The sequence below is a fragment of the Cucumis melo genome, chromosome 3 (assembly GCF_025177605.1).
Source record: "Cucumis melo cultivar AY chromosome 3, USDA_Cmelo_AY_1.0, whole genome shotgun sequence".
Classification (NCBI taxonomy): Eukaryota; Viridiplantae; Streptophyta; class Magnoliopsida; order Cucurbitales; family Cucurbitaceae; genus Cucumis; species Cucumis melo.
This window is the reverse complement of record NC_066859.1, coordinates 4,638,982-4,711,070: the sequence shown is the minus strand read 5'-3', so window position 1 is coordinate 4,711,070 and position 72,089 is coordinate 4,638,982. Positions and strand designations below refer to the sequence as shown.

At 32.9% G+C, this 72,089-nt stretch overlaps 4 protein-coding genes and 1 long non-coding RNA gene across 6 annotated transcripts; 3 read left to right on the top strand and 2 right to left on the bottom strand.

Moving 5' to 3' along the window:
• The first annotated feature begins 944 nt into the window (after positions 1 to 944).
• Positions 945 to 2,900, top strand: LOC103485628 (chlorophyll a-b binding protein CP24 10A, chloroplastic). The gene is made up of 2 exons (XM_008443305.3): positions 945 to 1,709; positions 2,195 to 2,900. The coding sequence occupies exons 1-2, from the start codon at positions 1,492 to 1,494 to the stop codon at positions 2,742 to 2,744; spliced, it is 768 nt and encodes a 255-aa protein (XP_008441527.1). The 5' UTR covers positions 945 to 1,491; the 3' UTR covers positions 2,745 to 2,900.
• A 1,734-nt stretch (positions 2,901 to 4,634) lies between these two features.
• Positions 4,635 to 5,042, bottom strand: LOC127148388 (uncharacterized). Its single transcript, XR_007819350.1, has 2 exons — positions 5,006 to 5,042; positions 4,635 to 4,839 (listed from the first exon to the last, which is right to left on the bottom strand). It is a non-coding gene; the product is annotated as an uncharacterized LOC127148388 (long non-coding RNA).
• A 23,113-nt stretch (positions 5,043 to 28,155) lies between these two features.
• On the top strand, positions 28,156 to 29,046 carry LOC127148605 (uncharacterized). The gene is made up of 2 exons (XM_051082696.1): positions 28,156 to 28,587; positions 28,651 to 29,046. Exons 1-2 carry the CDS (start codon positions 28,156 to 28,158, stop codon positions 29,044 to 29,046), a joined length of 828 nt encoding a protein of 275 aa, XP_050938653.1.
• Positions 29,047 to 54,485: 25,439 nt separating this feature from the next.
• On the top strand, positions 54,486 to 59,495 carry LOC103485627 (serine decarboxylase). 2 transcript variants are annotated; one of them, XM_008443303.3, is made up of 6 exons: positions 54,486 to 54,684; positions 54,770 to 55,125; positions 55,223 to 55,454; positions 55,562 to 55,755; positions 55,846 to 55,982; positions 58,759 to 59,495. In XM_008443303.3, exons 2-6 carry the CDS (start codon positions 54,798 to 54,800, stop codon positions 59,326 to 59,328), a joined length of 1,461 nt encoding a protein of 486 aa, XP_008441525.1. In that variant the 5' UTR covers positions 54,486 to 54,684; positions 54,770 to 54,797; the 3' UTR covers positions 59,329 to 59,495. The 2 variants fall into 2 exon arrangements, with proteins under 2 accessions (XP_008441525.1, XP_050937868.1); XM_051081911.1 differs by having other exon boundaries at positions 54,602 to 54,684; positions 54,809 to 55,125.
• Positions 59,496 to 59,681: 186 nt separating this feature from the next.
• LOC103485625 (transcription factor VIP1-like) lies at positions 59,682 to 62,045 on the bottom strand. The gene is made up of 4 exons (XM_008443301.3): positions 61,081 to 62,045; positions 60,795 to 60,927; positions 60,273 to 60,357; positions 59,682 to 60,152 (listed from the first exon to the last, which is right to left on the bottom strand). Exons 1-4 carry the CDS (start codon positions 61,731 to 61,733, stop codon positions 59,911 to 59,913), a joined length of 1,113 nt encoding a protein of 370 aa, XP_008441523.2. The 5' UTR covers positions 61,734 to 62,045; the 3' UTR covers positions 59,682 to 59,910.
• Positions 62,046 to 72,089: the final 10,044 nt, after the last annotated feature.

The following is a 72,089-nucleotide window of genomic DNA, read 5'->3' as shown; positions in this document are numbered from 1 at the left end:
CTAAACTAGTTAGATAAACGTAATTAGAATGGAATTGTCAATTCAATAAATGATTCTAACTTAGCTTATGTTATCTTGCAGTCTAAAACTAACAATTACATATTAGATCTAGATCTATAACAATTAATTAAACATGCTTGGAAAATCACCAATATTTCCAAACACACTCAATCAAAGAAATAAGTCCAAGGAAAGAATTCATTAAATCATAAGATTCACAGGATGAAAATGTTCAAAACATCACACAAGTGTGTGAATCAAAAGATAAGACTAGAATCTCGAGATAATAGTACCTTAGCTATGATACATCCTCAAAAACATCCAACAAAATCAATGAAAGTCTTGAGTCAATTCGTCTAGTAAAATATGAAGAGTTCAAGAGAAAATGCCTAAAATTTAGTGCCAAAAATGTGTAAAAAGTGTTGGCGGCTAGGGTAATAATGCAAAATTAAGTCACAGCACCGCAACAACGTGCAAAACACATGTGCTATACTCTCGAAAAACTCTATAGCATCGCAGTGCTACACGATACCGCTACACAACACGTCGTAGGGCTGAGGTCTTTGCATGAAATTAGACCATTCTACCTTACAGCATCGTGCCTTCTTCGTTCCATTTCAATTTTCTTGCCCCAGTTGACACACTAAACCTCCAATTAATCTCGTTTAAAATAAAAGATAATTATGGTTTTCTTTATCTACGAACAACATTATTGTGAAAAGATATAAGGATGATATATCACAATTTTTAGGGAAAAAAAGGAAAAAATATATTGGTACTTATTATCTCTATCAAATAGATGATTTTACGATTATATGTTAAGATGTTTTAATCCTTGCTAATGTGAATATTTATTTTATTTTTGTTCACATGAAACAATGGTATTTTGTAAACTCCAAATACAATAGTTTCTTTAAAAAAATTTAAAATGATACGTAAATTATCTAAATTGACATCTTAACTAAGCAAACAAAAATAGTTGTTTGAAAACTAGACTTATTTAGTTTACAAAAACATGCACCAGATATCCTCACTTAATCACTAGCTCTACACCCAAAATATAGACTAAATAACTTCACATATAATATACAAATTTACCAAACTCAATTCGGCATCTCAATTGGCGAAAGATCTTTTTAACCCAAAAGAAGACGTTGGGGCATTAACTTTTCAAAATGAACTTTGGCTTCATAGTAGGAAATTGGGAGTGAAACATGAGGCTGAAAAAGGGCTAACAAAGAGAGCGATCGTCCACGTGGTTGGCAGTCAAGAGGTCTTTATAGAAGAGGATGAAGAACTTGTTTCCCATTGGTCCGAAATCTATCCAACACCCTCCTATTAGATTTCCCTTCCAGATTCTCATCTTCATGATTCCTACTTGGCTCCATTTAAACCCACAATTCAATTCACAATATCTCCCACACATCCTCTTCTTCATCATATCATAAAACACAGTCCGTTACATACCTGAAATCTTCCATCTCAAAAACCATGGCTGCAACTTCTGGTGCTGTGCTTAATGGATTGGGCTCACCCTTCCTCCGTGGAAGTAGCAGAACTCGGACCTTGCTGGCCGGAGCTAGAGGTGGTGTCAATGTTGTCAGCTCTAGCAAGCTTGTCGTCATCGCTGCTGCTCAGCCTAAGAAGTCTTGGATCCCTGGTGTTAGGGGTGGTGGCAACTTGGTCGACCCAGAATGGCTTGATGGCTCGTATGTTTCTTTTACTTTCTTCAAGTTAGCACATTGTTTGGTTATTGTTTTGAACCTGCAGTTGGAAGATAGGATTTTAGTCCAAGTTTAAGTTACTTTGGACTGGAATTAAACAGGGGTAGAAAATTAGGGAACAAAATTGTTATCAAACATGTTCTAAGCAATTGTTGTCGAGAATTTGGTATAGGCATTTTATCTAATGTTTTTAGAGCAGCATTCTTGAAAAGATATGGGAGAGGCGTTTTATCAAACGGTTTCGAGGTATTTACCATCTAGAATCTGGCCTAGGCATTTCATCGAACATTTTCAAAGCAGTTTCTCTTAACAATCTAGAACAGTCACTTAATCAAACATCTTCTAGCAACCATAGTTGAAAACTTTAGAAGAGATATTTAATCGAACACTTGCTAAGCAACCATAGTTGAAAATTTTAGAAGAAGCATATCATGGAACAGTTGATAAGCAATTACTTGTTCCATTCGTAGACTTCCAGGTGACTACGGCTTCGACCCATTGGGTTTGGGGAAGGACCCAGCATTTTTGAAATGGTATAGAGAAGCAGAGCTGATCCACGGGCGGTGGGCAATGGCAGCAGTGGTCGGAATCTTCGTCGGACAAGCCTGGAGTGGAATCCCATGGTTCGAAGCCGGAGCAGATCCAGGCGCAATTGCTCCATTCTCCTTCGGATCACTTCTAGGAACCCAGCTTCTGCTGATGGGATGGGTTGAAAGCAAACGATGGGTGGATTTCTTCAACCCAGAATCTCAATCGGTGGAATGGGCAACGCCATGGTCGAGGACGGCAGAGAATTTCGCAAACGCTACCGGAGAACAAGGGTATCCCGGAGGAAAATTCTTCGATCCATTGGGATTTGCAGGAACTCTTAAAGATGGGGTTTACATTCCAGACACGGAGAAATTGGAGAGATTGAAGTTGGCAGAAATCAAGCATGCTAGGATCGCCATGTTAGCAATGCTCATCTTCTACTTTGAAGCTGGACAGGGGAAGACACCATTGGGTGCTCTTGGATTGTAAAAACAAAAAAACATTGTTGATGTGAAGATAAAATTGTTCATAATTTCACTAAGAAAAAAAAAAGGGATTGAACATGTGTTGATGATTTTGAGATAGATTTTGAAAGGGGTTTTGTTGGAGCCCTAAAATCAAAACTTCAAAATTGAGTGTTTGCCATTTCCAAAGTCTACACCTTGCGTTTTTTTCAATTTTTAGTTGATTGAATCGCTTAAAGTTGATGGTGTTCGTCAGGGGGCTGCAATTGATAATATGTTCATGGGAGATCATAGTTCAAAATTTTTCAAATTTTAGAATGGTAATTGGTTTATTGTTTATTGAATTATGATTGATAATTGTTTTTGGTTTTTTATTTATTATTTATTATAAAATATAAAATAAAAAATACATTGATAATTGTTTTTGTTTTCTACCCTTTAAAAGAAGGTTAGATGGGTTTTTTTTAATCTAACATACCATAGTAATGAAATTTTGTTTTAAATTTAATATTTTTAAAAACCAAATATGTTTAACTCCAAATTTGTATAACAAATAATTGTATTTGAAGCTTGTAAAATTCTTTTAAAAGTAGTAAAGGTTAATTATCATCGATATATTTGAATAGTTATTTCGTGAAAATCATTGTCTTGAAAATAAATTTGACACGATCTTATTATGAATCTTTTATATCGATCACTCTAAGGTTTTGAATGAAACTTATTCCTAGTTTGATTTTTTTTCATGAATATTAGATACCTAGTTGCTTTTGTAAGATGTGCACTCATAAAAGAGTGGAGGGAGAGAAATGATTACTCAAAATAGAGGGGGAGGAAAGACAAAGAAAAAATCTGAAATTTGGGTGTGGTTTTTGAAGAAAACATGAGAACAAAAGTAAACTTCTAGAAATAAAAAGATTTACAGATTCTTTTGGAGGACGTAACCTTGACTGTTTTATCCACTCAAATATTAGGCTACCGGAGAGTTCTCTAATTTATAATCTCCTTGAAGTTTCGATGTGGTATGGAAAGCTCACTCAATCATGAATATGGTTTGAGGTGTGGGCTTAAATATAGTTGTGAGCTATTCTCAACAGTTAGAAAATTGATAAATAACTATGTACAGTAGAATCTCTTCCACTTAAAGTTGTTGTTACATGTCGAGATGTTTGGGAATAAAAGAGGTGTGAGAATAAAAATGTTAGAAATAAGACTCTCTTTAATTGGATAGAAAAATGTTATAAATGTTCTATGAACAAAAAAAAATGTCTTTGAATTTAATTTACAAGACTAAATTTGATAGTCTTAGGTGATTTTAACAAATTGATTGAATTTACACTAATAGAAAAAGGGCCTACAATGACAGTTAAATGCTGTCATTAAAGGTTTTCGTGACAGTTTTTTGCAGTCATTGATGCGGCAGTCATGGAAAGTATTTTATAACAGTTGTATAAACTGTCACGAAATGTTGTTTCAATGACATATAATACCTGTCACGAAAGAATTTTTTTAATGACTGATTATAACTGTCATTATTTAGTTACGATGACAGTTAATAACTATCACAGTTTAAATTTTATGACAGAGTATAACTGTCATTATTATATTTTCGATGACAGTTAATTACTATCATTGTTTATATTTTATGACAGCTTATAACTGTCATAGTTGACATTTTATGACGGAAGATAACTGTCATTGTTAATATTCTATGACTGATATTAAATGTCATCATTTTACTTACCATGACTTTTATTAACTGTCAATAAAACTTTTTCGATGACAGATTTATTTTTCAATTTAAATGTCATAGTTGTGTTTTTAGTCACTTTTTTCAAAAGCCCTATTTCTTATTGAATTATGTATTTGTTGTCGCCCTGCCATTACACATACTATTACGTACCAATACAATAACAAATGGAAGAAAGATGAACGCTTTAATAGAAATAAACACTTACTAATATTGCTTTAATTGTTAGTACAAATGTTTTTTTGGTACGAACAAACTATTTTAAATAATTACATTTAAACAAAAAAATTTCCTACCAAACCTATAAAAAAGGCTATACATCAACTAATTGGTGTATCCATGGTTTCATTGCCCCAATGGATTGTGGCAAAACCTAATAAGAAAAGAAAAGGAAACAAAATAATTCAACAAGACAACACATTCACCCACATAAACACGTCACATTCACTTCATGATGAACAACACACTTCAACAACATAGAACACATACACACTTCAAATATGTTTGCCTATTCAACCATAACATGATTGAGTACATACCTTATAGAATGCCATAGGATTCCCTTTTGTCTTGTTAAGACCTTTGTCAACCTAGCAAAACGAAAAAAGAACACACTTCAACATCAACAACACACTTCAAGATCAACAACACTTCTTTATCTACAACACTTTTTTATCAACAACACACTTCAACAATAATTACATACACACTTCAAGATCAACAACACTTCAAGATCAACAACACTTCTTTATTTACAACACTCTTTTATCAACAACACACTTCAACAATAATTAAATACACACTTCAAGATCAACAACACTTCAAGATCAACAACACTTCTTTATGTACAACACTCTTTTATCAACAACACACTTCAACAATAATTACATACACACTTCAAGATCAACAACACTTCTTTATGTACAACACTCTTTTATCAACAACACACTTCAACAATAATTACATACACACTTCAAGATCATCAACACACTTCAAGATCATCAACACACTTCAAGATCAACAACACTTCTTTATCTACAACACTCTTTTATCAACAACACACTTCAACAATAATTACATACACACTTCAAGATCAACAACACTTCTTTATGTACAACACTCTTTTATCAACAACACACTTCAACAATAATTACATACACACTTCAAGATCATCAACACACTTCAAGATCATCAACACACTTCAAGATCAACAACACTTCTTTATCTACAACACTCTTTTATCAACAACACACTTCAACAATAATTACATACACACTTCAAGATCAACAACACTTCTTTATGTACAACACTCTTTTATCAACAACACACTTCAACAATAATTACATACACACTTCAAGATCATCAACACTTCTTTATGTACAACACTCTTTTATCAACAACACACTTCAACAATAATTACATACACACTTCAAGATCAACAACACTTCTTTATCTACAACACTCTTTTATCAACAACACACTTCAACAATAATTACATACACACTTCAAGATCAACAACACTTCTTTATGTACAACACTCTTTTATCAACAACACACTTCAACAATAATTACATACACACTTCAAGATCATCAACACACTTCAAGATCAACAACACTTCTTTATCTACAACACTCTTTTATCAACAACACAGTTCAACAATAATTACATACACACTTCAAGATCAACAACACTTCAAGATCAACAACACTTCTTTATCTACAACACTCTTTTATCAACAACACACTTCAACAATAATTACATACACACTTCATGATCAACAACACTCTTTTATCAACAACACACTTCAACAATAATTACATACACACTTCACGATCAACAACACTTATGAACAACACACTTCAACAATAATTACATACACACTTTTTAACTTTAGTTTTGGACCAATTTAACTTTTTTCCTTTTATTTCAAAAACTCTAAAATATTTAATTTTTCCCTTGTTAACATTTTTCTTCGAATTTTAACTTTTCTTGTTTTTCTATTAATTTCAATTAATATTTATTTAATTCTTGATATTTCAAAGTAATGTTTTCTTATTTTATGACATTTCCTTTATTTTCTTCTATACATAGTTGAAAATGGAATTCATCTTCATTCACATCTATAATATATGTCGCAATATACTGAAAAGTATTGTAACGACTCGAACTTTTAAATTAAGTTAAGGTGACTCAAAAAGACGAATAATAATTTACACTTTCTTGAAGAGACAGACAACTAAAATTCTTATAAAATCAAGATTTTCATAAAATAAGATTATCAAAACCAACAAAATAATTTGAAAACGTGACCCGCAGGTTCTAACAATTTTGAAGAAAATAAAATCAAATAAATAGGACAAAATCTTAAATAAAATGTTTACAATTCAAAATACTAAAAAACATATAAATAGATGCAGAATCTGAATTATGTCCCCATATGACATGTCAAGGATCTCTTTCTGTCGCTCGCCAGTTTCTCAAGTTCTCTACCTTAGCCTAAAATATTAAACATAGAAAAGAGTGAGTATATAAATATACCCAGTAAGGGACCCACTACTAGTCTCACTAGATGATCGGTTAACTTTTCATTAGGAACATAATCATAACGTCGTGTGTCCAATGGAGCACACTTGGGTGAATGAAACCGTACGAACACCCTTAAATCCTGCGAGTGATCCCGTGGGAACACCACTAGTCGTGCGAGTGATCGCAGGTACACACTCCATAAACATATTTGTAATACGTAAGTACACTTCTAAATCGTGCGAGTGGTCCCGTAGGAATGCCCCTAGTCGTGCGAGTGACCTCATAGATAGGATCATAATACAGGTGGGGTAAAAAGATCAACAAACAAAGTTAACAGACACACCACAATCCAAAGCATGTAATATCATCATAAACATTATAACATGGCATGAATATTAATCATAACGTCCTTAAGCATGTGATTAATATATCATGTATCATAAACATCATAAACATATTAATCGTCATCATCAACATAAAGTTAATCATCATCATCAACATAATATCAATGATCATCTATAACATTGTTGGAATTTGTGTCCTACAACTCGTACTTTGTTATTTGATTCAATAAAATTTATTATTGAATGTTATAATCTTAAAACCGATAAGTTAAGGTCCCGAGGATATTTTTTACTGAGTTTGTCAAATTGTAACGACCCAACTTTCTGGACTAAGCTGAGGTCACTACTCAATACCAAAACTCGACCACATAACATAAAATTCATAACGGACCGGTTACGATTTCTTAAAACGTTAGAAATATTACAAAAAAACAGTATCGGGCCCTATTTTAAATCACAGTCACAAAAGTTTCAAGTAAAAACTCAGGTCATCAACTCAAAATCACAAAACCACATATTCTAACAAAAATCATCAGCGGAAGCAATAAGAAAACCAGACGCGTCCATATGGCCTTCACGCATCCTTCCTGCCTCTCGTCGGTCTGCCCCTCGCTGTGCCCTTACCTGAAAAGTTAAAGAAGAGAAAAGGGTGAGTATAAGCATACCCAGTAAGGGACCCACTACTGGGCCCGTTAGGGAACAACAGTTAACTTCCTATTCGGGGGTACCCTACATAACAGTCTAGTGGTTCCGTAGAACTCACATATCAGTCTAGTGCTCCCGAAGGATGCACATATCAGTCTAGTGCTCCCGAAGGATGCACATATCAGTCTAGTGCTCCCGAAGGATGCACACATCAGTCTAGTGCTCCCGAAGGATGCACATATCAGTCTAGTGCTCCCGAAGGATGCACATATCAGTATAGTGCTCCCGAAGGATGCACATATCCGTAAGGCACACTACCCCATAGATGAAGCTAACCGTTACCCCTCAGTCCATACTAAACCGTCTACAACAGTCATACCCCAACGACGTTCATATTACAGTTCCGCCATAGGCTTGTCAGTCAGATAGTATAGGTTTAAACAACTACACCCTCAGTTGCTATACGCGTTTCCAATTCGCACACCATTATGGTAACCCCTAGACCCAATCAACTAATCAATCAAAATCGGACTCACCGTCCTTCCCCGACCAACTCCATGATCAATGCCCAGACCAATGACTACCACGTACCTAACCGTAAACTTCAGGGTCCATCGACATAAAATCCCAATCCACAACGTAGCCCATTAACATAACCACCCTATACCGAACATCCAGCATCAGGGTCTATCCGCAAGCAACTCCTTACACCCGATAGCACACAAGCTACAACTAGCGGTCGCGTTACCTTTACATCAGACAAGAGTATAGCAACAATACTTAAAAGTCAATCACACATACATTTATTCGGTACAGTTACTAACGTGTAATCCCCTGTGGATTATTACGTTTCCAGCCTCGATTCGAGGTCCAGTAGTAGGAAAACCCTTACCTGATACTCGGTTATGCCCCTCGATCGAGTCCACGCTCAACGGATCCACCTAAACGAAAACACGAAGGTTTTAATCGATGACACTAGTAGAAGTCATTTTAAATGGTCTTAAGCGACATCCGTTGACTTACCCAAGGAAAGGAAAGCTATCTCCAAACAAGCCTGCCGCGGAACCCGAGAAGTTATAGGTCAACTCCTTAATACCTTCAAGGAATGAAAGGTAGGACCAAATCTTATTCCAATATTCAACTCGAATCGGATATAGCAACATTAGGGAAATCATCAAAACAATCCTTACCAAGAACTCACCGTGACCCGGAGTGGAGGAGGGAAGGCTTAGGTGGCTCGGTAAACAGGGAGCTCGGCTTGGCTTGGAGGTGTGCGTCTCGGCTCGGCTTGGCTCGAGGCTTGGGTTGGCCAGCTCGCGGCTCGGCTCGGCTTGGATCAATTTACGGCTCGGCTCGGCTCGGCTCGGTCCTCGGCTCGGCTCGACTCAACTCGGCTCGGCTCGGCTCGGTCCTCGGCTCGGCTCGGTCCTCGGCTCGGCTCGGCTCGGCTCGGCTTGTGGCTCACGGCTCGGCTGGATCTGCTTGTGGCTCGCGACTCGGCTGGATCTGCTTGTGGCTCGCGGCTCGGCTGGATCTGCTTGTGGCTCGCGGCTCGGCTGGAAATGGGTCTCGGGTCGGGTCAGCTTGGAACCGGGGCGACCACGAACATCGATCTTCGGCGTTCGACGACGGAATGCTTCGCGGCTTGGAGGAGTCCGACGACCGGTTCCGTTTCAACGCGGCGGAGAGTGGCAGGGCGTCGGCGGACGCGGTGGAGTGAAAGATGCACGGCGGCGTCCGGGTGCGTGAGATCGAGGGGGCGTTCGGAAATGGATGGTCGCGGCAGACGAAGGCTGGAGCGGGGAGATTCCGACGACGGCGACGAAGGAGGCGAAGCTGGCGCTGTCGGAAAAGAAGAAGAAGATTGACGAGAAGGGTGGCGTCGCTGTCGGATGGAGAAGAGAGTGAAGAAGAAGGAGAAGGCCGTCGGGGAAAGGAAGAAGAAAAACTGGGGGGGGCGGCGCGGCGCGTCTAGGGTTTTTTTTAAAAAAAAAGAACTATTTTATATATATATATATATATATATATATATTAAATTAAATAATAATTATAATAATAATATTTAATAATAATAATAATAATAATAATATAATTAATAATAATATTAATTAATAATAATGTAATAATAATATTAAATAATATTAATAATAATATTAAATAATAGTAATAATAACAATAATAATTTATAATAATAATAAAAAAATAATATTAATAATATAATTAATATCATATTATTATTATAGCAATTTACAAAACATTAAATTCAAAAAAAATTTCGTATCCCCGCAAAAAGATAAAATTTACCTCGAAAATTCGGGACGTTACACAAATACACTTGTTATTTGTTCAAGTGTATTTGACATAAACATCGATTAAGTTCAAGTTAATAGCCCAAATAGTCTATAGTGTAAGAATAAGGTTGGGCGTCTTATTTTGGATAAACACTATGGATGCGGCCCGCTCCGTAGTTAGTACAAAGATGTATTCCTAAATCGTTCATGTAGAGACATGGGAGTGTGGGCATCCTATGTAAATGGTTTGCATAAGACCGGAACCACAAAATAGTCACTTTTCGTTATAACACCGTAAACTATAAACTGACTATTTCAATTATGATGACCTATGTAACTTGATCTTAATCCTGAGCTAACTATGAACTTCTATTTCGGTAGTATCCTTAGATCTGCATAGGTGAGGGCAGCTCATCATCGCTGGCCCAATAAGCCTTCCATTTCAGGGATAAGACCGAGTGGATAGCTAGGTACATAGGGTGCAAGACGGAATTAACTTCTACCCATTTCTGGGATAGTAGATAGGTTGTTCCCTTAAGGACTAAATCCAAGTCTTGAACAAGAGGCCCCACCTTTTCATTGGCCCGAGAAGGATTTAGTTTTGTAGGTTGGACCTTAAACCAATTGTTCAATAGTGGATCAGTGGATCTTAAGAAGCAAGATGTAATCTTGGGGATAAAACGGTATTTTGACCCAGCCAAGATTACGAACAACCTGTGAATGATCAACTTAGTCATCATGGTTATATCAGGTGGACAGAAATATATCTATAGTGAAGGAAGTGCAACTAAGAATCTTTAGTGGAATGACTCTTTAGTTAACAAATGTTGATTAAGCTTGCTCTAAAAGAGTTTAGCCAGTTAATCTCGAATCATTGGAGCCCATGATCTATAGGTCCATTAAGTTTCCCTACTAGCTCATATGGATTCAACTAAGAACAATATGTTGAAGTAACTCGAATTGTTCGAATTAAGAAAAGAGAGATAAATCGACAAGTATATATGATATAAGTCGGTAGATATAAACTTTAAGTTTTGTGTTTGAATATGATTTAAATAAATATGAATATAGATTCATATTTAGAAGCTTGGAAAGTTTTGAAACGGTCAAAGTTGTAAAAGTCAACTTGTGACTTTTAACTTTGAGAAACAAAACTTTGACCGGATTTATATTCAAATATGATTTGAATTATAGAAAAATGAATGCAGATTCAAACTCGGGAGGTTAGAATTAGTTAAGACGTGAAAAATAGTAAAAAGTCAAAAAGCTGACTTTTGACTATGAAAAATCAAAGTTTGACTTTGACTTAATTAGTCAATTGACCAAAATGTCCTTTTGACTAATTACTTAATTAATTAAAAGTTAATGGGCAATGTGGCAGCCTATTGTAAATAAAAGTCACTAATTTCATTATGAGTTAATGGATTAATTAGGTGTTGAGAATGTATGAAATAATTTGCATGTAAAATTTCATATATAAACTTCTCATTACAGAATGAGAGAGGATGATGTTTTTGCTAAAAAAAACACCTAAACGATACACCTTCTTCCTTTCTCTCTAAGTTTTACTTCACAAAACCGAGTCCCACAACTCCGTTCTTGGTCCTGAGCTTAGTAGGTCAACTTAGTGGTTGTCCTTGCTCGTGATATTCAGGCAAAGAAGAAGCTTTGGATTGAAGAAGAAATTCAGAACTATAAAAGGTAAGTTCATCGTTTACTTTTATGCTCTTCGTTTAGATCCATCGTATAGCACATGCATGTTAATTTCTAAATTGTTTAGATGCATATAGAGTAAAGCATGATCTTTTTCCTTCCGTTGCTGCATGTCTCTTGATGTTTTTTCTTCCTTCAAGCATCGTGTTTGCATCTTAGCCACCATCGATGCATAACGATAAATACATGCAGTCTCTTAAATTCAGTTCAAAGGTCTAATAGTAGAATCTCTTGCTTGGAGAGTAGCTAAAAATATTTCTTTGTTGACAGTAAATTCCCAATTAAAGCAGATCTTAAACACTAAGAGGAAAATTTTGATATTCTTAATTACCAATGGCTAGTATCTAAAATTTTCCAATTTAACTTATCCAAAATCTAAGGTTGAAACCAATTCAATCTTGATTGGGAAAAATCCAAGATTAAGTTTAAAAAAAATTAGTCAACTGAACCTTTACAGAAACCTCAATTAGATCCAAAATTAAATTAACAATTTTTGCCAACAAATTACTAATTTAATTACCTTAAGTTACCAAAGTTAACCAAATGGAGGTTGAAAAATCATCTTAACCTTGATAGAAAAATTCATCACTTAAAATTTCAAGTTTTGCCAAAAGGACCAATCATAACTAAAACTAGAGAGGCGACACCAGTAGAGAGTTATCTTAGTGAAGAAGATGAAGAACATTTTTCTTTTTCAACTTAAGCATTCCAATGCTATTTATAAACCCAAATAAGAACAATAATATTTATTATTATTATTTCCTTTTCCTTTTAGGATATATATATAATTTAAAATATAATATATTTTTATTCTAATTATTTTTCCTCAATAAATTCCATAAGTGCACAAAATCTTAGGTATTTATAACCATTAATAATAATAATAATAATACTTCTTTAATATTGTTTTTATTCTCTCAACAAAATATATGATAAACATATATATTTATCCATTATTCTCTCCCTAATTAAATACATAATCTTTTCTTGTCCAATCAAAACAACTCTCTCCTCAATCAATATTTATCTTTTTTCAAAATAATTAATTATTTATAACGCCTAAAAAATTTCGTTCTTAATATATTTACTTTATGCTATTGAGAAATTAGATTGGTTGGGTGTTATGTTATGTAAGTTCGAGAGGAAAAGAAAAGAAAAAGGAGAATATATATATTTTATAATAATATAGAATAATATAATATAATTATATTATTATTATTATTTATTATAATAATAATAATAATAATTATTATTATTAATTTAAAGAAAAACCTTGTGCTCGTCTTCTTCCTCTTCTTTGTACTAGTCGCACACCCCCATCCTCACTTTCCTTTTCTTCTCCCCACGATCCAACAGTGTCGCTCGCTTCCTACTGCGTTTCCTTCATCCGACCGACCTCTTCAACTCCGTCCACCATTGGTTCAACCATTGTCGAGTCCTCGCAAAAGCCTAGTTGTTTTTGTCTGCGTCCACCTCCATCGCGCGTCCACTTCCATCCTTGCCGCTCGTTTCAAGTTCGGCATTCGCTGCCGCTCTTCGTCTGTCCGTCGTCAACTCCTTCCTCCGATAGCCGTCGAGCATGACCGAGCCAAGCCCGAGTGTCTGTCCTTCCTTCCCTCATCAATTGCGTGCGACCCCCTTTTCAAGCTGTGAGCGTAAATTGGCGTTCACTCTTTTAGGCCAGCCACCACGATCTACTTGTACGTCATGTTGGCTTATTCGTGTGTCGCTACCTCTACGTTTGTGAGTCACTGTAAGTCCTTGGTAAGGGTGAATTGGTGAGTTTCATAGCAATTTCCATTGTCGATTTAAGTATAAATGTTGGAATAAAATGTTGGATTAATTAGATTCATTACCATTGAATTTCTTGAATGTGTGGAATTCGAATTCTTGGGTACTATAACGAGTTTGGTTGGAGTTCAATTCTCCTCTTGCTGGGTAAGTTGCAAAATTTGAAACGGTGTGTTTTGGTTAAGTGACTTTACTTATTATAGTATTCGAACCATTATATTTACATTAGGTGGATTCTTTGGACTTTGTTTAAGCAAGGATTTTAGCTATCTTGAGGTAACGGATTTCCTACTACTAAACTCAAATTTGAGATTTGAAACGTAGTAACTAATATGAAAGTTATGTTTTAGAGGCTACATTAGATTGATTGTTATGTGTTTATATAGAAAGTGTTCTTGGTATATACTCTTGAATGGTATAGACGGCATGATTGCTAGTGTAATTTTTATACATTGATGGATTGTGTTGTTGATGGAGTATGGATGTTTGGGCTGTTATGTGTAGTTTGTTTTGACTAATGGATCGTGTTATAGACTGAATATAGATGATGAGGATTTGACTGATATATGTAATTTAGATATATTAATGGGTCGTACTGTTAGCTGAATATAGATGATGATCTGACTGTCATGTGCAGTTTAGGTATTAATGGATCGTGTTGTCGATCAAATGTAGATGATCCGTCTGTCAGGTGTATTTGCATATTGATGGTTTGTACTATGGAATGGAATTAGATGGTGTAACTGTGATGTATAATTTAGTTTCATATATTGACTAAGGGTACTATGACTAAACTTAGATTGCTTGACTGATTATGCATAGAGACTGAACTAATAGTTGAGATGTTTTGTATAAGATTGTCATGGACTATTAAGATTGGATCGAGGGGTAACTGATAGCTTTATCTATGAGGTAGCGTACATCGCAGGCATGGTGTCTTACGGGATGACCACATGTTGTGTAACCTTTGGGATCACTAGACTGAGATGTGTATCCCTCGGGATCACTAGACTGATATGTGTATCCGACGGAATCACTAGACTGATTGATGTGTGCATCTTGCGAGATCACTAGACTATTATGTTGTAGGGTACTCCTTAATAGGAAGCTAACTATTATTACCCCTAATGGGACCAGTAGTGGATCTCTTGCTGGGTATAACTTATACTCACCGTTTTATAACTTTTTTAGGTAAAGGTAACGTGCGAGGTAGACTGGCGAGGGGCAAGAAGAATTCGTGAATGCCATATGGGGACCCTTTTTTCTTTATGCTTTCGCTAAACGCCTTTAATTTTAATTGTTTTAAGGATTGAAAATAAGTCGTGTTTAAGATATTTATTCGTTTGTTTTGTTTTTGATAATTTTCTAGATGACGGTATGAATGTCCAAATTTGTTTTGAAGTAGGGCCCGAAGACGATTTTGTTTTGTTTTTGGATGATTAATGATTTTTAATCAGTTTTTATAAACTTTATGCTTGAATGAAGTATCTTAGTAGTAAAGTAATGACCTCATCATCATTAACAATAATTAAACTTTATTCTTTTTCTAAAATAATTATCCTTTTACAAATAATTATATTTTCCCACAATATAATTATTTTCCTTTTTCCTCCCTTAATAAATATCTTTCTCCAAAATAATTACCCTTCAAAAATAATTTATCTTTATCTTCTTTCCACCATACAATATCTTTCATAAAATAATTATATCTCAACAAATATAATTATCTTAATTTTCTTCTCTCTAAAATATCATATCTTTTCCTTAACTAATTATATTTTAACAAATATAATTATCCTTTTCATTTTTCATAATAGTTATATGTACATATATCCATACATACACAAAATTTTCAAATCTCTACAAAAGTCCACTTCTCCAATTTAATTAAATAAGCTCCCAAAATTATTTAATTAATCCAGTTTCAACAACACCAAAAGTCCACAGCTTTACTTAAACCTCATAATATACAATTTAATCAAATTCTCAACAAACACTACAAGCCAAAACCTCTAATTAATTAAATATTCATTCAACAAATATTTAATTAATTTCAATTTCAACAAAATCAAATAATTCTCATTAAATGAATTCAAAATAACACCCAATAAATAAAATCTAATTAAACAAAATTAAGTTAATTAACTCCTAATTATCTTAAGCGCAAATTATCTTGCCATTTCTTCTTTTTTGTCTCATATCATATATAAAATATAATGAGAGCATTACAAGTATAAATATTTATTATATATATATCATAATCTTTTTGTGGTGTGCTTAAAAGACATAAATATATATCGCATATGTTGTTGATGTATAAGAAGTTATATTTTTCAAATTATGTTTGTTCATGCATTATCAAATATACCCAAGCTTATTTCTAGAAAGTTCAAATGTATATTAAATATATTGTGTTTAATAAATCAAATATACTTTGTTTCTTCCTTTGAAACTTCTACCAATTCATTTGTTTGAGGGGAACATTTCTTAGATTTTTGAAGAAACTTTTCTACCTTGTATTACAAAGTTCATAACCACGAGAAACTTTTTTAACATGTTTCTTCTCTTCGCAACTTCCTTCTCTTCAAACTTTATCTTTAGAATGATCAATTTTTTTATTCACTAAGATCATCCCACTCCTCGGCGCCTTTCTTCTTCAACAAGACTCCCTCTTCTAGATCTAGGCTTTACAATTTATTGTAATTAAGGCAGTTGTTTATTATAAATATTAGTAAAATTAATAGATGTCCATTATCCATTATACTTAGTGTCATTATATAACCATGTGTCATTCTCCCACTCATCGAACTCATATGTCATGTGTCTTGAATATGTCAACCCTTAGTGGTCATGTAATTCATCTCATGCTTGTCATATTGTCTATAAATAATGGCATTTTGTGGGTTCTGAAGAACACTCACACATCGGTGAAATTTCAAAATCATTTGGAGAAAGTGCAGTTTTTAAGAGAATTTTTCTTAATTTCTTAAATTTATTTATTTATTTTATTTTATTTATTTTAAATTATATTTTCTTGATTTTTGTGTTCCAGTTGTACCTCATTTTTATAGTACATTATTAACACGAGCTCCAGGTGTCTCCTCCACTGAAGTTAGGTCTTAAAGGTAGGTTGGTTTTGCTCTCACTTTATTAATAAATTATAGTTTTTAGTATTTGATACTAATAGTAATAATTGTTTATTGCATACTTGATGTCAAAATATTCCGTGATGCTATTACAACATCATCATCATAAAGCAATTAGTTCTTCCTTAAAGCTCACTACAAATGGATGCACTTGAGGCTAACCCATAAACTACGTCATAAACTCGACGTGATGTACATTAAGAAAAATATTTGTGATAACTTAGTAGGTACGATATTGAACATTGATGGAAAGACTAAAGACACCACTAAAGCTCATGAGGATCTAGTTAACTTGAAAATAAGAAAGGAGCTTAACATACAAGAGATTGGAAATAGATGTGCAAAGTCACATACAGGAGCTTAACTGCTATTGAAAAAGTGGACTTTTGTACGTTCTTGAAGTCTGTGAAGTTTCCAGATGGTTTTGCATCCAACATATCTCGTTGTGTTAATTTGAAGGAAGGAAAAATATAGGTTTAAAGAGTCATGATTGTCATGTTTTATTACAAAGACTTCTCGCAATCAACATTTGACCTTATCCACATAAGGACATTTCTACTACTATATCAGAGTTGTCAAATTTCTTCCATGCTCTATGTAAAAAAACTTTGAGCATGTAAGAACTAGATAAAATGCAAGATGATATAGTCTTATGTAAGTTGGAAAAGATCTTTTCGCCAGTTGTTTTTTGACATGATGGTCCAATTTAGCTATCTATTTGCCATGGGAAGCAAGAATTATTGGACCTGTTGGATATAATTGGATGTATCCGATCGAAAGGTATGTGAATTCTTTATTTCTATTACTTTTATGGTGTAGGGTTCGAATATATGTAATTTGGTTCATGTTGTCTTAGGAGTTTACGATATTTGAAGCAATATGTTAGAAACAAAGCTGGACCTGAGGGTTCAATTACAGAAGCTTATGTCATAAATGAATCCTTGAACTTTTGTTCTATGCATTTACATGTCATTTAAACAATGTTTAGTAGAGGGGATCCAAATAATGATCACATTGATGATGAGGAGATCAACAATTGTGGTCTATCAATTTTCTCTCAACACATAAGATGGTTAAGTGGTGCAATATTTCGACAACTAACCCCTGATGAGCGTTAGAGAAATCACATTGGTATATTCTAAACACCTATGATGAAGTGGAACCTGATCTCCAGTATGTATCGTTTTGCTTATATTCATTTTTAATATTTTAAATATGACTAAAATGTTACACAAACTTGCAAAACATAGGGAGCATATGAGAATCCTTGAGTCGAGTAATGGATGTGGTGATTTACATAAGAGATAACAATTAGAATTCCCAACGATTGTTCAAAGCAAAGGTATGTCATTTTTTGTGGTCGTACCTTGCATTATACAATTTTTCATTACATTTAAGCATTGCCTTTATGATTAAGCCCAAAGGTTGCATTGTGATAAATCTATATCTGATGATTTGTATGTCCTTACCTATGGTCCAAATGATTGTGCTCGCTCTTATGGCAAGTGTAAAGCAAATGGAGTTTGATTTCACACTAAAGATCGTGATAGTCATCGAACCACTCAGAATAGTAGAGTGATGGTGTTAGGTGATGATGAAATGAGACAAATCTTTTTCTATGGCGAACTACATGAAATTATAAGGCTATAATACATTTTTATGAAGGCAATTGTGCTTTTTAGGTGTGAGTGGTATGATACTAGTTCGAAGAAGAATAGAATTAACATAGTTGATGGCTTTATATCAATAAACATTTGTAACTGATGGTACAGAGATGAGCCTTTCATCCTTGTATGTCAAGCAACACAAGTTTTTTACATAGATGATTACAAGCTTGGTCAAGATTGGAAAATAGCTCAACAAATTCAACCAAGACATGCGTGGGATATTCCAGTAATAGAAAGTAATGAAATAGAAGTAACATCAGATGAATCCATATCTACATGTGATCCTCAAGTTGAAGATAACCTATATTCATAAACTTTTAATAGAGAATAGATGTTGAACCTTCGATAATTGGAGACCAAGAAGACTTTACTACACAAAGTAATGAAGAAGCATCAATCAATGAAGTATTGGTTGATGAAGAATATTTTGATTTGAATAATTCTTACGATGAGTCAATGAGTGATGAAGATTGTGGTAGCTAGTGACTTGTAATCATACTACCAAGGTTATACATAACTAATTATGGTTTTATTTATACATATAGTTGAATTGTACATTATTTGTTCATTTACTTTTATGTTTATAATTATATTTATGCTAACTATAGATATATTTATACATCAAAACATTTGTAGGGTGTCATCAAGATATCTTAGACTAGGAAATCATAGTAGGTCATCTTAAAATGAGAACCAAGCAAACAATTCTAATGAAAATTGTATTTGTGAGCAAGAAGTGGTGTCCATATATTCAAACATTCAAAGTATGTATTCCTTTCTATGTTAAATCTTCTAGTTTTCATATAACATTAGATCTATTAATATTAATATTTCTTATGTAGGTTCTGGTACAAAAAGAAAAGCCCTAGGAGTGACTAGAGGGGTTGGACTTAAGAAATATGTCCAAGCAAATGGTCCTATTCCAATTAGAATTGAGCTTGAAGATAGAAAATTGATTTGTAAGGACTCGTCTAAGTTAATCTCTCAAATTGGAAAAGATGTACGAGCAATAGTACTGCTTGAATGTGAACATTGGTCAGATGCATTCAAATAGGTGAAAAGGAAGATTGTAGATGAACTTTTAGTAAGCTATTTAAGTTTAGTTTTAAGGAAATACTATGGTTGTCTTAGACCAAGTATAAACTAACTTGTTTTATTTCTTAATCCTAAAATTACTTCATTTTAGACTTAGATGAATGTTTACAAGATTATCTTGATTACGAGATGAGTGTATTGTTTAGTTATTTCCATTGTTCACTACATAAATGCTACAAAAAGTATGACTCTCAAGTTGAACCACGAAACACCGTGACAAACGAGTGGCACAGAATTCAGATTGAGCTCGTTTATGTGATCAATGGGAACGAGAAGACTTTAACCGTAGATCTGAAGTAAATACTAAGGCACGATCTAAGCTTCCATTTACTAATCGAGGTAGAACTACAACATTTTTACGTCATAAGCTGAAAAAGGTATGACACTTATTTTTGTATTTTACTTATAAATACTTTTCATACTTATAATTTTGGTTGTAATGTGTAGGGAAGTAAGTGAGATTGAATTATTCCAACTTACACATTCCAATGAGAGAAAGAAGAGGGTAGGGAAGTAAGTGAGATTGAATTATTCCAACTTACACATTCCAATGAGAGGAAGGGGTGGGTGAATGAGGCTAAAGAGAAATAAGTAAATTATGTGTTCATTGTTGGAATTTTTTTTAACCTATAACACATTGATACTATTTATGTAATTATGGTATAGGATGAAGATGGAATTAAAAACCACTTCATCACAAGAATGGAGTGAACCTCTTCTAAAAGGAAAAATATGTGAACGGGTATTGAGTAAGCTGTCGGGGCATGTGAAAGGACAAGGTTTTGGACCAAGACCCAAGAATGCTAGAAATAAAGCAATTCAACACATCACAAAAGAAACAAATGCATAGATTACACACTTGCAAAGTATATTTGAATTATAACAAGCTACAATTGAAGTGATTTTAAAAAGGTTAACATGTCAAGAAGCTACCTTTGACTTGGAACAAAGTTTAGATCAATCAAATGACAGTCAACAGGTAGTTTTTATAACTTAATTAGTTTCATATAAAGTGTCAAATTAGAGTGGTATATACAAACATGGTATATTGTGAATTGATATGACTATCCTGCAGTTATGATAGTCATAAATTCGTTCTTGTGCTGTTTTTTGTGCTTGTAATTAGAATGTTATGGAGTGTCCTTATGATTTCAGTGCTTGATGTAGACATGTTCCCCCCTCCTCATTATTTTAGAATTTTTTAGTTTTCAATTTAGACATGCCCCCCTCCCTCCTCAAATTTTCAACTTAATTAGTTTAATATAAAGTGTCAGATTAGAGTAGCATATACAAACATGGTATATTGTGAATTGATATGACTATCTTGCAATTATGATAGTCATAGATTCGTTCTTGTGCTGATTTTAGTGCTTGTGATTAGAATGTTATGGAGAGTGATTATGATTTCTGTACTTGATTTAGACATGCCCCCCAATCGTTTTAAAATGTTTGAGTTTTCAATTTAGACATGCCCCTTCCCCCTCATTTTTTTCCAACTTAATTAGTTTGATATAGTGTCAGATCAGAGTAGTACATACAAACATGGTATATTGTGAATTAATATGACTATCCTACAATTATGGTAGTCATAAATTCATTAAGCTTGTGTTGATTTTGGTGCTTGTGATTACAACGTTATGGAGTGTCATTATGATTTCGATGCTTGATGTAGACATGCCCCCTCTTCATTTTTTCAACTTAATTGGGTCGATATAAAGTGTTAGATTAGAGTAGTATATACAAACATGGTATATTGTGAATTGATATGACTATCCTGCAGTTATGGTAGTCATAGATTCGTTCTTGTGCTGATTTTGGTGCTTGTGATTAGAATGTTATCGAGTATCATTGTTGAAGATTTTGTCTAAAAGATTTTATGGGAATATCTTTAATTAATGAATTAATTAAAAGATAAGATATATATTTGATTAATGAATTAATTAAAAGATGTGATATTCAAGAGATAAAAGATTTCCCATTATTTTAGGAATCTTGTTAGTTTCTTTAAAAGAAAAGAAGATGTATACAGATGTGTATAAATAGGTTGTTACGGTGTTGGTATAGATGATGAAAAAACCAAAAAAACACAAGTTGAAGAAGACTGTTCATGTTAGTGGCCGTCTGCAAAAGCTACTGGATTCTAAAGGTATTATGATCTTATGTCAATGAGATCGCCATGTTGATCGAAGTTACAATATTTGATGAGTAACAGACAAGACAGTGATTTGTGTGATCACTGAGATCTTTAGAGGGATTTAAAGAAATTGTCAAAGGTATTCACTCATGTGTTCAGGGGGAGCCTAAAGTTAGACATCGTGAAGATAAGTAATTCAGCTGGGAGCCTGAAGTCTGATGTTAAGACGCATGTTATTATATCGTATTATTGAACAGAGTACCATATGCTGTTTTAATATATATTGATTCAAGTGAATATTAATAAAGATTACTCATCAGGGCTGTGCGCAGCTCCCCAGACGTAGGCAATATTAGTCGAATTGGGTTAACAAAGTTTCTTGTGTTATTCTCTTATGCTGTCTCTCTAGCTACTACAACTATTATTAGCTTTAGTATTAACTGAATCTTTAATTGATTATCTCACATTGTTTTTTCAATTGGTATTAGAGCTAGTTATTAGATCATGGAGATAATCGGAGAGGGACCATCAGCTTCTCGTCCTCCTGAACTGGATGGATAAAATTACTCATACTGGAAATCTCGTATGATATTTTTCATTAAAACTTTAGATGGAAAAGTATGGAGATCCCTCGTTGCTAGTTATGAACCTCCAATGGTCACTATGGATGGAGTATCAGTGCCAAAACCTGAAGTTAACTGGATAGATGCTGAGGAACAAGCTTCAGTTTGAAATGCAAGAGCTATAAATGCAATTTTCAATGGTGTGGATTTAAACGTGTTCAAATTTATTAATTCCTACACTACTGCTAAAGAAGCTTGGAAAATATTGGAAGTTGCATACGAAGGAACTTCTAAAGTGAAGATATCCAGACTGCATTTGATAACTTCAAAATTCGAAGCTTTGAAAATGACTGAAGATGAGTTAGTCTCTGAATACAATGAGAGGGTTCTAGAGATAGCTAATGATTCACTACTACTTGGTGAAAAGATATCTGAGTCTAAAATTGTTTGCAAAGTGTTACGCTCTTTACCCAGGAAATTTGACATGAAGATCACTGCCATAGAAGAAGCCCAAGATATAACAACCTTAAAACTTGATGAGCTATTTCGGTCGCTACTTACTTTTGAAATGGCTATGTCAAAGAGAGAAAGTAAGAAGGTTAAAGGGATTGCTTTTAAATCAGCTTATGAATAGGAGACCACTGTAATCAATCTGATAATGAAATTAATTAGGATGAATCAATAGCCCTATTAACGAAGCAGTTCTCTAAGATGGCCAGGAAGTTTAAAAGTATGAATAATGTTGGAACAAGTGTTAAAACTGGAAAATACGATGGTAAGAATTCTACAAGAAAGGTCAATGACTTTTCATACAGAAGAAATAGCAACCATGGTAAGAAAAAGTAGGATGTAGGAAGGTCGTTTAGATGTAGAGAATGTGAAGGATTTGGTCATTATCAGGTTGAATGTCCCACATATCTCAAAAGATAAAAGAAAAATTATTATGCTACCTTGTCTGATGAGGACTCAGATGATGACGAAGTTGATCATGGCATGAATGCCTTCACAGCATGTATTACAGAAATCAATTCTGAGGTTGATAGTGAGTATTCTGAAAATGAAGAGGATGAAGAGCTAACGCTTGAAAAACTAAAAATACTAAGGAAGGAAGACTCAGAAGCCAGCGCTATTCAAAAAGAAAGAATTCAAGACTTAATGGAAGAAAATGAACGGTTGATGGGAGTCATATCATCTCTAAAATTGAAATTGAAAGAGGTACAGAATGAGTATGATCAGAAAATAAAGTTTGTTAAAATGCTAAATTCAGGAACTGACAGCTTAGACTCAATCCTAAACTCAGGGCAGAATGGTTCAAGTAAATATGGCCCCAGGTTTGATGCTTCAATAAGGAGAGCCAAGACAACACCTGAAGTAAGATTTGTTCTAGCTTCAGTAAAAGGAACAACCGAATCAAATTGTGAAAATGTGATTACTAATACAGGTGCTAAATATTCCAGATGGATCTGTTATTATTGTGGTCGAAGAGGTCATTTCGGTCATTTTGCTACAAATTACTAAGAGACAGGAGATATCAGTAAAAGTCAAAATTTAAAAACCATCAGAATAACTGTATATTTGCCAAATGGAATAATAATATAAAGGGAACTCACATGATTTGGAGAGTGAAGACCTCTGAGAAGTGCAATGTTGCATTTACAACAATTCAAACCCATGTTGATGCTTGGTACTTTGATAGTGGGTGTTCAAGACATATGACTGGCAATCGATCATTCTTTACTGAATTAGAGGAATGCGCCTTAGGTTATGTTACTTTTGGAGATGGAGCCAAAGGAAGAATTATTGCAAAAGGAAACATTGATAAAAGTAATCTACCCTGTCTTAATGAAGTTAGATACGTGGATGGACTGAAGGTAAACTTGATTAGTATAAGTCAACTATGTGACCAAGGATACAGTGTAAACTTTAACAACACTGGTTGTGTAGTTACTGACAAAAATAATCAAGTGTTTATGAGTGGCAGACGACAAGCAGATAACTGTTATCATTAGAGCTCCAATAGTTCAAACATATGTCACTTAACTAAAACTGACCAAACCTGGTTGTGGCATAGGAAATTGAGGCACATTAGCTTGAGAAGCTTAGATAAAGTTATCAGAAACGTGGCAATCGTAGGCATTCCTTCTTTAGATATCAATGGTAAATTATTTTGTGGTGACTGTTAAGTTGGGAAGCAAACTAAAACTTCTCACAGAAGCTTTAAAGGAATGTTATACAATGAGAGTCCTTGAACTCCTACATCTTGATCTTATGGGTCCCATGCAAACTGAAAATTTGGGTGGAAAGAACTATGTGTTGGTTGTTGTAGATGACTACTCCAGATTTACTTGGGTTTGGTTCTTAAAAGGAAAGTCAGATACTGTTAAATTATGTATCAGTCTATGTTTGAATTTGCAACGTGAAAAGAGGCAAAAGATAATTAGGATCCGTAGTGATCACGGAAAGGAGTTTGATAATGAAGATCTTAATAATTTCTGTCAGTTGGAAGGTACCCATCATGAATTTGCTGCTCCTATAACTCCTCAGTAAAATGAAGTAGTTGAACGGAAGAACAGAACTTTACAAGAAATGGCTCGAGTTATAATACATGTCAAAAACTTACCTTTGAATTTTTGGGCTGAAACTGTAAACACAACATGTCATATTCACAACAGGGTCACTACTCGATCTGGTACGACAGTCGCATTATATGACCTTTGGAAAGGAAGGAAGCCAAATGTTAAGTATTTTCATATTTTTGGAAGTACCTATTACATTCTAGCCGATAAAGAGTATCATCGGAAGTGGGATGTGAAATCTGATCAAGGAATTTTTCTTGGATACTCTCAGAATAGTCGAGCGTACAAAGCCTTTAATATTAAATCAGGAACAGTTATGGAAACAATCAATGTTGTGGTAAATGATTTTGAATCTAATGTCAACCAGTTTAATATTGAGGATGATGAGACTTCTGTTATATCTAATGTTACTGCTACCCCTCTTAAGGAAATGCCTAAAGATGATTCTCAGCCAGACAGTACGAAGACAAATTTAGAAAAAATAACTGATGAGACCCTGAATGATGAAACTGTACTTGTTCCCTCTACACATATGAAAAAGAATCATCCCCCAAGTTCCATAATAGGTGATCCATCAGCTGGAATCACTACCAGAAGGAAAGAGAAAGTTGATTACTCGAAAATGATTGTTGATTTATGTTATGTGTCAGCAATAGAACCCACATCTATTGAAAATGCTCTCAAGGATGAATACTATATAAACGCTATGCAAGAAGAATTACTACAATTTAAGTGTAACAATGTATGGACTTTGGTTTCCAAGCCTGACGGGGTGAATGTTATAGGAACTACGTGGATTTTTAAAAATAAAACTGATGAATCAGGCAATGTAACAAAGAACAAAGCTCGTTTGGTGGCTCAAAGTTATGCTCAGGTAGAAGGTGTTGATTTTGATGAAACCTTTGCACATGTGGCTAGACTTGAAGCTATTCGCCTTCTGCTCAATATATCCTATTTTCGAAAATTTAAATTGTATCAAATGGACGTTAAAAGTGCTTTCTTGAATGGATACTTGAATGAAGAAGTTTATGTAGCACAACCTAAAGGGTTTGTTGATTCAGAATTTCCTTAGTATGTATACAAACTTAATAAAGCTCTATATGGATTAAAGCAAGCACCTAGGGCTTGGTATGAACGTCTAACAATGTATTTAGGTGAAAGAAGATATTCTCAGAAAGAAACTGACAAGACACTATTTATTAACAGAACCAGCTCTGATCTCATCGTAGCTCAAATTTATATGGATGATATTATTTTTGGTGGATTTCCTCAAACACTTGTTAATAATTTCATTAACATAATGAAATCAGAATTTGAAATGAGTTTAGTAGGCGAATTGTTATGTTTTCTCGGGTTGCAGATCAAAGAGAAAAGTGAAGGTATATTTATATCGCAAGAGAAGTATGCCAAAAACTTAGTCAAGAAGTTTGGTCAGGATCAATCACAATACAAAAGAACTCCAACTGCGACACATGCTAAAATTACCAAGGATATTGTTGGTATTACAGTAGATCACAAGTTGTACAGAAGCATGATTGGGAGTCTCTTATATTTAACAGCAAGCAGACTAATATTGCTTATGTTGTTGGTGTGCTCGTTATCAGTCAGATCCTCGTATCCCTCACTTGAATGCAGTTAAACAAATAATTAAATATGTTCACGGTACAACAAATTTCGGCATTCTGTATTCCTACGATACATCCTCTGAACTGATGGGATATTGTGATGCTGACTGGGCGGGTTCTGCTGATGATCGGAAAAGCACCTCTGGTGGATGTTTCTTTCTTGGGAATAACCTTGTTTCATGGTTAAGTATGAAACAAAATTGTGTATCTCTTTCTACAGTAGAAGCTGAGTATATAGCTGCATGGAGTGGGTGTACTCAAATGATATGGGTGAAAAGCATGTTGAATGAATATGAAATTATCCAAGATATTACGACTTTATATTGAGATAATATGAGTACCATAGATATATCGAAAAATCTAGTCCAGCATAGTCGAACTAAGCACATTAATATAAGACATCATTTTATTAGAGAACTCATTGAGAATAAGATTATTACATTACAACACAATCACTCGAACTCACGATTGGTAGACATTTTTACTAAACTCCTTGATGCAACCACGTTTGAGCATTTACGTTCCTGTTTAAGAGTTTGTAAAATATATCTCCTTAATTAGCTAAAAGGACGGAGCACTTTTGCACGTCCCATAATGATGGGATTGTCTGCGCCGTAATAGAGATTAACGTCGATCTCTTCAGCTTCTGTAGTAGTTGTTCTTGGTAAGAGAGAATAGTTAAAAAGGCTTCAGGATTATTTAAGTTGCACGTTTCATTCTCAAATCTTTGGGCTTCTTCATCCTTAAGCAGATTCAACAATGGTGAACACTCGTAAGGGAACCTACAGTGACAAGTCCTTCGAGGAAGTGCTTGAAGCTCAGAGTCCAAGAGCAGCTATGCATGGCATACGAGTACGTGGGCGATGATTCAAAAGCACTTCACTACGGAGACCATATAAACTTCCTTCTGAGAAATCACATGCAGACATTCCTACAAACTCCAATGATCTAGATGACATTCCTTTGGCCAGTTTATTGAAGAAGGTTGCTGCTCCTGATGTCTTTCCTAAAAAATCTACTGATCCTGTTTTGTCTATTCACTTTCAAGAGAGTTCGTCGTCTAAAGGTATGTTCGTCCCTACCCTTGGACTTCGCCAAAGTTCTTCTGTAGAACAAGGTCCATCGCATTATTCTCCTCTGATTTAGTTGCCTATTTCGGACAATATTGCTTCGACTGATCAACATGCTACTCCAGTTGAAGATGTTGTTGAGCCTGTTGGTAATGAAGATGTTGTTGAGCCTGTTGGTAATGAAGATGTTGTTGAGCCTGTTGACACTGATGATCATAATGGCGAGGTTCCCATTGATGATAATATGGATTAGAGTGCTCAACAAGAAACGCAATCAATTCCTACAGAACCAAAGCCATCTAGGAAGAAGGTTCAACAAAATCGACGAAACATTACGACTAAAACTGGTAGAAAGAAAGTTCCTCTAAATATCCCATTAATCCCAATTAATGGTATATCGTTTCATCTTGAGGAAAGCGTACAGCATTGGAAATTTGTTGTACAACGAAGAATAGCTGACGAGGTAAATATTTCAGACAAACATCATTTGTGCGTCAGTATTATGAATCTTATTGAGAAGGTTGGGTTATCAAAAACTATTTCGAATGTGGGCCCGTTTTATCCTCAGCTTATTAGAGAATTCATAGTTAACTTGCCAGCTGATTTTAATGATCCAAGTAGCCCAGATTATCAGATTGTTCATATTAGGGGTCTTAAATTTACAATTTCTTCTACTGTGATAAATGACTTTCTGGGGAATGCTGTTTCAAATAACTTTTCTCCATCATCTCCATCAACTGATGTTTTGGCTTCTGTATTATCTGGATGGACATTATCTTCTTGGCCTGCTAATGGTATACCTGCTGGTGCTCTAAGCGTCAAGTATGTCATTCTGCATAAGATTGGTATTGCAAATTGGTTTCCTTCATCCCATGCATCTCGCATTTCTGTTGCGTTAAGGACATTCTTGTATCGCATCTGCAATGACGACAGGGTATACGCTGGTACATTTATATATAATCAACTGTAAAGGCATGTTGGATCATTTGGGGTCAAGCTTCCAATTGCTCTATCAAGGTTCTTTTCTGGTTTACTGCTACACTTAAATGTTGTTGTATTAACCACCTCGGATGCACCTGATCCTGATCCTAAGACCTTATCACTAAACTACAGACTCTTTCAGGGCAGTCATGTGCCCGATATAGATAATGATGTGCATCCTTCTCGAGGGCCTCGATTGTTTGATATGACGGACTGGGATGAAGCTACTGATGGGTTCTTTGTTGATAGGGAGTTGGATTCCAAAATTCTTAATTCCCTTACAGCCGAGTCTCGTTTGCTATCTACTGCCATTAGTCTGCTGTTTGAACGTCGTTTGGAAATTGATTCTCTTATTCGTCATCTGAAGGCTTTTGCTCCATTATCAAGTCGAGGGGACCCTAGTTCTGATTGATTTTTTCTGGTTCAAAGGGGGAGTGGTGGTGTGCAGGCGGATGTTGGCTGATGTTATTGTTGTTATTTTTGTTTTTGGTTGTTTGAAGTTTGTTTTGTGTGTTGTTTGCTTTTTAGTAACAGATGTAGTTTTGTTGTTCCTTTTGAAGATTGAAGTAATTGAAAATATATTGTTCGTGTTATAAGAAGTCATTTTTGAAAATGGAATCATCAGTGTTGAAGTCTGTGGTATGATCATTCATTAGTTTCAACAGTTGAACCAGAAAAGAAATTCCTTTTAGACAAAAGGGGGAGTTTGTTGAAGATTTTGTTTAAAAGATTTTATAGGAATATCTTTGATTAATGAATTAATTAAAAGATAAGATATATCTTTGATTAATAAATTAATTAAAAGATGTGATATTCAAAAGATAAAAGATTTCCCATTATTTTAGGAATCTTGTTAATGGCCGTAATAATATTTAACGGCCATTGACGTTATTTTAATTTCTTTAAAAGAAAAGAAGATTTATACAGATGTGCATAAATAGGTTGTTACGGTGTTGGTATAGATGATGAAAAAATTGAAAAAAAACACAAGTTGAAGAAGATTGTTCATGTCAATGGCCGTCTGCAGAAGCTACTGGATTCTAAAGGTATTATGATCTTATGTCTATGAGATCGCCATGTTGATCAAAGTTACAATATTTGATGAGTAACAGACGAGACAGTGATTTGTGTGATCACTGAGATCTTTAGAGGGATTTAAAGATGTTGTCAAAGATATTCACTCATGTGTTCAGGAGGAGCCTGAAGTTAGACATCGTAAAGATAAGTAATTCAGGGGGGAGCCTGAAGTCTGATGTCAAGACGCATGTTATTATATCATATTATTGAACAAAGTACCATATGCTGTTTTGATATATATTGATTCAAGTGAATATTAATAAAGATTACTCATCAAGGTTGTGCGCAGCTCCCCAAACGTAGGCAATATTGGCTGAACTGGGTTAACAAAGTTTCTTGTGTTATTCTCTTTTGCTATCTCTCTAGCTACTACAACTGTTATTAGCTTTAGTATTAACTGAAGGTTTAATTAATTATCTCACATTGTTTTTTCAATTGTGATTTCGGTGCCTGATATAGACATGCCCCCTCCCCTTTTTTCAACTTAATTAGATTGATATAAACTGTAACATCCCATAAATTGATAAATTAAGATAATTTTGGAGTTAATTGTTTTAGTTTTGTTTAATTAATTTTAATTTATTGGACGTTATTTTCATCTAATGGATATTATTTGGTGTTATGGAGATGGGAATTGATTAAATAATTTGGATGTTATTTAGTTAAATTGTAGAGTGAAAATTTTGTTGAAGATTTTGATAATTATATTGTTTTATTTTGGAACTTTCCCTTGAAAGTTCAATTGGCTAAAGTAAGTTGATTTGTTGAATTTTTCTCAATCAAGGTTGAATTGGTTTCAACCTCAACTTTAGGTAAGTTGATTTAAAAGGATTTTTTTGGGTCTTTAGCAACCTATTAATTTTATTAATTAAGTTGTTAGATTTCCCTAGGATTGGTTCATTGGAAAGCTTTGACAGTTAAGGAATATCTGTTAGCTAATCTCGAGGTAAAAGATTCTACTACTAGACCTTCGAATTTAAATCTTAAGAGCTACATGTATTATTATTATTATTATTATTATTTTGATTTTGCATTGATAGTAGCTAAAATTGGTTAATGGAATGTTGTGGTTGTCGATTGATGTTACATGATGATTAAGCATGATTTATGGATTTCATGCTTTATGGATTGTTATGATTATGAACTGTTATGACTGATGATCCATGCCACATGTTATGTTGATTGTTACATGCTTTTGGATTGTGGTGTGTCTGTTAACTTTGCCTGCTAAGCTTTTTACCTCACCTGTATTGTACACTAGAAGAAATCTGGTCTTTAATGTCGGGTGGAAAAAATGAAAAATAAGCTTTAATGTCGGTTTTCAAAAGGCGGATGTTTAATGTCGGTTTTAAACCGACATTAAAGCTTTATCTTTAATGTCGGTTTAAAACCGACATTAAACATCATGTTTTTTAGAACCGACATTAAAGGTCTTTTTTATTTTATTTTTTATTTTTTTAATTTTGTAAAAAGTTGAATTTTTCTCTCTCTTACTTTACTCTTTTCTCCTTTCTTCTCTACCAAACCCTAGACTTTACTCTTTTCTCCTTTCTTCTCTACCAAACCCTACGAAAGAAGGTTTTCTCTCAACATTTCTTCCCTTTCTTCCTTTCTCAATCTCATCACTTTCTCCCCTCTCTTCTCTGATCAGTCGCCAACGCGTGTGAACTCGTCGCCGTGCTATCATCGGAGGCAGCTTCTTCCGTTGTCGCATCGCGCTCGTGCCTCACGTGGAACACTCACCCTCCTCACCACCGGCACGTTACCGGCTCGGGATGTCCGGTAAATTAATAAATGAATATAGAAAAGATTAAATATTATTTTATTATTATTATTATTATTATTATTATTATTATTATTATTATTATTATTTTGCCGCTCTGTTTTTACTCTTTCAGGTTTTCGCGGACAAAACCCTAGCCCTAACTAATCCGCCCCTCGTCGTATTCCGATCTGATTCTACTTTCTATACACCTGAAATCTGTTTCCGACCGCCCAGATCTCAGATCCGTTGTTCTTACGAATTTAGTTGGTGGCTTTCTTGTTCGTGGCTTGGATTTCATCTCGCATTTCCTTTGATTCTCGAGTTGTTCTCATCGGATTTTTCATTTTCAGGTTTCGAGAAAGGTGTTAGAGGTTAGATTTCTTAATTTTTACGCGTTAACTCTCTGTTTTGGATGATGATGATAATCGTTGGCGGTTATTCAGAATTGATGTTTTTCTGATGCTTTTATTTTATTTTTTTTCGTTTTGATGAATTTAGGTTTTTTTGAAGTTTAGCATTTGAATTCGCAGGCTTTAAGGAATTGTATTAAGTTTTTTACGAGATTCTGGATTTTCATTTCCACTCTGTTTGGGATTTTTGGATGCTGTCGATTGGGTTTGCGGGATTGTTAGCTACTGGCTTTGCAGATTTGGAGGAATATATATTGGATGGGAGAAGAAGCAGCTGTTTTGGCTGCAGTTTGCAAAACAGAACTTGAAGAAGAAGAAGAAGAAGAAGAAGAAGGTATGAAATTTTTTTTTCCCTTTTATTGTTTTGGAGTAGATAGTTTATTTATATGCATTTGTGGACCAAGTAATTTTTCAGAGCTTCGTTTAAAAGGGATTGTTTTGAAAAATATCAGCAAAATGGTGAACTTCTTGTTTTTATTGTTTCAATTGTTTTTAACTTATAGAAGTGGAATATTTTATTTGTGATTAAAAACCATCAAAAAGCAGTATACACACTTACGAGAGGCTTTAAACTGATTTGTTCAATTGACCCAATAATAAAGTTGATTTTCTTGTGATGGGACATTGTTTGCTCTTAATTCATCCAAGGTGTAACTATCTCTCCTTTGTTTTCTTTTGTTCTGGAATAATCTGTTTACTGAATTCCAATTTATGGGTAAGAATAAGAGCAAGTAAATCCCGTCGAATATCCTTTTGTTTCGTAAATGGAAATTTCCTTGAAGTAGTTGTAGTGTTACTGTAACGTGAACTGAAAATCGAACCGGTAGAACTTGAATCAACCGCCGTTTAGTCCAGTACCAGTTCGCTCTCACTTTCATGGGGCTGATTCCGCAATTAGGCTTTCAATTTGGTAAAGAAACCACCAAACCTAATCGAACTTAGTTAAGCTTGAACTCAGGGGATGATATTAGGAGAAATACTATTGTCGTTGGTTTTGGATAGGGCATTCTTCGTTATGTTTTTGAAAATTCTCTAACTTATCTTTTATAAGGATAAAAGGTCTGTTTAAGATGTATGATTCTAAATATTTTTAAAGAAATGAGTTTCTGTAGGCTTTAAATTTCTTTTTTTCTGAAAACTGGCATGTTGCCGTCTCTATCTTTGTTCTTCTCAGGATACCGTGGTATTGAGTTTCATTGTGCTAGGAAGCAGTTTTTTACATCCATAAAAAGCAGTATACTTTTTGTGTCTATCTGAATCATGATGGACATAAACAGTAGTCTATTTTGGTCTATCGTTATGTATCATAGGTAAATTATGATTTTTACTATCGTTATAGTTTCTAACATAATATGAATTTCATTGATTTGTTGGCGTGTGAAAAACATATTTATCTACATTGACCCAATGTCGGTCTATAGGACAATAATGTAACAATTAAATAAAAATAAATTTGTAAAAATGAATAAAAAACTAGGCTTTAATGTCGGTTTTAAACCGACATATCAGAGTTCAACCGACATTAAAGGGCTTCAATAACACTATCAAAGATGTCGGTTGAAAACTGACAAACCGACATTAAAGAGGGCTTTAATGTCGTTTTTAAACCGACATTAAAGGCCAACCGACATTAAAGAGCTTCAATAACACCATCAAAGATGTCGGTTGAAAACTGACATTAAAGGCCTTTAATGTCGTTTTTAAACCGACATTAAAGAGGCCTTTAATGTCGTTTTCAAACCGACATTAAAGCCCAACCGACATTAAAGGCCTTTAATAACGCTCACAAAGATGTCGGTTGCTAAGTGACATTAAAGGCCTTTAATGTCGGTTTTAAACCGACATTAAAGGCCAAAATTCTTCTAGTGGTAATCTTATCTATGGGATCACTCGCACAACTAGAGGAGTTCCTATAGGATCACTCGCATGATTAAGGGTGTTCCGATGGGACCACTCGCACGATTAGAGGTATACCTACGTATACAGATATGTTTATGGAGTTTGTACCTACGATCACTCGCATGACTAGGGCTGTTCCCACATGATCACTCACACGATTTAGGGGTATTCGTATGGTCTCTCACTCATCCAAGCGTGCTCCATTTAGACACACAATGTTATGATTATGTTTCTAACAGAAAGTTAACAGATCACCTAGTGGGACTAATAGTAGATTCCTTACCGGATATATTTATTTACGAGTTTACTATCTATGAGTTTTAGGACATAAAACCTAACAATTATCCATTATAATTAGTGTCAATGTATAGCCATATATCCCTCCCCCTCTCATCCAACTTCTATGCCATGTGTCTTGAATATACCAAACCTTTAGTGGCCATGTAATCCATCCCATGCTCGCCAAATTGCCTATAGATAATGGCATTTTGTGGGTTTTGAAAAACACTCACACATTGGTGAAATTTTTAAATCAATCGGAGAAAGTGGGATTTTTTAGATATTTTTTTCTTAATTTCTTAAATTTATTTATTTTAATATTATATTTTCTCGATATTTGTGTTTCAGTTGTACCTCATTTTTATAACATTAGTATAGTTCAGTATTTATTTGTATTGACTTTTTATAGTATTAACCAAGAATTTCAAACTAAAATAAAATGTTTCTAATTATTTAGAAAATCAATCTAAATGACTCTTAATTTATCTTTTTAAATGTTACCCACATGTGATCGTAAATAATCATTCTCGGCTTTCAAAAATAAAAATGATGCACATTAATCTTTTTTTTTTTTTTTTTTTTTTTTGATCAATTAATAATAAGTATGTAAAATTTATAAATTGATAGGCATACATCGATGTTGTTCTTGTGTGTGGGGGCTGATGAAGAGTATATATAGAGCATTCTCTCTATCGGTGTGATAGTGCTAGAACGTTATGGAAAAATTTTATCATGGCACGAGGACACATGAATTTTCAAAGGTTCGCTAATAGGGTTTGGGTTAATGAATTATTGTTGTTGCCTGAGGAGGTTCTCAGTTTGGTGTGTGCTGTGGCTTAGCTATCTAGGATGATCCAAATAAATTGGTGCATCCAGAAGCTATTCCCTCCCTTCCATTTTAAAGTGAATGGATAGCTAAGCTACTTAAGAATGTTTTATAGTTTTGTTTCATATATTAGGTTGATATATTGGAAGGTGAAAGGAGTTGCTAAGCGCTTTTGGTGTACCGAACTAGTGGATTATGTAGACATGTCGTGCCAAGCTGGGATGATATCACGAGTTATGGGATGTTTTCTTGCTGGGTGAGCTTGTTATAGTCAAAGATTACAAAATTTCAAGATGCTTATTTCTCGCCCTATGCGTTAAGGCTCAAGTGGTGATGGATTGCCTTCAGTTGGTAAATTTAATTTGATCAACTAGTAAAGACTTTTTAACTATCTTTTCATACTGTGAGGTGTTTATTACTATGCTTAATTGCATGAATGGCTCTTTCCTAGAGGTCTGGTTTTCGTTTGATTAAGACATATCGCATTAGTTTGGTTTTGTATTTCAAATGGGTGATTTTTCATTATGTTCAAAGAGAATGAATTATTCATCAACTCATGTATCATCCTCGCAATGTAATTTTATTAGGTGTTCCACATTTTTTTTCTCTTTTGTGTTCCGACTACTGATTCTTACTTAAAAAAATGGGCAACTAGATGGGAAAATCTAAAAATTAATTAAAAACAAATAATGTGAATTGACAAAACTAACCTCACTTAAACTAAAAACTCAACGTAAATAAAACTTCACTAAAACTAAAAATTCAATCATATTTACTGTTAATTAATGTATCTATCCAGTGTTAGATTTATTCTTAAATATAATATTATACGATATTTATTATTATTTTATTAGGTCCATTAGGTTAAAAGATAATAAGATAATGCCCTAATTAAACATGAGGATGGGTATTGATGTCTATAAATAGAATCTTATGAATTGGTCTTCTCACTGCCTCATTAAGTAGGTTATTTTTTCCATCAAGAAACCTAAATTAATTTCTAGAGGAAGGCAAGTGATCAGAGAAAAAATTTCTCAAAAAGATTATCATGGATCAAGGTATGTTATTCTTTAACTAAATTCAACTTATAGAATTATATAGTTCAAAGATTCTTGGCAATTATTGTTATATACAATATTAGGATTTTATTGTATAATCATGAAACTAAAGTTTACCTGTGGTATCAGGACCTTTATTAAGAACTTGTAATTTTACATAGATGATTAATAATTTATTTTTATGTTTTCGCGGTATGTTTTCTTACATTTAAATCAAGAATCTTTAATTATCAATTATCATTTGAATTAAAGATTTTGATTATTGATTGTGAATTTGATTTTATCGAAAGCTGGAAGAAGGAAATAAATTTTAGAAGTTTAAGTCAAAATTCTCACCACCGGCTGCAATATTGTGTTTCTCAAATTAGTGAGAAAACTTATGAATACTATTTAATTTATTTACAGTTTCTTCAAGGATTTAAATCCACCGTCGACAACCCTGATTCTTTATTCAATGTTAAAGTTTCTGATTCTTTATTCAACGTTTAAAGTTGTTGATCCTTTATTCAAGGGATTAAAGTTTCTCATTTAACGAAGAATTGATAATTTAAAGAATTAAAGATATATTTTAATATAAATTTCAATTATCTTTTCGAAGATCATAAGTAAATTAAATCAATATTCTAATCTATAATTAAAGGAATTAAAATCGAATGAAGGTTAGGATAGTGTCGAAAATTTAATTCATCTTAAATCTAATTAAATTTTATATTTTGATAATTTTCGAAAATTTCTATATATATTTAGTTTATGTTCAAATTGATGATCATATGTTAATTATATTTTATGTGTTATGTATATGTTATGTTTAAAGTACCCACTTATCTTTAAAATTTAAATTATACGATTAAATTTTGGAGGATAATGTATGAGTGCATGAAGTTTTGATGAAATTATTATATGTAACTTAATTGTGAGGTAAATCACTTGGGACTTATGTTATTCCATATCTATATGTAAGGAATAATTTGTTAGTCACCAAAGTGACCAAATCAGTAAGTTTTATAGATATTCTATTGATATTGTTTTGCAAATTAAGAAAATAATTATTCATAATTATTTTAATATGATATCTATATTATGAATAATTTGTTAGTTATCAAAGTGGCCAAATTAGTAAGTTCAATAGATATCAAATTAAGGTTATACTCAATTACTCATATTTATGTGATGATGATGAATTATATTATATTATGAAACATAAAGATATTATTGTGAGTATATTGGTTTTCATTATTATAAAACATTTAAATTGTCTAAAGGTAATTAGTAGTTTTATAATTTTAAATCTTATTGTGGTTAATTGGAATTGTTTTATCATGCTGCCTATGTTATGAACAATTTGTTAGTCACCAAAGTGGCCAAATTGGTAAATCTTTAGACATTAAATTAAAGTTGATTCAATTACTCATGTTTATTTGATGCTAATGAATGAAATAATATTATGAAACATTAATGATTTGTCATGAGTATATTGATTTTCATTATTATAGAACATTTAATTTGTCCAAAGGTAATTAGTAGTTTTATAATTTTGAATCTTATTGTGGTTAATTGAGGCGTTTGGTTAGATATTATTAGTATATCCAAAGATAACTAATGTATCTAATTTGAGCATTTAAATTATCAATTATATAAAACTAAATCTAGCATCAGTTAAGTGTAAATGTTGTAAATTGTTTTGCCTTCCAAAAAAGAACTTCAATATATAAATTAATGATTATTTAATATTATCTAAATATACGTCAGTATCCTTAAGTTTATTTCTCAAAGCAATGACGTATAAACATATTTATTTTGTAATTGCAGCATCTGCCCCTGTTTCTCTTTATTCGCATGCTACATCTATAATAAAGTTTAATAGACTCAATTTCTCTGATTGGTGCGAACAAATCCGATTTCATCTTGGAGTTTTGGATCTTGATTTAGCACTTTTAAGTGAAAAACCTGCTGCAATTACTTTTGCTAGCAATGATGAGAATAGATCTTTCTATAAAGCTTGGGAAATATCAAATAGATTGAGCTTAATGTTTATACGAATGACTGTAGCAAACAATATTAAGTCCACAATTAAAAAAACTAAAGATGCTAAGGAATTTATGAAATCTATGAAAAAAAATGTTCTCAGTCAAAGTAGGCTGATAAGTTACTTGCTAGAACACTTATGAGTAATTTAACCAACATTAAGTTTGATGGTTCTCGTACTATACATGAGCATATCCTTGAAATGACAAACTTGCTAGCAAGATTAAAGACTATGGGAATGGAAGTTAATGAGAATTTTTTGGTAACATTTATCCTTAATTCCTTACCTTTAGAGTATGGTCCATTTCACATGAACTATAACACTCTGAAAGATAAATGGAATGTGCATAATTACAAAATATGCTCATTTAAAAGGAAGCGAGACTTAAGAAATCAATTCACTCTACCAATCTCATGGGTCGTAAAGGAGCTGGAAAGAAACATGAAAAAAGAATGGAAAGGGCATTCATGAATAATTAAAGGTAAAATTGTCATCTACCTCAATCCACAAAAAGGGAAAATTAAGGATAAGTGTCGTTTTTTCAACAAACCTGGGCACTATTAGAAAGATTGTCTAAAACGTAAAGCATGGTTTGAGAATAAAGGTAAGCATAATGCTTTAGTAGGTATCAAATCAAACTTAACTGAAGTTTCTTATAATACATGGTGGATTGATTCTGGTTGTACCATTCATGTTTCTAATACGATGTAGGGATTCCTTACGACCCGAACCACAAACCCAAATAAGAGATTCATTTTTATGGGAAACAAAGTCAAAGTTCCAGTTGAAGCTGTGGGAACCTATCGTTTAACTTTAGACACTAGACATCATTTAGACCTTTTTTATACCTTTTATGTCCCTTCTATTTCTCGTAATTTGATTTCCTTATCAAAACTTGATACTTCAAGTTATTACTTTAAATTTGGGGATGAGTGTTTTAGTTTATTCAAACATAACATTTTTATTGGTTTTGGTATTCTTTGTGATGATTATATAAATTAAAGCTTGATAATATTTTTGTTGAGAGTTTGTTAACCTTACATCATAACGTTGGTACTAAACGTGGTCAAACTAATGAATCATTAGCTTACTTGTGACATAAACGTTTAGGTCACATATCCAAAGAAAGAATTAAAAAATTGATAAAGAATGAAATTCTTCTAGATTTGGATTTTACTGACCCTGGAATTTGTATGGATTATATTAAAGGAAAACAAACAAAACACACAGTTAATAAAGAAGCCACAAGAAACTCATAGCTTCTTGAAATTATATACACACTGATATTTGTGGGCCTTTTGATGTTCCATCTTTTGGTGGAGAAAAGTATTTTATCACCTTTATTGATGATTTCTCACGTTACGGTTATATCTATTTATTGCATGAAAAATCTTAAGCAATAGATGCCTTAAGGGTATTTATAAATAAAGTTGGAAGACAATTAGATAGAAAGGTGAAAATCTTAAGATCTGATAGAGGTGATAAGTATTATGGAAAATATGATGAGAATGGACAATGCCACGGTCCATTAGCTAAATTCCTAGAAAGCCACGATATATAGGCTCAATATACAATGCCAGGAACACCACAACAAAATAGTGTTGCAAAAAGGTGAAATCATACATTAATGAATATGGTTAGAAGCATGTTAATTAATTCATATTTACCTGTGTCCTTGTGGATTTATGCATTAAGAACAGCTCAATATTTATTAAACAAGGTTCCTAGTAACTCAGTTTCAAAGACACCTTTTGAACTGTGGACATGAAGGAAACATGGTTTAAGACACCTATATGTTTGGGGTTGTCAAGCGGAAGTAAGAATTTATAATCCACATGAAAAGAAACTGGATTTAAGAACAACCAGTGGTTTGTTCATTGGTTATCCAGAAAAATCAAAAGGGTATAAATTTTATTGTCCTAACCACAGTATGAGAATAGTTGAAACTAGAAATGTAAGGTTCATTGAGAATGACATAATTAGTGGGAGTTTGGAATCACGTAAAATGGAAATTCAAGAAGTTAGAGTGGAAATTCTTTCATCTTTGGCTATCCAAATCTAAGCAATTTTTTTAAGATTCTTTTGTAGAAAATCGTTTAGATTTGGCTACCTAAATCTAAACAATTTTTTAAAATTATTTGGTATACGATCGTTTAGATTTAGCTATTTTTTTGTACACAATCGTTTAGATTTGGCTATCCAAATCTAGCTACCCAAATCTAAACGACATTTTTTCTTTCAAAATCTTTTATATTTGGTATACAATCTTGAACCAAATTAACAATTTTGAAAAAAAATTAAGAAAATTTCAGAAGACGAGAAGAAAGATGATGGAAAGAAAAAAATTGCAGAAGAGGAAGAGAAGAAAGATGATGAAAGTGAAGGGCAAACATAAAATATTTAATAAAAAATGCAAGCTTTATAGGCTTTTTCATTTTGTTACACGGGCCATAAATATTTTGTTGGTTTCTTATATTTATAAAAATTAACCTATATTTATATATAATTAATCATAATCCTTAAATCTCGTCAAATTAATTAATATCATTCAATCAAAAATCAAGTCTTTAATCTAAATCCTAATTCCTTAATCAATCATCTAAAAGTATTTAATAAATTCTAACTTCCACATACCAACAATTCTCAACAAATATCTTAATTAACACCCAATAACTCCAAGGTTAATTTTCATAAATATAACAAAACCCCAAACTATTTACAGCCCGTGTAACAGAGCCCATGAAGTTGGCCATTTTGTAAATATTCCAGGTTTACCCTTCAGTCTTTCTTCTTCTCCTCGCTGCGATTTCTTTCATCGTCTTTCTTCTTTTCCTCTTATTTTTTTCGCTGCGACTTCTTTCCATTGTCTTTCTTCTTTTTCTATTCTTTTTTTGCACGTTTAACCTTTCAATCGTCTTTCTTCTTTTCCTCTTCTTTTTTTCTGTTGCGATTATTTTCCATTGTCTTTCTTCTTTTCCTCTTCTTTTTTTACGTCGTTTAAATTTGGGTAACTAAATCTAAACGACTGTGTACAAAAAATAGAAAAATCTAAAAGATCGTGTATAAAGAACCTTGAAAAGAATCAATTAAGTTAGAGTGGCAAAATGTAAACGATCGTGTAAAAAAATTAAATGATCGTGTAAAAAAATAAATCATCGTGTACCAAAAGAATTTAAAAAAAATCATTTATCCAAATCTAAACGATCGTGTACTAAAGAATTTTGAAAAAATAAACGATCATGTAAACAAATCTAAACAATCGTGTAAAAAAAACGATCGTGTACCAAAAGAATTAAAAAAAATCGTTTAGCTAAATCTAAACGATCGTGTACCAAATTTTGAAAAACAAATCATTTAGATATTTTGGTTCAAATCTAAACGATCGGGTAACCAAATTAAACGATTTAATTGAAAAAAAAATTGTAGCCAAATCTAAACGACCAAATCTAAAGGATCGTGTATCAAACAATAGCCAAATTTAAATGATTGTATACCAAATATATTATGCGCACGTTGTGACGGCATGATTGACGGGGCATTTTTTGTATTTTTCACAGTGGTCTTGTAGGCTTTTTCAGTTTTTAAAATTGTTCTATATAGTGTAAATATTTTACCACTTTGTTATACTTTTTAAAAGTCTCCTAACTCCAACATAATTAAATTAAACAAAGATAATTAAATTTAAGATTACCTTATTTTTGGGTGTTAAAAACAATTTCTCAAATAACAATTATATTGAAATAAAATATAATTTTAAATTACAAACTACGACTTTTACGACGTAAATTCAAAAAGATAGAATCTAAAATTTTGATATATTTTATAAATATCTTTACAAAATTTTCCATTATAATAATTTTCTACTTGTTGATGAATTACTGTAAATAACTAAGCATTTTTTTCAAAAGAAAAAAATAATAATAATTAAGAAGTAGCTGATCTTTAGTTTTATCACGTGGAATTTTGAAAAAAAGACGTCTATATAAAAAGGCAAGCATACCGACATGTAATTATTTTCTTGAAATATTCCCCACATAAATGTGCAAAAACCAACTTTAGATAATGTCTATGTTTGCATCATTTTTCTTCAGCCAAAACAAAATCAACAAACCACCAAAACCTTGTTTCTTTTCACTTCCTCGCCAAGAATACAAGCAAAAACATATTTCAAAAAATAAAGAGCCACCATTGGAAGGATGCTAAAGCCATGATAGCATAAACAACTTTTATTCTTCTTTCTAGGAATACGTGGCTAAAAAGTGAGATATTAATATAGTTAAAATAAAAGTATTATATGTAATTATAGGAAGACTGCATATTTTTATATATATATTTTAAAGTAGAGAATTGAAATAATATATCACACATTTTATTTTTCCTTTTCCATATTTTAATTTAAAATCTTGTAGTTGCTACACACATTAACTAAGTGGGCAAATATGTAATTTGGCCATTATTTTGTCTAAAAATATGGCCATTATTTACATTGAGATTGATTTGGATATAACCATTATCCACAACCGATCCATATGACATTATTGACCCAAATAGAGGCCTTTGGTGTAGACGAAGGGGCATTTCTTTGTTTCTGATAACTAATCAAATATCCTTTTAGTTAACTATTTAATTTACAACATATGCCTAATGTGTATCTTATAAACCCTATTTTAGTTTCAAATATTATGATATCTGAATATATTTCCATTTTATTATTCTTGTTCATCCTATGATTATAACGTTAATAATAATATTCATAATGTATACTATCAATTGAGATACAACTCGATCCTCACTATCAAAGTAGGAATTGGAGGCTAAAGTTCGTTGCATAGTATTTTGGAACTAACTTGCTATTAGATTCAAAGATTCTTATAATCTTTTAGATGATCAATAAGTTTATTTATGTTTAACATGCCACACTTCATACTAGAAAGTTATGGGTCAATGTTTACAACCACACAATATACTCGTTGAATAATCAAAATACAAATTTGAGCTATTTTCAAATATAACAAAAATAACCAAAGTATTTACAAAATATGAAAAAATATCACAATATATCTACAATAGATGATAATAGATCAAGATAGACTACTATCCAATGTTTATTTGGATCATGACTGACACAACTAGTAGTCTATTTTGGTCTATTGAATTATATTAAAAAAATTGTACTATTTTTACTATATTTATAAATAATTTTAGAGCTTTTATCCTTTTCCATATAATTTCAATTTAATTTGCTATTTATGTATAAATCTATCATTAAATTAGTTCCCACAATATGTAGTTTTTTAGGGAGTGGTTGCTTTGGATCATTCATATCTTTTCTGTTTCATTTATTTCCATTACAATTTTAATTCAAACAATGGACTCAATAAATTTAAAGAAATGTAGTGATGACTTTTGTGTCAAAGAGTTAATGTACATAATTTGTAAAAAAAACTTTTCAAAAGCTGATTAAAAAGATCGTTTATAAAATACAAGCACTAAATTTGACTTTAAAGTTTCTTTTTCCTCTCTAGAATGACCTTTCCACAATGACCTACACGAACATTTGAAATATAACCTTTTGATTACGTGAAAGCGTACCACTGCATTTTCATCGCTTATTGCATTAGAGATACCGTCTATGATAACCTTAATGTGATCGAGATGACATTATATTTATGGAAAAATCGTAAGAAACCGATAAAAATGAAGATTGTGATAGGGATCATCACATTGTATTAGAGTTAGACATAATCATTTCTAACGTGATACATTAGAGATTTCATTCTTCACAAAAATCTTACCATATTTTATGGGAAAATATCAACAAACAGTGATAAAAATAGATTGTCATCATGTTAGGGTTTTGATAGAGATGGTCATCTCGATACGCTATAAAAAATCAATAATACACTCTGATGTAAGAAGAAGGTTAGGTGTCATACGTTTGTGCGTGGCGGGTTCTTTAATCATAAAAGACGCTTTTGAAGAGGCCATCCATACAAAAAATTTCTTTTAAAATGCATTTACTAAAATAAATAAAGATTGGAAATACAAAAACTAATGTGATTCTTCTCGACTAAAATAGTATTTAAACCTAAATTTTAATGAGATGTTCATAAATTATAGATATGTTTGGAAGTGATTTTTAAAATAGTTAAAATCACTTTTACATATTCAAAATCATTCTTGATATATGTTTTTATTATAAGTTAAAATCAATCTTGATGATATAAAAACTACATTTAAAAGTGTATTTCATAGTGATTTTGAATAATACACAAATAATTTTAATGATTTTAAAATCACTCCTAAACATGCATAAAATTCTTATTTTTTAATTGTTAAAATATTAGTCTAAAGAGTCTGTCGAATGGATGACTCGAAAATTGGAGAAAAAATAAATTACCAACTTTTTTGGAAACAAATGTATAATAACCCTTTGCTAATGTTGAATTTGAGTAGAATTACCAAAATATACTCATCCACACATGGAAAACCAGTCTCGTTTGATCTCTCTCAATCTCGTGTAGTAGGTCTTGCTCTTGCTTAGTCATGTTTAGAAAAATGCTTGGATGATATATTATGGTGGAGGAAGATGATGTTTGGAAGAGATGAGAAGAAGATGACGTCTAAAAAAATCCTAAATCAATAAATTAAGGATGGATAATGTAACGTCCCAAATTTAAAGTAACTTAGTTGTAATTATCTTAAGTTAAATTTTGACTTTAGGATGTTATTTAACTGTTGAAATATTTTATTGGTAGAAATTGGGACTTATTAGTTATTATTTAATTGTTTGTATTTGAGAAAATTTGATTAATTATATATTTGATTGTATAATTAATTAAATTTTGAAGTTAAAATAATTATATTATGTGGATAATATAATTAGGTAAGAATATTTATTTTTGAAAGATAAAGGTGATTGGATTGGAGAGAGAGAAAATTTTGAGTTTAAAGAGAAGATTTTGAAGTTTTAATTGAAGAGAGAGAGCATCAGATTTTATTTGGGGAATGAAGGAAAAGAAAAAGGTAGTTAAAAATAAAATAGTAATAATAATATTATTATTATTTTTGTTTAAATTTGGCATAGGGAGTTGTGTCATCTCCTTTGTTGAGAAAAGAAAAGAAAAACTTTAACCCAAAAAACCCTAATAATCTATTGCCGCTGCTGCCACCTTCTCCGACGACCGTCGACCGCTGTGGTTTCCATCGCAAGTCGAGTCGTCGCCTGAAGTAGTCAAGTTGTTTTGTCAAGCCGTCCTCCGCCACTTTTCCGTTCGTCAACTGCTACCCCTACCCGAACTCGTGCCCAAGATCTGCGTTGCGCAGCCCATGATCGAGCCACTCCTCTGTCCATTCGTCGTCACCCGAGTTCGTTTCATCTCTTCCGTCAGCTGCCGCCTTGTTCTTTCGTCGATCGTCTCCGCTATTTCGTTAAAGCTGAGAGTCGTCGACCGTTGGAAGCAGTCTGAGTCATCTCCGTCAATGCGATCCACGCACGTGAAGTTTGGGTCACGTGCGCGCCTATGTGAAGTCACTGAGTCGTCCGTGTGAGCCGAGCCAACATCCGAGCCGCGTGCAACTCCAGCCGAGCTGCCCTAGGCGTGTAAGCCGCCTACCCGAGCCGATTTTCCCTGCCTTAGTCGAGCCGATCCCTGTCTTCCAAGCCATTTTTTAGCCGCCAATCTTAAATTTGCCCTTTTCACCTATATTTTTGGTAAGTTTGATTTGGGTTTTGGTTTTTACCCAAGAAGGATTTAGTTTGACTCTAAATAATTTAATTATGGATTTAATTGAATTATTTTTCATGATAGATCAATTGGGAGTTGTACTGTAGAATTTTCTTAAACCAAGGATAAATTTGGCTTCATCTTTAACTTTAGGTAAGTTGAAATAATTGGAATTTGGTCCCTATGTGACTGTTAATTAATTTATTAATTTTAGGTATTGGGTTTACTTGTATTTAGGACTTGAATGTTGGGAAGCTTGACCGTGACTGTTAGAATAATTTTGGGTTAAGCTAATCTCTAGGTAGGAGATTCTACTACTAGACCCTCGAACTGAATTTAAGAGACCGCATGTATTTATGGTTATGCATTAATGTTAGCTAAAAGGCATAACTTGATGCTATTGATAATGACTGTCATTATGTGGGTAATTGATGACGATGGTCGTTAATATGTTTATTACTGGTAGTATATTGATGATGACGAATGTGTTATGTCTTTAATGACAATGTTTGATTAAAAATGATATGATCGATACTTATGTCATGTTTATGATGATGTATGTTATGTTACATGCTATGGTTAGGTTGTGTTGTTAGCTTTAGCTATTAGAGTCGTACCCACATAGGTGTCATTCGAGATCACCACCTTTTATGACTATGTAGTCCAACGGGATCACCAGTCCAGTATGACATAGACATGATTATGAGTGATTCGACGGGGATCGCTCACAGCCCAATTGTTTTAGTATTTCCTTCGGGTACACTAAAGACCAGTGGTCCTAGGTGTTCATTTGGGTTCACTGAAGACCAGATATGTTTCTAGGGGATCACAGATTGCACGTGTTCGGAATCATGCCAATTTAGGGATACCACTTTGCATGACTCTAATAGGAAGTTAACAGGCACCTAGCGGGACTAGTAAGGTTCCTTACTGAGTATATTTTTATGTTCACTCTTTCTTGTTTAATTTCTTTAGGTAGAGGTAGAGGTAAGGGCAAAAGGAAGTTGACGAATGATAAGAAGTAAGAAGTGACCGTGGCGAGCCATAGGGATCATTTTGCTTCCGCCTTATGACATTGATCAGATGCATTTATTTTATTTATTTTATTTTATTTATTTTATTTTATTTATTTTATTTTATTTATTTTTCTTTAAAACTAGATAGGGCCCGAGTTAGAATTTTATTTAATTTTATCTTTACGTATATTTGTTTATCATTTTTAAATGAGTATTTGAGGTTTTATTTTATTTTTTATTTTTAATTTAAGAAATTTTATTTATCTTTTAATTAGTAATGACTTTGGCTTAGTATAAAGAGTTGGGTCGTTACAGATAATGTTGTATAATTGCATGTGATCCTTATTGACATAATTAGAGTATTTTTTAGAAATATTATTCTTATGAAATATTATTCTGGAAATATTATTCTTGTATATTATTTCCTTTAGTGTATTTTAATGGTTATATATAGGATTGTAATCTTTGATTATTATCAATGAAATATCAATATTCTATACAAACTAACATGGTATCAGAGCTTTAGGTTTTATCTTGATGTCCATTAGCCTTGTTCGACCTCTGCCTCCGTCAATGACTAGCCATAGACGAAAGTAAACCCAAGTTTAGATCTATTTCTTCCACTCTTTGTTTCCACTACGTAAAAAATATAAAAAATAAAAATCCCACGACCTAAACCCTATCCATCAGTGCCGCCTCTCATATCTGCAAGATCCGCCGCTATCGCACGAAGCTTCACGCATCAGCCGTCACCGCTCCCTCCAATCTTAGATTCACTGTCGCCCTTCACATCTGCAGCTCCACCCCACCTCCGCTAAAACCTATTTGTTCAGGTCTATTCTCCGCCAATGATGGAGATCCCCTCTGTTCCGCCTCCATTCAGTTTCGACCCATTTGTCGTCGTTCTAGATCCGTCTGTCTGCCTCCTGCCATTCTAGATCCACAACCAACGTCATTTCAATGACGTTCCAGCTCTGTCTGACGCCGCAAAACCCACCTAGTTCCGTCTGTCGCAAATATCTCCCATCCGTTCTAGATCGCCTTTTCTTGTCCGTCAATTTCCATCGCCCACGCAAGCCACCGTCACTGCTCCCCTTTCGCCAAGCTCTCTGCTCTCCACTCAAATCGTGGTCTTCGATTTCTGTTCAACTCCGTAATTCAATTTGTCTTCTTAGTTCGCAAAGCACACCTCAGATCCATAGTTGATTAAAATTACTTTGAATATATATATTTGATTATATTATAGATCTCTCTATGAGGATCTCTGCTCCTGCCCAAAAGTTTCTGTTTCGTTGTTCTTCGTAGGTTTTGTTATAGATCTCTATATGAGGATCTATGTTTCTATCTTAAAAATTCTCTGTTTTGTTCTTCGTGGGTCTATCTCCATCCTAGAAGTTCCTTGTGTGTTTTGTTCTTTGTAGGTTTCTGATTCTATCCTGATCTACTGATTAGATTAATAAGTTTTCATAACAAACTCAAGTTTGGGATTGAGTTTGAGGGAGGGTATTGATCTAATTAGAGTATTTTGGGGAAATATTATTCTTAGGAAATATTATTCTCATATATTCTTTCGTTTAGTGTGTTTTAATATGGTTATGTATAGGGTTGTAATATTTGATTATTGTCAATGAAATACCAATATTCTATACCAACTAACAATCATGTTATCACTAAATAGTCATTTGACATTTTTTAAATAAATAAAAAAAAAGATTATTCACGCTTTCAAACCTTTAAGATGAATTTTGAGACCATTATTTTTGGTTTAAGCTATTGCTTATGTAGCCTAGTTACCCTAAAATTAAAAAATTGCCTTGAATATACAAACAAGGTTGTGATCATATGCCTCAAATAAGATAATGACATAATCAACTACATGTTTGAGGTTCTAATCATTTTGTTAAAACATGTTTTATTTGGAGAGAGAATTATTGATTACTTATTCCAAGACAAGTAATTAATTAATTAAGGGCATTTATGGCAATACACACAAAGTGTTTTTTTTTTCTTTCTAGGTTTGTAATTGTCTAGTTTGTAGCTACTAAAGTTACTTTCCCTTCAAATTCAAAAATCTTTAGTATTAAAATAATTTTTAAAATCAAATTCTTCTTGCAACAAGGAGACTTCTTCACAAATTACAGACACATATTTTAAAACTATATTCTTCCTAGAGACTTCTTCACACACACATATTTTAAAATAAAATTTTTTCTTATAATAAGAAGTTTATACACACTAAAAACATGACGTTGTCCATATCAAAAACTCTATACTAATTATGATAATGGTTTTATTTATGTATTTAAACCTAAAAAATAAAATAAGAGCTAATCTGGATCTCAAAATCAAAAATCATGGTGGAACATATTTGCACAAATTTCAAATTATTTATTGGTTTAATAATTAAATTATTTTTTCTAAAACAAATATTAAATAATAAAAAAAAAAAGTTAAGATCATTAGTTCATTAAAAAGAAGTCTACAAGGTATAAAGATATTAATATAATAAAATAAATGAAGGATTTTAAAAATAACAAAATATTAAAATTAGTTACAAAAGTATAGCAAAACTCACTCAACTCAATCTATTTGAATTTTTATTATATTGGGTAAATAGTTTTATTTTGTATTATTTATAACAATTGTTCGTAAATACTAATTTTTCTTTTCTTTTCTGTTTGTTTGGATAAAAAATGAATTAAGATATTGGGATTGGGTGGGACCAGGAAATCGATTTTCTTTATCTCCCCCACTTCCCCCAAAAATGTAAAGAAATATCAAGATATTTTATTTTTCCTCTCTCACTATCCCCTCCAATCAATGTCTATCCCCCACAAACCCAAATATTGTAAATACCATCTTTATCCTTCTATTTTGAAATTAATTCTATTTATGTTTTCTTTTACAAACATAATATATTGTTAAAAAGAAAGAAGAATCTCACAACTTGTAATTAAGGTATAATAAATAAAACACCATAGCAAAACAAATAAACAAAGCAAAAATCTAAGAACACCAAAATCCAATTAAAAAAATGTGGGAAAGCAAACGGTCCCTTTGAATCTTCATGAAAGAAATTCCAATCCACCTAGAATAATAAATAAAATTTTCAAATCGAATAATTTAACAAATCATCTAGTTCAAATATATAATAACACCATCGATATGCAAATTATGCTTTGCTAAATATGATAGACGATTGAATACCAAATAATCTTACAAATCTTATGTCTCAACTACTTCCTAGAGATAACTATAAACTTCTTCAACTAGAATTACTACTTTAGTGGAGTGTGGAATCAATGAACATTTTCGAGTTATATATAACTTAGGCTTAAATTAGATCAACTAAAATCAAACAAAAGTACTTTTTAGAATTTTCTTTTTTTAAGGGAGGCTAAGAGGAGAGTTGATATTTAAGGGTATAAATGTAAAAATAGAAAGATGACGTGGGGAATTAGGAGGCTTCAAAGCGTAATCTAATCACGTGATACGGTCTTGTCGCCTCTCTTTTTCATTTTCCGAAAGAATATTCAATTACTTATTTTCTGGGACCCACCCATGCACAACTGTCTTCTTTGCCAGCCAGCCATTTTTCCTTTCTTTTTTTTTTTTTTCTTTCTAATTCACGTCAATCACCCCAACCGTTTTTATAGAATACAACCATTACAAGATTCCAACTTTTTACATCATCATCAAGACGAATTAAACTCTAGGATCAATCCATCCCTCTGTTATTTCTATACAAAGATTGTTTAAGGTATTTGGACAATAAAAGATGTCGCTGTTTGTCTTAAATGAAAAACAATGATACTTCTTCACTTAATGAAGGTTGACAGTTCTTTCAACAAAATATAAATGTTCTTATTATACTTCTTCTTATTTAATTGATACATAGGTAGTTTCCTTTTCTTGAAATTTAATATTAATTTTCTCCTCTTTTACTTATCATCATTTTTACTTTCTTTAGAAAAGTTTTAAATTGATGATCACATTTTAAAATAAAATTAAAATTTTAAAATATATCGTTTAGTTTTTATATGGTCTTTAAATATATATATATATATAAAAAAAAAGAAACAAGCAAATTCATTAGCATTTGTTGTTGCTATAAAAAAGATAAGTGAATAAAATTCGAATAGTCCTATTAGATTAGGTATCAACATCGATAGATATCATATTCCAATCCTAAATTCCCCACAAGTAAATTCATTTGTATCTTTTTTGTTCCTTTATTATTTTAAATTATTACTGTTTGAGGTTTTTCTAACCATATTATTGTTGAAAATGAGTGTTATACCAACACTCCCCATAAGTGTTTGCTGCTAGATTGGGTTGATTCTGGAAAAGTTATTTCTGATGATAGATGGTCTTCTAATAATTCATCGATTCTTGTCCACCATGCACCTCTTGCCCCAAACGCAGTTCGTGTGTGGGTCGATACTGTGAAAATACCAATCCCTTCTTATGGAGGCCTACCTCGGACATTATTGTACTTGACAATGGTGTAGGTACTACTGTAGCATGGCCAATGGATAAAATCAAACTATGTAAGAAATTTTTTTATCTATTTTGTGAATTAGGTATTTATTTAGCTCATTAACTAATTTATTGTTAGAGTTAGATAATGATATTTCTTTTTATTTTTTATTAGGTGATTGATATGTGGAAAAAACATTGGAGCAACATATATATGTGGGAAAATTTTGGTATCGTTACAATTTAAACATCTTTTCTTATCCTATCAAATTTTTGGAATTATATATATGTAATTATTTTATTTGAATTAAGAATTTCCAATTTGTCTTAATAGTTAAGGACTTTGTTGGAACATAGTGTCGGAGATTATTTCAAACCTTTGAAATGAATATAATGCTTTCTTTTTATGTATTTTATAAATTTGAATATTGAAATATTTTGATAGCGTTTTTTCAACGCAATCAAATTTTCAATTGCGTTTTTTTTTCGGTTATAAAAAGCTTTATAGCATCATATATGTGCTACCACTTGGGACATTTTATTGCATTTTGCATAGCATTATAAAAAAGCTATGGAAAGTCATGAACTTTCAATAACATGGTTACAACAACATTTTATAAACGCTATCAAAAAACAACGATAGAGTTTTTCAGATGCTATCGTAATTGATATTTCTTGTAATGATTTTAAAAAAATTGCAAATATATCAAGAGTTGTCAAAATCTTTCAATGATATAAGTGTATCAGTAATAGACTATGATGCAAATATTAGTTTATCACTAAAGGCTACTGTGATAGAAGTCTATCACTTTATTATATTTATAATTTTTAAAAATGTTACTAGAAACATCATTATTATTGTTAAAATTGCTATATATTATAATTATCGAAGTAAACTATGTCTTAAGCAAAATACTAGTATAATGTTTTAGACATTGTTAATGATTTGATTTAGATATTTATAATCATAACTATATTTTAATAAAATATTTAAGTGAAGAATCACAAGAAAAAAAATGGACAAAAGAGAAAATAAAATTAAAGGCAAGAGGGAATATGGGAATATAGGAATTTGGTTGGTTGATGTGAAAATAAGAGATGATAAAGTTAAAGAAAAAAAAAGAAAGATAACTTGTTGACTATTGAAATCATGATATTAAACGTGTGTTTGGATTGATTTTTAAAGTGTTTAATTTTTAAAATAATTTATTTTAAGATAAATTGAAGTGTTTGACATTGCATTAAAATAATTTTTAGAAAAATGAGATTATGAAATAAATCATTTTAGAGAAAACACATTCAACCAAATTTTAGAATAAATATTTATATGGTGTTTAATGAAAAATCTCTTCTAGATATAATTTTTTTCCTCTATTTTTTTATTCTTTTTTACTATCTATTTTTCACTTTGTTGTTCTTTTTGCTTTTTTTTCAAATACTTTGAATATTTTTTAATGTCTGTTCGTATACATTTAAATATAGGGATTTACAAATGTTCTTCTTTTAGTCTAATCTACTTCACTTTAACACCTGTAAAAGAAAGTATGAGAACGTCAAGAAAAACATGATTGTTCGGTTCGTGAAATGAAGATAAATGAAGAACATGATCAAATTGCACTTATTCTTATCTAGTTGATATTATATTGCATAGAAAAAATTGTTTATCTTATCTATGTTTTGTTGTTAGAAATCAATTATTTTTCTTTATGGTTATGTATTTACATTTCAAGACACTTATGCTTTTAAAATTGAATTGTCAAAAAACAAAAAAAAAATGAGATTAATGTTTAGTTTCAAGTAACTAAGAAATTAATTATTTAAAGATAATGTACGATTAGTTTTACAATATATTTTTGGAAAAAAAAAATTCAAAATGTGTGTACTTTTTAAGAAATTAATTCATAATATTTAATAGTCTTTTATTGTAATTTGACCTAAGTATAAACATCGTTAGTACAAGACAAACTAAACACAATTTTTCATATAAACATTTATAAAGAGGTCAAACCAAACATATGAGTGTTTAGATGTTAGACTCATTTTACAAAAAAAAAAATGTTTTTTAAAAAATGTTTTCTTAAAAAAACATTTTTTTCGTAGGCAATCCAAACGGATCCTAAATTTTCTATCGATAATTTAACCCTTCTATAGATATTTTCAAATTTTTATAGGTAAATAATTATTCCATTTTATAAAAAGGATAATTAACTAAATAATAAAATATCATAGAAATGAATATAATATAGATAAAAAAATATTTTAGCTAGTTTAGAAAAAATTGGCTAATTAAATCGTGTCACGTCCTTACAACAAAATTGTGATGATTATAATTTGATTGGATTTAGATAGTCTTTTCTCATATCCAACTCAATTCAAACGCATGATGAAAAATTGGGCCAAAGATATGATGGACCCAAATCCGTCAAAGGAAGTCTGGGCCCACCAAGAAAATGGACCCAAGTTCAACAAGTAAATGAGCCCAATCTCAAGTCAAACAAGCAAATGAGCCCAAACTCACCTAAAACACATGAAATTTCTCTATAAATAGAGACATTTCTATTCATTTTGAAGATCTTTGATTGAAGGAAGAATCGAAACTCTGAATAATCGAAGCTCTAAAGAATTGAAGTTTTGAAGAACCAAAGTTCTGGAGAATTGAAGATTCAAACTTTCAAAAGCTCTCAAGATGTGCAAGTTCTTATCAACATCAAAATCATCATACTCTGAAAGATTGAAGACTTGGAAGATCAAACTTTCTTTGAATTCCAAAAGATTTGATCTTCCAAAAGATTGAAGCAAATGAGCTCCATTCATTTTGAAGATTTTTGGTTGAAGGAAGCATTGAAGCTCTAGATAATTGAAGCTATGAAGAATTGAAGATTCAAACTTCAAAAGCTCATGTACAAATTCTAGACTTGGAAGATCAAACTTTCCTTAAAGATTCAAACTTCAAAAGCTTTCAAGATGTGCAAGTTCTTATCAACATCGAGATCATTTGAACACACTTAGAAAATTAAACTTTCCTTGAATTCCAAAGTATTAAAGCTTAGATAGACTTGCAACCATAACTTATCGAAGATAAAAAATCTCTATGTCTTAATTTGTATTTGTGAGAAAACATTAAGAGATTATATCTACAATACCATATAAATCAATATACAAATTTCAATTCTACGAATTACATTTTACGAAAAATCTCAAAGGAAGAATAAGATAAACTTAACTGACTTTTTCTTCGCCTTTTTAAAGGTCAATATTTCCATAAACATTAACGTTTTAAACTTACTTACATGTATTTAATTATATTATTAAAATTTGCATATTTTTCTAAGTAAATGTTAGGTTGTAACAGCGTGGGAACTGTTTGTCTTTATAAAGCCATCACTCATGGAGTTGAGATTCCACTCATAATCATTCTCTCTCTCTCTCTCTCTAGGCAAAGGGCACAGCACACCATTCTAGCGCGAATACTCAGCCTAACCACTCAGGTTTCTTCTTCATCTCTCTGTCTTTTTCATTACCTTTCCATTTCTTGTAATCTGTTTTCACTATAAATTTTGATTGGTTTTTCAGATCAGGAATACATATTGATACTGAGAATATGGTTGGCAGCGTGATGGGGATGGGTGAAAACAACGGTGGGGCTGAGGTTTTGATCGGAAAATTTGATACCAATCTTGTCTTTTCCGACCCTCTCCCACCCTTGGCCGTGTCCAACAACGGTTTGGATCTCAATGGACAACAACACGTAGATTCGAATCAGAAAGGAAAGAGGGAGATTGTACTTGGTAGAAATGTTCATACCTCTTGCTTATCCATCACCGAACCTGACGCCAATGACGAGTCTACCGGCGATAAGGAAGCTTACATGGCTAGCGTCTTGGCTCGTTATAGAAAGAGTCTCCTTGAGAGGACTAAATATCATTTAGGTTTTTATTTAACCCTTGTCTTGTTTTCGTTTGAGAAATTGAAAATTTTCGTTGTTCTGATTTGGATTTGGATTTTACTCTGTTTTTTTTGTTTTAGGGTATCCTTATAATTTGGACTTCGATTACGGTGCTCTAGCGCAGTTACAGCATTTCTCAATTAACAATCTTGGCGATCCGTTCATTGAAAGTAATTACGGTGTGCATTCGAGGCAGTTTGAGGTTGGGGTTTTGGATTGGTTTGCTCGCCTTTGGGAGATTGAGAAGAATGAGTACTGGGGATATATTACGAATTGTGGTACGGAAGGCAATCTTCATGGGATTCTCGTCGGGTTAGTTTCATTGAGTTGTTCACTTCCTGTTTCGTATGGTGTTAATGGATGCTCTTTTTTTTTTTTTTTTGAAGCATTAGTGAAACTTTAGGCATTGGTTCTTGTAGGAGAGAAGTTTTGTCGGATGGGATTCTGTATGCTTCTCGGGAATCTCATTATTCCGTGTTCAAAGCTGCTAGAATGTATAGAATGGACTGTGTGAAGGTTGGTACTCTGATATCTGGTGAGATTGATTGTGCGGACCTTAGAGTTAAGTTGCTTGCTAACAAAGACAAACCAGCTATACTCAATGTTAATATTGGTAATTTCTCTATCTCTCTTTATGTTTTGGACTAAAAACAGGGGAATATGTTCGTTTTATTTGTGATAATTGAGTGGATCCTTGTTGCAGGAACCACGGTGAAGGGAGCTGTTGATGATCTTGATCTTGTGATACAAACACTTAACGAATGTGGGTTCTCAAAAGATCGGTTCTATATTCATTGTGATGGAGCATTGTTTGGACTTATGATGCCTTTTGTCAAACGTGTAAGTCACTTTCTTGCGTACTGATAATTTTCGCTGGGGCGTGTTTCTACTTTGTTGTTCTTTTCTTTGCTGCTTACATCTTACCAGGAGTACCTATGTGTGGCTGTTGATGGTATGCTTGATTTTAATTGCACCGAGATAGAAATTCATGTAAACTGTGACACTGTGTACTCACTTGAAGGAACTTGATTTCCATACAATTTGGGTCCTGGTTTGATAGACTTGGAGTTTTCCAGCCAAGTTGCTATTCCCTTTTTTTAGTTTTTTTCTTTGGGGTTTTCCTTGCCTTTTAACTATCTCCGTAAGGGTGGCTGCTTCTTTCCTTACGTTAATTCTTGGTTGATAACCTTCCTCCTATCCTAACAATGTTATCTTACCTTTACACCCAAATCAAACTTTCATTGAGAAAAACGAAAGAATGCCCGGACATATATACAAAAAGGGAAAGCCCATAGCAAGGGAAACAACCTCAAAGGCGGCCTCCAATCCTACATAATAAGACCTAACAGATAATTTATAAAATACTTAGTCACAGACCCCTACAGGGACCGAACTTCGAAGGTTTTTTATACCCTTTAAAAATTCTACTCTTTCTCCCCCAAGGCTCAAAGCTCCCATACCAAACATATCTCAGTTTGCCATAAAAATCTTTTCTTAAGAAAGAAGAATGGAGAAGGACCTCCTCTATCACCTCTTTGGAGGCTCTATGCTTGTTAGCCAAGCTTTTACCAAACTCGTAAAAAACACTCTACATTGCGTAAGCAAAATCACAACCACAGCATATGTTCAAGATCTTCTCTCGCTCCCCTGCATTTGATGCAACACAACGGCCCAGTCAAGTTGGTTACCCTCCTCAAAACTCTATCCAAGGTGTTAATTCTTCTATGGAAAACCTGCTAGACAAAAGCTTAACATTCTTGAGAATTTTCTCCTTTACAACACTAGTTTCATAGAATATTTGCCCTTTATCTTACCTTCACACCCATTCAGGCCAAAGAATTCTCCCTTTGTCTTACTGCAGCAGCAAGCCCCAAATTGGCTAGTTTTTCGTCCTTGACGCTTGTCATGATCATACAAATTAATTTCCAATAAGTGTTCCATGAGTATCTTCAATTTGTGAAGAAATCCTTCCCATATTAAGCTACATGAATTCAATTGACTTCTCAAAAGCCAGAACCAGAAACCTCTGAATTTCAACCTCTAATTCTAGGTGTTCACCAAACTTTTTTGTGCCATTTGATTCTCTTAATAGGGTGTTGCTCTGATACCGACTTTTAAGGTAGTACCACCTTGCAAAAGCGGACACGAAGTGTTGAGAACGAAGTGTTAAGAGATAAAAGTATTTCAAGAGAGCACTCTGGGAGAGACTCGAATTTCCTTGAAATTATTTCCTGCCTCCTTCCCTTAACCTGACCACCTGAAATATGAAAAAGAACTTGGGCCTGCCTAACACTTGGACCCGAATACCGATATATGGCTTACTCAAAACATCTCAAAAAATGAACAATCCTACCATTAATTTAGTCGCCCATCACTTTTTCCTTATATAGATATTAGTAATCAGAGGCCTGATAGGAGGTTCTGACTCAATGGATTTGGCAACAACTAAAAGAGGTCACATCAGATGCTTTACCAAGTCTAGCTCTTAAGATGAAAAAAGGAAAAAGAAATAACTTAATAGCTATCCATTTCTCACCTTCCACCTTAAAGGTAAGATGAAAGTTTAAGTGACAATGTTGATAGGAACCTTAGACCTGCCGTGGTAGTGGAATTGATTCCTAAGTGGGAACTGACCCTAATACAAATTACTGTCTGGGTAGTTCACTCATTATCCTCAGACACTGCACACCAGGCTTGGAGGTTCCTGATTCAATGGATTTGGCAAGAACCAAAAGAGGTTTCGTTGGAGGTTTTTGACTTAATCTAACTTTAGTATCAGTTAGTGACCTTCCCACCTCAAGGGTAAGGTGAAACTGGAAAGTTTTGGTGGCAGTATTGATGGGAGCTTTTGGCCTCCCGTTCATAAAAAAACTTTACGTAGGTTTGAAGAAGAGGGTGAACAAGGAGCAGTCTTTTCTGTAAACTATTTAGAGGCATCAAGGGGTCACTTGTCCAACTGCTACTCTTCACTCAATTTTTTCCTGCCAACTAATACTCTCTTGTCGCTAGTTGACTTATTTTACCTGTTGTAGGTTAATCAAATGGAAGGCCTAGAGATTGGATAGGCTAATTTAAGAATGCCTACAAAATCCAGCTGCTAGATTCTCTTGATTGAATATTGAAATAAATCCATGCATGAAAATATAATTGTTTAGCCCAAGAATAGGGCAACAATTGATTATTTAAAGCATAATTTCCTTCCTATATTTAATATATTGGACCATTCGTTCCATTAGGTATCAACTTTTTGCACTATTTGTTTTCCAAGGTAGTTTGTTAATTGAATGATAAACTCGATCCATGTCCCTGCTGCTAGGCTTCTAGTCATTTTTAATCATTCGGGCTTGTCGGTTGGATATTTTCAGGACCTTACATACTTACCTCATGAATCAAGTAAACTGTGAAATGAGAAGTTGGCACGACTTTTTATTAGGGAACGGCAGAATTACTTCCATGCATCTTAATGCTTTAAAAGATACTTTTGGTTTTCTTAGGGTTTATATTCCCTTTCAGCGTTCTGGCTCACCTGAAATGAAAGCAATTATAAAACTTTGGTATTTTATGCTTGTAATTTTCAGTAAACTATCCCAGCTCACTAGTTTTGTTTTTTGAGCAGGCACCAAAGGTCTCATTTAAGAAGCCCATTGGAAGTGTCAGTGTTTCTGGCCACAAGTTTGTTGGATGTCCGATGCCTTGTGGTGTTCAGCTTACAAGGTTGGAGCATATAAATGCCCTCTCCAGCAATGTTGAGTATCTAGCTTCAAGAGATGCCACAATCATGGGAAGTCGGAATGGCCATGCGCCTATCTTCCTTTGGTACACCCTTAACAGAAAAGGCTATAAAGGTTTCCAAAAGGAAGTCCAGAAGTGTCTCAGAAATGCACACTACTTGAAAGACCGGCTTCTTGATGCGGGAATTAGTGCGATGCTGAATGAACTCAGCAGTACAGTTGTGTTTGAACGACCCCGAGATGAAGAGTTTATTCGAAGGTGGCAGCTAGCTTGTGAAGGAAGTATTGCCCATGTTGTGGTAATGCCCAGTGTTAGCCAAGAGAAGCTGGACGATTTCCTAGCCGAATTGGTCGAGAAACGCTCGACTTGGTACGATGATGAGAACGTTCAGCCTCCATGTGTCGCAGCAGAGTTGGGAAATGAGAGCTGTGCTTGTAAGTTGCACAGGAGTTGATATGGTTTTATGGAAGTTGTTCTCTGTTGTATTAGCTTGTTTTGCAGTGAAACTCTGGATTCACTTGAATTTTGGGTTATAATAGCTGTGTGTTTCAGGTATGAATGAATGGCTATAGGTGTGTATTCGAGTGATAATGAACAATAATATGTTCTCGAGTTCTCGAATTCCTCTCTCATCCTTATTTATTCATTTTTGTTTTCTTGCCACTAGAAATAGATGAGAACCAAAATTGTAGAAGAATCATCTGATTTCTTCAACAGAAGTTGATAATTATGTGATGAGCAAGTGTTTATGACAGGAGATTAAGCAAGGGCTAAACTTTTCGCCACATCCAGGCGAGACAAAGTTGCTAACAAAGAAGTGATCCCTATTATTTGCTGCGAGTGTTATTACAATACAATCCTCAATCATCAAAGAAATAATACAGCTTTTTTTGTACACATGTATGTTCCTTTTTACAAGTATACTCATACAAATCCAAATGTAGAAGATACAGGCTACAATTCCTTAGCTTCCCAAATAAAAATATCAATCCTCAGTACTTAATGGATTATCTAAAGCTGTTACTAAAGCATGTGGTTAAGTTCCTGGAAGCTGGGACGGTGGAGACCCTCCTCGAGCATCAGGTTGAGACACGTGAAGCAGCTGTGGGTGTTGATGATTCTGAGAGTTGCCAAATTGAAGCAATGATGTTTGGAGAGGAGGGAATTGAGGAGGTAGCCCTCCTCCTCCCATGTTGAACGAGTTGCCATTTGCAACAGGCAGTTGGGCAGCAGCTATCTTAAGTCGCTGTACTTCCTCCCTCAATGTCTCATTCAAAGCTGTAAAAGCCACCAAACATTTGAATAGTTAACATCTCCATGTGTAGTGTAAATGAAGCCCTCATGAAAAATGAAACCAAAAAAGTTGGCATTTTTCTATGAATGAAGAACAACACGTACCATCCCTCAGATGGGCTTGCTGCTCCATGGCTTGCAATCTTAGCTTGAGTTCTCTGTTCTCAGTAGTCAATCCAGTGGTATCTCTCTGCACCAAAGTAGATTACTAAGCATAGCTCAATCAGTTGAAACATATACCTTCGATCAAAAAGTCACATGATCTTATCCTCTCATCTTATCTGATTCCTCTAAGAACACAATCCAAAAAGTTGAAATACGCTCACCCAACTCAAAAGCAAAAACAAAAAACACTTTTCTCCATCTTTTCTTAGTCATCAGGACTCACAAAGGCCTGATTATCTGTACAATAAGTCTTGAAAGTGAGGGAGAAAAAACAAACAAATTTGAAAGGTCAAAAGTTACCAATTCTTTCTTCCATCAGCATAGCAAGTCCAAATGATAGCAACAGGCCACCCATAAGACTTGTAAAGCAAGATAGATAAAAGATTCATGTTTTGTCTATAGTTCAGTCCTCTGTTCATTATCCTCCTTCTCCATAAGCTACAAAAAATATAGAAGCCATACCTGTAACACAGTGACCTGAGCAGAAAGGGAAGTAGCTTCTGATTGAAGCATTTGCACCTTCTTCTCTAATTCATTAGTGTAACGTATTTTTCTCTCCTTGGATCGTGCAGCAGATTGTCTATTCGCCAGAATCCTAAAATGGAAGATGAATCACAAACCCATTTTTCATTTAAATCAATTGCAAGGAACATTCAAAGTTCAACCAAAATTCGAAGCAGAAAGTAACAGAAACCCATTAATTCATGAGAAAATTCAAAGGAAGAACATGGAGTAATGAATCAACAACCTCTTAGCCCTTTTAGGGTCCATCAAAGCAAGCTCAGCGAGTTTATCAGGTGCCATAGCCTTCTTGGAAGAATCAATTACCACAGTGGAATCACCTTCAAACGAGGAAGTCAAAGACCCATCCATGGAATTGCTATGCCTATGACGACCAATCTTCTTCTCCCCTGCCGTCACTCTCCCGGCAAGTATTTCACCGTCACTCCCATCTCCGGCCATCCCCAAGCCCTCAAAGAAGTCGGAATCCATCGATAAGCTCCGATAGTGAGAATTGAAGAAGGAAGCGGAGTTACCGTTTCCAGCCCTAGGTTTTGTGGTAGAGGCGTCTTCAGGGGACTTGGAATTAAAGGAATCGACGGCCATACGAGCCCCCGACGGCGTCGGGGACGGTGACGGAGAGGGAGAAGGAAGAGAAGACGATAAATCGACGTCGGGAGAGTCAAAGAGGAGAAGATCGTCGAAATTAGCGAAACGGAAGGAGGTATCGGAGTGGGAACGGCGGTGGTGATAGCTACGGTGTGGAGCTTCAGGCATGTGTTCTATGTCCATCCTCGCCGCCGTATGCGGAGGCTTCCGGGCAGTAAAGTTCAAATCCATCATCGAAACGGAAATGAGAGGAGAAGGAAAGTGGTTTGAGTAAGTTGAAGGTTCAGACATGCTGAAGAAGAAGAAGAAGTTATTATAGTGAGAATATAATGGGGTGATTTTGTAATTTGCTGAAATTAAGGGTCAAAATTATTATTTAAGGAAAGAGGTGGGCATCATTTTCCTTTCATAGTATATTTGGAGGAAGTTATTTCAGTTGAAAAAAAACAGAAAGAAAAAGAGTAATATAAAAGTTTTCAACAATCACTCAAAGAGTATAGACCAAATTCAGACCCACTTTGGAGGATATTGGATCTTGACACTTATATCCTTATTTGTTAAATTATAAATTTTATTATGGTGATTTGACAATAATAGTTTACCTCAAATCATATTAATGTACACCAAAGATCAATTTTGTAATTTGTGTCAAAAATATTTATAATGTTAAAGTTTTTATTTTGGTCGATGTTGATGGATATATCAAATTCCTAATTTTACAAAAATTTCGATATCGATATCGATAGATATTTATGAAAAAGTTATATATAAAAAAGTCAAAAGATAAATTTAAATGATTAAATAAATATTTTATTATTTTCAAATAAATAGTAGTATTTGTTTTTTTTTATATTATCCTACATTAGTGTAATTTTGATGTTTATCTTTTCTTGATTCATGAATTTTTTTAAAGATGTAATGGAAATATCGATCCATTCTTCTATTAAATATCGAACCCATGAAAAATGTGACAATATCTCAACATATCGATAAAAATTTAAAACTATGGTTTTAACATAAAATTTTTATTTTTATTTTGGGTCCTAAGAAATTTGGTGCGAAAATGGGATTAGTGAGAGTATTTTTTTTTTTTTTTTATTTTCTTAAAGTTTAAAGGTATTTATGAAACTTTTAAATAGTTCAGACGTATTTTTGAAACAAAACTTTTAACGATTTCTATCAAAAACAAATCGCAAAGGTATTTTTGATACAAACCACAAAGTTTAGGAATATTTTTTATAACTTAGTTAATTTTATAACTTAGCTAGTTTTCTTTTATTTGGGTCATTTATTATTACTGCTATTGCATTTCATGATTTTTAACTATATAATGAAAATGAGTAACTCTCCACTTAGAATTCATGGTAATATAGAAATGTTGACAAAAATTTAATAGGTGGGCTCGAAAAGTTGCATTGATGTTATTGAATCCGAATATATTTATTATTTTTGGATAATAACAAGAATAATGACTTGATAAGTTTAAGGATAAAAAATAGTTTTGTTCCTCACGGTCTAAAAACTCTAATTTTATAAAGCTTTTAAAAGATTACTCAAAATCCACTCCCAACTAAACAACAGTTGTAAACCCTAGACCTAAGAACCCTTAAGTCTTTCAAAAGCTTTAGTGGAGAGGTTGAAGTTGTGTTGAGTTAGTAGAAAAGAAGGAAGGAAGTTTTAGTAAAGGTTGGTTGTTACCCAAGTGTTATGGTTTGTCATAGTAACCAAAGTGATCTTGGAGGATGGAATTTTGATGAAGTATTGGCGTTAGGCGTTTTGGACATGTTGCTAGGCATTTTAATGGGTGTGCTAGGCGAGATATAAGGTTGGGTGGCAAAAGCATAGTTTAAGAGAGGAAGTTAAAGCTTTGTGGCCAAGGCAAGTGCAGCATGAAGTGTGCGGCCAAGAGGCATGTGAGCATGCCAGGCGTTGAAGAATATGCGGCATGACTTAAGGCAAGGTGGCATGATGTGTCTGTGTCAAGGCTAGGTGACATGACACATTAAAACCCATGCTAGTAAGTTGAATGAGCTTTGTTGAAGGCTATGCGACGTGAGTTTGAATGTCATGCACCAATTGATGCTTAGGCATTTTGATAGTACTCTTTGAGGTGAAATCCTAGTGTCTAGGCATGAAAAAGTTTAAAAAACAGTAAGCAGGAGGTGTCTTAAGGTTGCCATGCAAGAGCTAGTATTCAAAAGAACTTTGAAGAGGAAGTTTTCTCTATTTACTCGTGCATTTTAAGTCAATCTAATTAAAAATACTTCCTATATGAGTCTAGTTTAATGGATTAGGCTGTCAAAAAAAGAAGACGTGATGAAGACCTTCAATCATTGAAGAAAAGCCCTAAAGGTCATTTCTTAGGTGAATTGGAGCATTGTTGGTTCTCTAGAGGCTATAAAGCCCATTACTTTGAATTAGAAGCTAGAGTTTTGAGGTAATGTAGCTAAGAGGATGAGAAACAAGTTTTTAGAGAGAAATTTCTTGATTAAATTTTTGAAATTTGAGTTATGGTTTTTCTAAGTAAAGTTTGGATTTTCTAAGGTAAAACATAAGCTTTAGACAAGGGACTACCAAGGTTAGGCGTTGAGACTGGGCGACAAGGCTAGGTGAGCTAAGCTTTGGCACGACCATCTAAGAGGTTAGTATGTGCATGTTTAAGTGTTGTGTGATGGGCATTGCGGCAAGACAAGGTAGGCGTTGGGTGCAAGGTAGGCACTGTTGTGAGATTAGCTAGCCCTATCTAAGGACATACCATGGCCTACCTGTGTGTACGTGCGAAATGTCCATGATAATGTCATGGCATGTGCAGTGGCTTGAGTTTAAAAGTGGATTTTTGGATTTTTCGTTGATTTCTTGATATTTTTCAAGTATGAAAAAGTTAATATGGAATATTAATTACTTTGTTTCAGACCATGAAGAAGAAGAGGTAGATTCTAAGCTAAGGGGTTGAGCCACAAGTTTGTGAGACAAAATGATTTTCAATGTTTATTTATAAACACGAGTTGGATGCTAAATATTTCTAAGCATGTCTTATGAATATGAAATGTGTTGTTAAAGTATAGTGGTGCACACGTGTGGTTACACACCAACACACTTTTACAAGTTGCTAGAAGTGATTCTCCATATATATCATCTACTCACTCCTAAAATCTCCAATGTGCCATAGTGGGTGCTTGATTCTATTATGTGCGTATATTTGTTCGTGGATATGTCATGTTTAAGCTCTAATTGAACGATCTATTAGGCGACTAAACTAGGATGATGCGATAAAAGAAGCAAATCCTATCTATGCGTTGCTAATCTTTTCATGATATGCGTGCAATACAAGTTTTCCTCTCTATCGTCCAAGTGTAAGTGAAGAGAGGTTTTTTAGTAAGTCCAGATCGAACATAGAAAATTAATGTTCCTATTGAACCTATTGCCTAGCTAAACCTATGCGGTATAATCTATACAGTATGGATATAAATATGATATTTTACTCTAATTATATACACTAAGGTGCATTTGGTGGTGCAAGATGATCATGACGATAGAGTGAAATGGAAAATGGACTCAATTTGCAAGCATGATATGCAAGAATATTTAATTAACTGAAACCAAGGCAAGTGTATTAACATTTTGAGGTGATATAAAGCATCTATTAACTTCAGAATTAAGGCGAGCATCCTTTCGACGTCTTTGCCATTCCTGCTCACCTCTTGAGATCAAAATATTTAAAGTTAAGCTATGATTTGTATCTAATCAGTTTGTTTGCATTACAAGTAATTTATTCTAATTTAAGGCGAGCAACCTTTTGGTGCTTTTGGTGCACATGTTAACATTTTTGCAACTTATACAAAGGATGAACTCGACGATGAGAGTGTATTGCTACAATCTCTTCACCTCTTTTTTAGTTAAATACATGGTTTCACTTGTCAAGTGATTGCTATCAATGTGATTGTCCTTCTCTTAAATAAACAATGCTTTGACATCTGCATTTAGCTAAACAAAACATATAAGACAAGACATACATTCAGATTCTCTAATATTAATAACACATTGCATTGCTCATAAACTAATTAAAAGGATTGAGAATGGATATCAGAAGAGAAATGAGAGAGTGGTAGAAGAAATTATTAATATCATAAATATAATTTTAGGCCTTTCAGCCATGGAGTACATGTTACAAATTAGTACAATAAAATTATAAAGTGGTACACAAGAAAATGTGTCAAGCCTCAAAGTATGATTTCTCATACTCCTTGACTCTTATTTTGCCTATTTGTTAAGGAGGAAATTGTGAAGGAAGAACTCTCTTTTTTTGTTCTAAGCTCTCAACTAAAACTCAAGAAATAAAGAGTGGAAGATAGTGAGCTTGCTCTCCGAACCAAAATTTGCACACTTTTTTTTTCTTTCTGAAGTAGAGTCTTTTATTTATATATAGGCGGGGAGTGATGTTGACAAAACATTCAATGCTTCATTAATGCTTCTGATTAAAGCTGTATCAACGCCACACAAACGTCCTTTTGTCCTTTTTTTGACATTTGTGCCAACCAGATTTGTCTGCTAGTGCATCAGATCGCGTAGCTTGTTTACTCGTTGTCTTGTTGGTTGAGTGCGTCTCTTCGCGTGACGTTTTATCGCCAAGTTCTACTTCTTTTTGCCTAATATCCTACAATAAGATATAGAAAACGCGATAAAACAGGGATAAAGTTCCTTTGTAAGATACGATACACAAGTTAATCAAATTCTTTACTTTTTTCCATGTTTTCTTCTGTATTTATGCGAAAAGCCTTCATTATTTTTCATAAAAGACCATAATAACTTGTATTTCTACAAGTTATTAGTGGACCTAGAATGCATATGGCCATTTCCAACAATACTTTATATCAATTGAATTATGTTTGCTTTTATATATATTTAAGGGGTTTGTACATAAAAACCCTTAAAATTAGGTCTATATTACATTAATGTCTTGTGGTTTCACTCTTTTACAAAAAAAAAAAAAAAAAAAAAAAAATTGATTATTGAGTTTCAATTTTTTATTAATGTTAGTGGTCATTTTATAAATTTGGGCTTGACAATTCTCAATATATACAACATAAAACAAGGAAAATTTAATGTTTCGACTCTTTTATTCTTATACACAATCTAGGATTTTATGCCTATTAATGATGTTTTTTAAAATATACAAGAACTTTAAAAGTTCTATTCTTTTTCTTCCTCCCTCCTCACTATTCTTTCTTCTTCCTCCTGACTCATCCCCCATTCTTTTTTCTTCCTCCTCCCTCTCTTTTCTCTCCTTCTCAATGGGTGGTTACAAATGGATAGCAAGTCGTAGGACAAAGCTACCAATTTCGAGCATGAGATGAAGCTTTTGACATTGTTCTTTTATTGGTCTTTCATTTGGTCGACGACATAGGTTTTAGATGAGATGAAGATGGAGATGGTTTTTTAACACACATCCCAAGGAATAAATGTATATATGTACAATGATATATATAATCATTTATTTTATATAAATGATGATGGTTGTTGTCGTGAAACCAGTTATATTTAAATACATATCAAATATGCTTACCATTATATTTCATATATTTGTTTGAATATTCCCAAATAAAGAATGGAATATTTACATAATATGAATAATCAAAATGAAAAGCGAAATGAAAAATAAAATTGTATTAGTATTACTTTCTATCTCCAAATGAAAATAGAAAATAATTATATTAAATGTCTTTTCACTCTTCAATTAAAAATGAAAAAATATTATATTAAATGCATGTATATTCCTCTCTCATAATTATTGCAATTTTGAAAATAAGGAAATATATATTAATAAATGTGTATTAAGTTATGTTGAAACTAGTTATATTTGATTAAAAAATATATTTGTTTGAACATTTTCAAATAAATAACGAAATATCTTACATGATATAAAAAGGAAAAATAAAATCATATTAAATGCAATTCTCTCTCTAAAAGAAAATAGAAAAAATCTATATTAAATATTAAATGATTTTCTCCCTCCAATTGAAAATGAAAAAAAATTATATTAAATATATTTTTCCTTAGTAAATGTATATTTTTTTCTTCGTCATTAAATGAGCTTTGCAAATAGAAAAATATATATTAATAATATGTATTTTTATCTCTATCAAAGTGAATGGTTAAAATTTTTCATAATTATCTCAAAAACCTTCCTATTGAAAATATTCAGATTTAAAGACATTTTTGAAATATAGAATCTAAAGTGGATTTTTTATGTAAAAATCTCTATGTTTAATGGTTTTTTTAGCACAGATGGAGGGGAAGGGATTCAAAACACTAATACAAATACAAATTTAGTTAAACATTTTTTTTTTGCACATTTAATGGGTTTTTAGTACATTATATACATAGTTGCTGGTGATAGTGGCACAAGTTATAAATATAATACAAAGTTGTATTTAATTGAAAAGAAAGATAATGAATTTGAGATTGACATCTTACCATTTCCAATATATTTTAAAATCAAAACTTCATTTATACTTCATTCATAATTTTAAAAATAAAAACTAACATTTCCATCTTTTTAAGACAAATAAATTTGACCAAACACATACAATTTGACCTAATTTTGTACTACTCACATAAGTAGTCGGTTGAACTAACGCCTTTCAGAAAAATCTATCTTATCTTTTTTATTTATTTTCTTTTTAACTCATTAGTGTCAATCTCTCTATTTATTATTGATGTAATTGTTATAGTTACAAAGACAAAGTGTAAGGCCTACATCCAAAAAGAGAGGTCCGTTGAAGAAGAACTTGATAAAATAATTATTTTGATTAAGTGTAGAAATGAGGTGTTTTGAAGAAGGTTGCGTTTTAAGACAAAATGGGTGAAAGTTGCGTTAAGTATTGTGGCGGTGAAGTAGGCGTTCTGTTGCGAAAGAAGTCAGACGTTTTGTCGTGGAAGCACAAAGTGAAATCAAGAAAAAGAAGTTGGAGTTTGTAGTCTGTCACGAGGAGAGGAAGGTGAAGAAGAGTTTAGCTTCTCAAGAAGATAAAGTTAACATCTCAAGGAAATGTTTAATCTTGAATGGACAATGGGCTACGTGTCAAGCTTGGATTGATTGCATGACGCAGCAAACGGTAAGTTGACATATGTAAAGTTATAAGTAGGAACTAACGGATAAAGAAAGTTTCAATGGTGATTAACTGGACCAAAAGACTAAATTAAATTTGAATTTAAGGCACATAATTATTGCTAAACCAAAATAGAAAGATTCTTTATATTTTTCAATCTCCTTTTAGGAGAACAAAATTAGGCATATAGAATTAAAGAATTAAAGAATTAAAGAATGTGAGAGATTTAAGAGGAAGATATAACAATTACCGTTTTGTTATGATTTCTATAAAACCATTTCATCTTTTTTGTTTAATGTGTCTATAAAATACTCAATTGGTAAGAGATAAATCAAATGATTAAATCAATTGTGTTCATCTCTATATTTGCCAAACGCTTTTAACTCATTTCATAAAATTGGTATAGGAGGAAGGTTTTGTTGAGAAGGATTTACATATAATTATATTACAATGTTAGAGGTTAGAGGTTGGGTAAAATTAATTTGCACCATAATTAAAAAGAAGAATTGCACGTGGAAATTACATTTGAATTCAAGTTACGTGATGATTGCTGAGCCAAAATAGGAAGATTATATTCTTATAACCTTCGATCTCCTTGATGGAGAAAAGAAATAAATAATGTGAGAGATTTAAGAGGAGGATATAGCAATGACCATTTGGTTATGATTAGTAGTAATATTTTCCTTTCAATGTTTTTTTTTTAAATTCCATTTTTGAGGGAGAAGAGTTTGATAATTTTAGTTCTATTCAATAAATCTTATTCTTGAAACTCTTTATTATTTTAAGAGATTAAATTTCGAAGATCTAAACTCTACATCCGCTTGTACGTCCGTATCTTAGTTTGTGGTCTTGGTAGTAAGATGCAAGGAAGTGCAGTGAGACTGTTACTCATTAGTAATCCATCTTAACACATACATGTATAGATTCTCGATCCAAGAAATTTAATTTCTAGATTTAATAGAATTTTTGAAAAATAAATCTTCTTCAGAAGATCTTTCCCAAAAATACAAGTGATCTTACAGATTAATCAATTTGGGTTGCAAAAATAGAAAAGGATTTTCTAAATTAGAGAATTCCCAAACTTGATTAAAAAACAACTTACTTTAAAAAACTTTTAATTTCAAATAATTTTTTTGTGTAAAAATTGTTGAAAGAAGAATTCCAGTTTATGGAAAAATTGATTCCATACAATTATTTCTAAGAAATGATATTGAAAAGCATAAAAAAGAATGTTCATTTCTTTGTCCAAGTAGCCTTAATTCCAATGCTTAGATTCGGACTGAATACTCTAGTTTTAGCAATTTTATGTGATAAATGTCACAAAAATTTTTCTAATTCTTTATTAGAAATAATTGAATCAAATTTGGTCAATGACCTTATCTATTTTAATTTTTTTTGAAATTTTATGGTGTCTCTTGATGATCCACACATTCTGAAAACCTTGAGCCTAGATATTACTGGCCAGGGATTAAATTTTGAAGGAGTTAATAAATTAACCCTTGTTTACAAAACTACTCATAAAGTTTTGACTACTACCATTCATCCAAAAGTTTTATTGTCGTCAACTAAAGTAAAAACTATATTGATAGAAACAAATCTCAATAAATTGTCTGTAGTGTTCTAAAACTCCTTTCTTGGGAAGAAGTTACAAAATACCCCCCAGGAATTTGGACAACGCTTTTATCCCTCAAAAGAAAGAAAAAGATGTTTCCCATATCATTGAACATCTTGATGGGAAAGTAGAAATTAAATTTAAAAATGAATTGCGTAGGTTCCCAATTGTTAAAGAAAACATGAGTTCTCTAGAATTCATGAGTTCAAGACCAAGTACATCGAGTATTAGAAGTGAGCCAATACCTAATCTAAAAATTAAATATGTTAGACTAGATCAAGAAATACTAAATATTATTTTTGAAGAAAATCTCCCAAATTCTCCAACCAGAACATAAATGGATTCTAGTTCTCAATTAAATGTAATTATTTCAAAATCAAAGTTTGGGCTTGACAAAAAATCCCTTCAAAAGGAATTTATGTCTAAATCAAACCGTACTGAAAGAATTGTCTTTTTCAAAAATAACTCTGAAACAGAAAGGAAGCTATTCAGAGAAGAGTATTTCAAAGCCCTTGAAATACTTCAAGAGCATATTGCATTTTTTAGATGGTTTAACAAAAGGAAAGAGTTTGACCATCTTTGTATAATCAAAGAAAAGGAATTGTAGAAAACTCAAAGAGAAGTCAAAGTTGATTATCCCTCAATGGAAGATGTTGAGGTCAAAAGCTTTTATAATAAAAACGTTATAGCAAAACCTTTTCAAATTATCAAAGAATCTAAAGAACACAAGGCTCCTACAAATAAGGAAATAAAGAATATTCAAGTTCAAAACAATTATTCTAACAGAATGCTTTCTTCAATTGCAAGCCAAACTTTTAAATTCGAAGAAATTATCAATCCTCCTACTCAAGAAGAAACTCCTAATCTTTTCCAACCCTTAGAAAAGGTAAAGATAAAACCTCAAAAACAAAAGCTTCTTGTAAGCCCTCATCTCGCTCTCCCTTATTTTTATTATTTTTTTATTCATTAAATATCTCATAAATGGTGAAAAACAAGTTGGAATATTTTTATACTCCTTAAGATTCATTGTGTAACAACCCAACTCCTTATACTGAACCGAAGTTATTACTAAAGGTAAAACACATGATTTAAGCCATAAAGTTTAGTTAAAACGAATAAAACTTCAGAATTTTATTTATGAAAATCAAATCAGGGTAATATGCAAATGTAAATAAATATTAAAATCCTACTCGGGCCCTATCTACTTTTAAAAAAATGAATTAGTAAATAAGGAAGAAAATAAAACTCAAGTTCTAAATATCCAAAACGAGATTTAAGCGGAAGCAGAAATCCCTATGGCTCGCCACGGTCACTTCTGGTCGCTCGCCAGCTTGCCTTTGCCCTTACCTCGGCCTCTATCTGAAAAACATGACATGGAGAGAATGAGTATAAAATACTCAGTAAGGGACCCACTACTAGCCCCATTAGGTGCCTGTTAGCTTCCTATTAGAGTCCTGTAAATGGTACCCAATCTCTGGCACGTTCCCGAACACGTGCAACATGCGCTCCCGTAGGAACGAAAATCTGGTCTTCGGTGTCCCGGGGGAGCACCTAGGACATGCTGGTCTGTAGTGAACCCGGGGGTAACACTAAGACAAATCGGGATACGAGGACCCCGTCGAATCACTCGAATCATATCTATATCCATGCTAGACTGGCGTCTCGTCGGACCACACAGTCCTAAATAGGTGGTGATCCCGAAGGACACCCATGCAAGTACGACTCTAATAGGCTAAGCTAGCAAGTACCCTAACCATAACATACATGCACATAGCATCATCATGTAATCAAACCAGTCTAATCGCCATTTCACAAACCATCACAATATCCAACATACAATTACAACAAGTCACATCATCACAATATCATACCATCATGTAATCACATCATCAATCACATCATGCTCTCATTAATTAAATGTGTTAT

Coding starts and splice junctions, on each gene's coding strand:
- LOC103485628 (XM_008443305.3), top strand. CDS start 1,492: ATGGCTGCAACTTCTGGTGCTGTGCTTAATGGATTGGGCTCACCCTTC. Junction 1,710..2,194: donor CCAGAATGGCTTGATGGCTC/GTATGTTTCTTT, acceptor TTCCATTCGTAG/ACTTCCAGGTGACTACGGCT.
- LOC127148605 (XM_051082696.1), top strand. CDS start 28,156: ATGAATCTTATTGAGAAGGTTGGGTTATCAAAAACTATTTCGAATGTG. Junction 28,588..28,650: donor GCATCTGCAATGACGACAGG/GTATACGCTGGT, acceptor TTTGGGGTCAAG/CTTCCAATTGCTCTATCAAG.
- LOC103485627 (XM_008443303.3), top strand. CDS start 54,798: ATGGTTGGCAGCGTGATGGGGATGGGTGAAAACAACGGTGGGGCTGAG. Junction 55,455..55,561: donor CTTCATGGGATTCTCGTCGG/GTTAGTTTCATT, acceptor TGGTTCTTGTAG/GAGAGAAGTTTTGTCGGATG. Junction 55,756..55,845: donor TATACTCAATGTTAATATTG/GTAATTTCTCTA, acceptor TCCTTGTTGCAG/GAACCACGGTGAAGGGAGCT.
- LOC103485625 (XM_008443301.3), bottom strand. CDS start 61,733: ATGTCTGAACCTTCAACTTACTCAAACCACTTTCCTTCTCCTCTCATT. Junction 60,928..61,080: donor GACCCTAAAAGGGCTAAGAG/GTTGTTGATTCA, acceptor CTTCCATTTTAG/GATTCTGGCGAATAGACAAT. Junction 60,358..60,794: donor CTCAGGTCACTGTGTTACAG/GTATGGCTTCTA, acceptor ACTTTGGTGCAG/AGAGATACCACTGGATTGAC.